The following is a 55366-nucleotide window of genomic DNA, read 5'->3' as shown; positions in this document are numbered from 1 at the left end:
CTCCCATGGGCTTTCTCAGACAACAGCTGAGTGTGCAAAGCCTTCTTACACACTCCCTGCTGCTTCCAGCCTTGGCTGAAGCCAGCTGTTGTATCGACAAAGCCTCTAGTTAGGCCTCTGGTCCCAGCTGTTGTGGGGACAGGTTCGCCCTTTCTAAATGCACTGTAGGTCACTTGTAGTCTTTCTGTGGAGACAGCCAACAGCCCATCTGTTCTGGCTTCTCACTCACCCAGAAAATCCCAGTGCTCCCCTTGCCCACTGGCAACCCCCACTTCCTGAGGATCCTATTTCTGCCTCCTCTGAATCTTCCAGAAGGCCTTCTGGCTTAGAACCAGGCCCTTGCTTGGTTGCTCTGTCTGCTGCCCTTCTGCCTGATTAGAGCAGGGGTCTCACATGGCTGGATAATGCCCAACTCTGTACTGAGCACAAAGCAAGACCATGTGATAAGGAAGGAGATGTCAGTGGCTGTCAAAATGGACAATGGCCTGAAGGTATTTATCATCTTTAAAATGCCTTCAGCTGCCTTTAAACCCAGCATTCCTGGGAGGCAGAGGTAGGAGGATTGCTATGAGTTCATGGCCACCCTGAGACTACATAATGAATTTCAGGTCAGTCTGAGCTAGAGTGAGACCCTACCTCAAAAGATCAAGATAAATAAAATAAAACAAAAATATAAAATTCCTTCAGCTGAAGGAAGTTAGAGAACTAGAACTAGGAAGGTAGAGAACTAGAACCAACCCTAAGGGTTTGTACTGTAATCAAAAGTGCTGATATGGGGCTGAATAGATGGCTTACTGGTTAAGGTACTTGCCTTTGAAGCCTAAGGACGCAAGTTCAATTCTCTAGGACCCACATAAGCCAGATGCACAAGGTGGCACATGCATCTGGAGTAAGTTTGTAGTGTTTGCACGCCCATTCTCTATGTGATATGACCTATTTATCTATCTATCTATCTGATATGAACTCATCGTTTCACTACCCATACATACACATGCAACTAGATGCTATATGTAGAAATAGGCATACATGTACATCCATACATACAGATAATAGACATATGCATACAATCAGGCATGGTGGTGCATGCTTGTAATCCCAGTACTCAGAAGGCTGAAGCAGAAAGATTTCCATGAGTGTGAGGCCACCCTGAGCTACATAGTGAGTATAAGGTCAGCATGAGCTACATGGAAAGACCTTATCTCAAAAATAAATGTACAATAGCTGGGTGTGATGGCATGTGCAGGCAGAGGTAGGAGGATCGTCATGAATTTGAGGCCACCCTGAGTCTACATAGTGAATTCCAGGTCAGCCTGGACTAGAGTAAGACCCTACCTTGAAAAACCCAAAATAATAATAATAATAATAATAATAATAATAATGTGTACATCTATACACACACATGCAGATAGATGTTAAAATATGCATGCTTATACATATTCAGACACATGCAGATGTAGAAACCCACAGATAGATATAGAAATATACAAAAATGAACACAAAGGGTATATTTACACACATATAAATACACACATAGGGCATATATGCGCATGCGCGCACACATACACACACACACACACACACACACACACACATACACACACACTCCTAGAAGCAATGCCACCCCCGTAGGAATGAGCACACCCAGCATCTGGTTTTTTTCTTATGACAAGGTCTCACTGTGTAGCCCAGGCTGACCTTGCAGTGGTCCTCCTGCTTCAGTCTTTCATGAACCATCACACCTGGCTTTGAATAGCCATTCTCTAATGAAATGAGCCAGACTGTTTTGGAATCCTGGCTGACTCCAAGGCTGGGAGAGAGGAACGCACAAGTACCATATCAGAAAATAGATGCTCAAGGGCTGGAGAGATGGCTTAGTGGGACAGGCACTTGCCTGCGAAGTGTAAGGACCGAGGTTCGATTCTCCAGGACCCATGTAAGCCAGATGCACAGGTGGCACACGTGTCTGGAGTTCGTTTGCAGTGGCTGGAGGCCCTGGTGCACCCATTCTCTCTCTCTCTCTCTCAAAATAAATAAATAAAATATTTATAATGGGAACATCTCAGGTGGAAGAAACCTTAGATGTTATCCAGCACAACTCCCTCATTTAAAGAGGAAAAGAAAGAAAAAAAGAGAAAGAAAGAAAGAAAGGGAGGGAGGGAGGAAGGAAGAAGGAAAAAAAACGAAGGCTGGAGAGTTGCTTAGTAGCTAAGGCACTTGCCTGTGAAGCCTAAGGACCCATGTTCAATCTCTCTCCAGATCCCACATAAGCCAGATGCACAAAGATGAGGCAAGTACACATACCCACTAGGTGGCACAAGCATCTGCAGTTAGATTTCAGTGGCTGAGGCCCTGGCACACCAATTCTCTCTCAAAAAAATTTTTTTAATGAAAATAGATGCTAAAAAATAAAGGGGCTTGAGGGATGGCTAAGCAATTAAAGTGGTTGCCTACAAAGCCAAAGGACCCAGGTTCAATTCTCCAGGACCCACGTTAGCCAGATGCACAAGGGGGCGCATGCGTCTGGAGTTTGTTTGCAGTGGCTAGAGGCCCTGGCACACCTTGTGCACAATGTTGCACATGTGCACAAGGGCACATGCATCTGGAGTTCATTTGTAGCAGGCTGAAGGTCCTGGCATAACCATTCTCTCTCTCTCTCTCTGCCTCTTTCTCTCTCAAAAAAAATAAAAATAAAAATAAAATGGGCTGAAGAGATGGATTAGTGGTTAAGGCACTTGCCCTCAGAGCTTAAGGACCCATGTTCAGTCTCTGTCCAGATCCCATGTAAGCCAGACACACAAAGAGGATGCAAGTGCAAGGTCACACATGCACACTAGGTGGTACAAGCATCTGGAGTTTGATTACAGTGGCTGAGGCCCTGGCATACCAATTCTCTCTCTCTTTTCTCTTTCTCTCACTCTCTAAAAAAAGGCATGTGCCACCACATCCAGTAGGTTTTATTGATTAATATTTTATTTATTTGTTTGAAAAAGAAAGAAAGAGGCAGAGAGAGAGGGAGAATGGGCACACCAGGGCCTCTAGCTGCTACAACAACTCCAGATGCATACACCACCTTGTGCATCTGTCTTTACGAGGGTACTGGGGAATCGAACTTGGGTCCTTTGGCTTTACAGGCAAGTACTTTAGTCATTAAGTCAACTCTCCAGTCCAAAAATTGGCTTTTATTTGTTTTGTTTTGAGACCTGGTCTCTTGTAGCTCTGGCCTTGAACTCATTATGGGATGGAAGCTGGACTTGAAATATTATCTCCCTGCTTCCATATCCCAGGTGCAAGGACTACAGCATCTTGCCTGGCTGGATGCTGTGTAGCTCAGGGTCCACTGCCAGGTAAGGCTATTTATTGGTCTTCTTCCCTCCCCAAGAAGTTGGCATAGCATCTTCTGGAACTATGAAATCTAGCCAGCAGGGAGGAAGCTTCCAGCACAGTTCCAACTCCATTTCTCTGTGTAAACAAAACACAGGAGATCTTCAGCAATAGGTTCTTACCATCTAGTTCTCATTGACAACCAAGAACAGTGGTGATAGACCATATTGTTTGGGGAACTCACTGACCAACAACTAACTGGGAGGTATCCCATCCCTGTCTACTGATTGAAATCTTAATCTCATTTAAAAGTAACAACAGCAGGGCTGGAGAGATGGCTTAGTGGTTAAGCGCTTGCCTGTGAAGCCTAAGGACCCCAGTTCGAGGCTCGATTCCCCAGGACCCACGTTAGCCAGATGCACAAGGGGGCGCACGCGTCTGGAGTTCATTTGCAGTGGCTGGAGGCCCTGTCTCGCCCATTCTCTCTATCTGCCTCTTTCTCTGTCTGTTGCTCGCAAATAAATAAATAAAAATAAAAACAAAAAATAAAATAAAAAAAAAAAACAACAGCAGCAACCAGGTGTGGTAGCACATACCTTTAATCCCAGCACTTGGGAGGCAGAGGTAGGGGGATCTCAGTGAGTTCGAGGCCACCCTGAGACTACATAGTGAATTCCAGGTTAGTCTGGACTAGAATAAAACCCTATCTCACAAAACCAAAATAAATAAAATAAAATAACAACAGCAACAACAAAAACCTTTGTGGTAACAAGATTACTAATTGATGAAAGCTGGCTACTATGGCTATGCCAATTTGATATATAAAATTAACCATTGTATATAAACATTTTCTTGAGCTTGATTCTTCTCACTCCACAATTTAAAAATGTACATTTATTTATTTGATTTATTTGCAAGCAGGAAGAGACAGAGAGAAACAGAGAGAATGGGTGCCCCAGGGCCTCTAGCTGCTGCAAATGAACTCCAGATGCATGCACTATTTATGCATCTGGCTTTATGTGGGTACTGGGGGATAGAACTTGAGATGCCTTAACCACGCTGAGCCATCACTCCAGGCCTACATTTTAAAAATTTATTTATTTATTTGAGAGTGACAGACAAAGAGGCAGAGAAAGAATAGATGTGCCAGGGCTTCCAGCTACTGCAAGCATGTAGTACTGCATGCAGCTACGCATGCGCCCCCTTGTGAATCTGGCTAATGTGGCTCCTAGGGAATCGAGCCTCAAACCAGGGTCCTTTAGCTTCACAGGCAAGCGTTTAACCACTAAGCCATCTTTCCAGCCCATACATATATATATATTTTTTTTTTTTTTTTGGTTTTTCGAGGTAAGGTCTCACTCTAGTCCAGGCTGACCTGGAATTAACTCTGTCATCTCAGGGTAGCCTCGAACTCATGGCAATCCTCCTACCTCTGCCTCCCGAGTGCTGGGATTAAAGGCGTGCGCCACCACGCCCGGCCCGTACATATTTTTTAAGGTAGAGTTTTACTCTAGCCCACACTGACCTGAAGTCACTCAGTAACACAGGCTGGCCTCCAACTCATGGAAGATCTTCTACCTCAGCCTCCAGAGTGTTGGCATTATAGACATGAGCTCAGCATCACTCAACATTTTATTAATGGGGGAATAGTAGGGAGTTTGAGGTAGGGTCTTGCTCTATAGCCCAGGCTGACCTGTAATTCACTAGGTAGTCTCAGGCTGGACTCAAGCTCATGGCAATCCTCCTATTTCTGCCTCCTGAGTGCTTGGATTAAAGCTATGTGACACCATGACCAGCTCCTCTGCTTTTTTTGTTTTGTTTTGAGATAGGGTCTCACTCAAGCTCAGGCTGACTTGGAATTCACTATGTAGTCTCAAGGTGGCCTTGAACTCAAGGTGATCCTCCTACCTCTGCCTCCCGAGTGCTGGGATTAAAGGCATGCACCCCCACGCCTGGCTTCACTGTACATTTTAATAGAAGACTTACCCAGGTTTCTTTTGGTTATGAATGCTTCCTCTTTGGTAAAATGTATGTCCATGTGTGTTACTCATTTTTCTACTGGGCCAGGAGTTCTGTACATTGCCTTAAAGTAACCCTTTATTGATGATATCTTCTCCCACTTGCATTGAGTCACTTTTTTCAGAGCATCTTTTCATAACATTATTTTTACAATATTAATTGTGGTAATAATACTTAACATGAAATTGGGCATGGTGGTGAATTCCAGGTCAGCCTGGGCCAGAATGAGACTGTACCACAAAAAACAAAAACAAACAAAAAATTAAAGAAATAAAAAAAATAATACTTAACATGAGATCTATTCCTTATTTTGTTTTACTGTAACAGGACTCACTATATAACCCAGAGAGAACTGAATTTGTGATCCTCCGGCCTCAACATCCCAAATGCTAGTAGAGATCTGCTCTCTTTTTTTTGGGGGGGGGGCTTCGAGGTAAGGTTTTGCTCTAGCCCAGGCTGACCTGGAATTCACTATGTAGTCTCAGGGTGGCCTCAAACTCACAGCGATCCTCCTACCTCTGCCTCCCAAGTGCTGGGATTAAAGGCATGCACCACCATGCCCGGCTCAAGATCTGCTCTCTTAACTGAAATTTTAGGGTACAGCAGATAGATAAGACTGTTATGTGTTTGTTGAGAAAGGGTTTCACACTGTAATCCAGGCTAGCCTGGAACTATGTAGCTCAAAGTAGCCTTGAACTCATGGCAGTTTTCTAGCCTTAGCCTCCTCAACGCTGGGTTGATTGGCATGTGCCACCATGTCCAAGTCCCAGGTTGGCCTCCAACTCCCCTCCTACCTCTGCCTCCTGTGGGCTGAGATTAAAGGTGTGCACCACTATTCCCTGCTCAAGGTATTCTTTTTATTCTATGAGAGAGAGAGGGAGGGAGAGGGAGAATGGCACACCAGGGCCTCCAGCCACTGCAAACATACTCCAGATTTATGCACAACCTTGTGCATCTGGCTTACGTGGGTACTGGGGAATCAAGCCTGGGTCCTTCGGCTTTGCAGGCAAATACCTTAACCTCTAAACCATCTCTCCAGCCCTCAAGGTAATCTTAATGATAGCTTGTCCTGTTTCCTCATCTATGTATCTCAAACAATATACCAGGATCCCTGGTTCTCACATCAGAATCATGCCGGGAGGGTGTGACATTCTAATTCAAGTCTGGGCTGAAGCGTGGCAATGGAAATGCTGCAGTGGATCTCAGTCCATTCTCATGTGCATCTGGGTGGACAGCCATGAACCACTTTTTGCCTCCAAGAGACTGCTCAGTTTGAATAGAAAGTAAGAAAAGCCTGTAACTCTTAAAATGCACTTAGGCAGTTAGTTCTAGTAAAGTTGGGACAGAGGGAGATGCTGGGGAACCCTCCACCCACCGGCATCTTCTATATAAGAAGCCAAGAGCCACTGGATAGAGGCCAGAGCAGGATGCTGAGCCCAGCCCAGGTCCTCCCACTCATTCTTTGCCTGGACATTCATATATATATATATATATATATATATATATATATATATATATATATATATATATATATATATATACATAACTGAAAGAGAGAATAGACACACCAGGGTCTTTAACCACTGCAAACAAACTCCAGATGCATGCACCACCATGTGCATCTAGCTTACATGGGTACTGGGGAATTGAACCTGGGTCTTTAGGCTTCAGAGGCAAGTGCCTTAACTGCTAAGCCATCTCTCTAGCCCAGTTGCCACTCTTTATTGTGGGAACAGTCTAGGGCCCCAGCCATTTCTCAGCAAAGGTCTGTGTGTCTCTCCTTCTGTCATCTAGCCAGACTCAGGTGCAATTGTCTTTTTTTTTTTTTTTGGTCCAGTTTAACAAGTAGCATTTTCCAGCACTTACCTTACCTCCCCACACCTGCCCTGCAAGGTGCCACCGCCTTCCTGCTGGCCACCTCTGGGCTTTCACTTCCTGGGCTCCTGGTGCCCAGCACCACCTTGGGGATCTGTTCAAATCACTTCCCACTGCCAGCTTCTGCTCAGCTCCCCCCTGGGGCTTCCCGGCAGTCCTCAGGCTAACCCTTGAGTATCTGAAGAGCTCTTTGAGCTTTAATTGCTTTTGAGTGGGGCCATTCCAGATCAAACTTGTTGGCCTTTACTCCCTTTGCATGGAGACTGATGCATGTAACAGCTTTATCTCAGACTCCCAGTGACTGAGACTAGCCCCCTGGACTCCCTCCAGTCCTTTGCCCACTGTCCCCACTGTCAGAAGCCTGGCTACACCATCTGCTCTGGAGCTGCCAGCTGAGTCTGGACTTGCCTAGGATTAGAAATGGAGCCTGCCACCTGAGGGGCAGAGCCATCTTGAATATACCTATGTCCAAAGTGTGACTACTCTTCTGTCTTCAGAGTAAGGTAAACCTTCTCTCATTTCAATAAATAAGCAGAGTAGTATGTTCCTGCCCACTGGATCAGATGAGCCCAGGGATCCCTTCCTTTCTTTGTTCTCCAGTTGAATTTGCTTCCTTTAAAAGGATACTGCGCCGGGTGTTGTGGTGCACACCTTTAATCCCAGCAATGTGGAGGCAGAGAGAGGATACCTGTGAGTTTGAGGCCAGCCTAGAACTACAGAGTGAGTTTCAGGTTAGCCTGAGCTAGAGTAAGACCCTACCTCAAAAAAAGGATATTTTAGCCAGGCGTGGTGGTGCACGCCTTTAATCCCAGCACTTGGGAGGCGGAGGTAGGAGGATCACCATGAGTTCAAGGCCACCCTGAGACTACATAGTGAGGCTCTGTAGCACAATGGACAGCTCATTGGACTTCTAGCACTGAGACTACATAGTGAATTCCAGGTCAGCCTGGACTAGAGTGAAACCCTACTTCGAAAACCTAAAAAGAGGATATTTTATTTAGAACTTACTAAAGGTAATTGAAAATGAAACAAAATCACCCTGGTGCACCTGTTCTCTGTTATTTTTATTTTATTTTATTTTTTCTGGCTTGCTTCTATTTTCTACCAACATGTGCATCTATTTCTGTGTGGTAATTATATGGTGTGTCATTATATCTAAGGATATCGAAACAAGTTTCTCCTCCCCTTACATCATTGCACACATGAAGCCGTGTTTTTCTACTGTCTTAGTAATTACCAATTTAAATGAATTGATGTCATATATATGTGTGTGTTCTGTGCTTGGGTCATTTCCAGTGTTTGCTTTGTTGTATGACAGACTCATATGAGCAGCTGCTCTTACTCAGTAAACTATCTTCTGGGTGACCAGCAAGTCAAAGGTCTACGTAGTGGAGGCTTGCCTGTCCACTGTGGATATGCTCATCAAGCATATCTCCACATACAATGTGTTATTTTATATTTATTTGGTTATTTTGTATTTTTCCCTTTTTAAAAAAATTTTTGTGCGTTATTTATTTATTTGAGAGTGACAGACACAGAGAGAAAGGCAGATATATATATATATAGAGAGAGAGAATGGGTGTGCCAGGGCCTCCAGCCACTGTAAACGAACTCCAGATGCATGCGCCCCCTTGTGCATCTGGTTAACGTTGGTCCTGGGGAATTGAGCCTTGAACCTGGGTCCTTAGGCTTCACAGGCAAGAGCTTAACCACCAAGCCATCTCTCCAGCCCTATTTTTCCTTTTTTAACTTTATTTTATTTATTATTATTATTTTGGTTTTTCGAGGTAAGGTCTCACTCTAGCTCAGGCTGACCTAGAAATCACTCTGTAGTCTCAGGGTGGCCTCAACTTCATGGCAATCTTTCTACCTCTGGTTCTCAAATGCTGGGATTAAAGGCGTGTGCCACCACGCCCAGTTTATTTTTTTTGAGAGAGAAAGAGGCAGACACAGACAGAGAGAATGGGCATGCCAGGGCCTCCAGCTATTGCAAATGAACTCCAGATGCATGTGCCACCTTGTGCCTGTGGCTTAAGTGGGACCTAGAGAATCAAACCAAGGTCCTTAGGCTTTGTAGGCATGCACCTTAACCACTAAGCCATCTCTTCAACCCTTTATTTTATTTATTTATTTTTGAGGTAGGGTCTCACTCTAGCCCTCAAGCCCATGCTGACCTGGAATTCACTATGTAGTCTCAGGGTGGCCTCGAACTCATGGCCATCCTCCTACCTCTGCCTCCCAAGTGCTGGGATTAAAGGGGTGCTCCACCATGCCCAGCTTCTGTTTTAATTTTTAATACTTTAGTTAATTGAAAAAGAGAGAAAATGGCAGAGGAAGAAAGAGAGAGAGAGAGAATGAGCATGCCAGGGATTCCAACTGCTGCAAACGAACTCCATAAGCAGGCGCCCCCTTGTGCATCTGGCTAACGTGGGTCCTGGGGAATCGAACCTGGCTCATTTGGTTTTGCAAGCAAATGCCTTAACTGTTAAGCCATCCCTCCAGCCCTTTTTTCCTCCCAAGGTAAGATTTCGCTCTATCCCAGGCTTACCTGAAACTCACTTTGTAGCTAGCTGGCCTTGAACTCACATAATCCTCCCACCTCAGCCTCCCAAGTGCTGGGATTGAAGGCATGTGCCACCATGCTGGCCATGTAGCTTCTTTTCTTTTCTGGTTCAAGTGACCTGCCTGCCTCAGCCTAAAAAATTATTGGAAATAAAATATATTTTTTTAACCAAAAAAGGGTGGAGAGATGGCTCAGCATTTAAGGCGCTTGCCTGTGAAGCCAAAGGACCCAGGTTTGACTCTCCAGGACCCACATAAGCCAGATGCACAAGGTGGCACATGCATCTGGTGTTTGTTTGCCGTGGCTGGAGGCCCTGGTGCACCCATTCTCTCTCTCTCTCTCTTTCTCTCTCTGCATCTTTCTTTCAAATAAATTAATAAAATATATTTTTAAAAATTGTTGGCATGAACTGGGCATGGTGACGCACACCTTTAATCCTATCACTTGGGAGACAGATGTAGAAGGATCACCATGAGTTCAAGGCCACCCTAAGACTGCATAGTGAATTCCAGGTCAGCCTGGGCTAGAGTGAGACCTTATCTCAAAACAAACAAACAAACAAACAAAAAATGACTGGTGCTACAGACATTTGCTATTACATATTAGAGTCTCTGAATATGCTTCCTCAGACTATAGTTTGGTTATCTTCCCCCGCACCCACCAATTACAGACTTTAAGAGAGTGCCCCATGTCCCCCTAACTGCTATGCCATGGAAACATTTCTGCCTGCTGGGCTCTTCACCCCCCCCCCCAAGGGGGGCTCCAGTTGCCTCCTGCATGATCGGGACCCACCATCAAGCTACATTACAGCGGTCCTCTTGCAAGGCATTCCCTCTGCCTGTTCGGTTCCATTTAGCATAGCAGGATAACACTTGTATAGAGCAGAGGAGCATCACCATAAGTTGAAGACCACCCTGAGACTACATAGTGAATTCTAGGTCAGCCTGGGCTAGAGCTCGCTACCTACTTTTCTCCTCTTGCTCTCAGAGAAATAAATTTAAAGAATAATAAAATAATTTTTTTTAAAAAAAAGAAAAGAAAACAAAAGTAAAGGAAATGTTCTTGCTCTGGAGAAGGGTCCCAGAGAAATGGGTGGTCGGCCAGCATTTTGGAGTAGAGTTTTTATGTACTGAGAAGTTTGACTGGTTTGTGCATATATGGGAATGAGGTTTATTGGGTAAGTGTAAATGAATACGGGTACCTTAATCGGTTGGTAGGCCAAGGAGAAGAGCACAGACTCACCAAAAAGTTCTAAGCAGGAGGAAGAACCAGGAAGTAAAGAGAGCAGAAGGGCTGCTCCCGAGTGACACTGGACGAGTCACAGTCAGTCTCAGGCTGGAGTTGCCTTCTCATCTTGCTGCGGCTGGCTGCGGCTTATGTTCTTTGGGGCCTGTGTCTAACTAGCTTCCTACAAAAGAAGGCTCCCCTGCTCTTAATCTCCATCACTGGGGCACTTGGGGTATGTATCTTCTGTTCCAATTAAAAAGTAAAGCCAGGGCTGGAGAGATGGCTTAGCAGTTAAGCACTTGCCTGTGAAGCCTAAGGACCCCGGAGCTCAATACCTCAGGACCCACGTTAGCCAGATGCACAAGGGGCGCATGCGTCTGGAGTTCATTTGCAGTGGTTGGAGGCCCTGGTGCGCCTGTTCTCTCTCTCTCTACCTGCCTCTTTCTCTGTCTGTCGCTCTCAAATAAATAAACAAAAATGAACAACAACAACAAAAACAGTAAAGCCAGCGAATATTAGGGCTGAAGGAGTGGCTTGCTCAGTGGTAAGAGTGCTGGCTTGGCAAACGTGAGGCAGTTTCCATCCCCAGCACCCTCTCAAAAGTGTCTAACACGGGCCCAGGAATCAGCTACAAATCTCTAAATACTAGAAAGCCTCTTGGCTTCATTCTAGATGCCAGCAGGAGCACAGAGAAGGTCAGGAGTCAGAGTGGAAGAGGATTCAAGCTGCACCCCATACAAGTCAGGGCTCAGCACGGAGCTTGGTCCTGGCAGGGAAACTCCAAGGCTAGGACGGCCAGCCTCTCAGGAAAGCTCACAGCTGCCCTTGATCTCACAATATATGTGCCTGGTACTCCCAGGCCTGTGGGCAGCAGGGTAGGAAGATGGCTGGCAGTGCCTGGATGCCAGTGGATCCTTGCCAGGAAGGGACCCTGCTTACCACAGTGACTTTCATTCTGTGACTCATGACCCAGTTCCATGCTCCTCCCACAGACCCCGGGAACGGCTTGCTTCGCAATACTGAGAACTTGACCTCATAATTTTGCTTGTGTCAGATGTTCCAGTGCAGCTTTTTGAACTGCAGGGAGACACTGACACCTAGAGTGTTGCGGGGTGGACGGGAAAAGCCGGGTTTTCTGTCATGCAGGGCTCGCAGCCCCGAGGCCCCTGCAGGGCGTGCTGTCTGCCCAGGACCCAGGACCCTGACCCCTCTTCAAGCACGCTGTGGTAGAGCTATCCTAGGAAAAAAAGCATTTAAAGGGAGAAACAGGTACAACGTTTAAGATTTTTTTTTTTTTTTTTCTGGCTGGGCGTGCTGGCACACGCCTTTAATCCCAGCACTCAGGAGGCAGAGGTAGGAGGATCACTGTGAGTTTGAGGCCTCCCTGAGACTACATAGTGAATTCCAGGTCAGTCTGGGCTACAGCAAGACCCTAGTTTGAAAGACAAAAAAAAAAAAAAAAAAAAATTAAGACCAGCCTGGACAATTTATTAAAACTGTATCTCAAAAGACATGTAAAAACAGCCTACCAAACTGCCCTCTAAGCAATTTTATGTTTATATTTATGCCCATATTTTAGTGCTACTCTCATTTTTAAAATATGCTCTATTTTTAAAGATATATATATATTATTATTATTATTTTATTTTAGAGAGAGAGAGAATTGGTGTGCCAGGGTATCACCTTGTGCATCACCTCAGCCACTGAAATTGAACGCCAGATACTTGTGCCACCTAGTGGGCATGTGTGACCTTGTGTTTGCCTCACCTTTGTGCGACTGGCTTATGCGAGATCTGGAGAGTTGAATATGGGTCCTTAGGCTTTGCAGGCAAGCACCTTAACCACTAAGCTATTTCTCCAGTCCACTTGCTGTATTTTTTAATTTTAATTTTATTTTTTGAGAGAGAGAGAGAATAGGCATGCCAGGGCATCACCTTGTGCATCTGGCTTATGTGGGACCTGGAGAGTCAAACATAAATCCTTGGGCTTTGCAAGCAATCACCTTAACTTCTAAGCCATCTCTCCAGCCCAATTCTCACTTTTGATTGGAGAAGCTTCTCTTTTCAGATGGGGTGACCACTGTAGTGACTCAAAAGTCACCATATAAGGCCCTATTGCTGAAGACTTTACATACTTGGGCTGCACGGCCACTGAGAAATTCTGCTGGAACTGAGCTGATAACCTCCTCCATGTAGACCAGCTGACAAAGAGCTGGAAAAAGCCATTCTTCATTAAGTTCAATGGGAGAGAGAGAAATCACCAGTGAAGATACTCAACAGTGGACACTACAAGCCTTATATTTCGCCAGCCAGGCCAAATGAGCCAACGGGTGCAATAGTGGCACGTCTGATATGGTGGAAACCAACTGCCTTCTAATTGGACTGGAGGCCTACTCCATGGGAGGGAATACATCCCTGATACTGAAAACCTACAACAGGGGTAGTCATGAGCTCTAGGGGTGTAATGTCTGCTGCTGTCTGACTAGGTGTATATACTATGCTCTTCAAACTGCCCAGTAAGCACTTCTGTTAATGTTCATACCCATATATTAATGCTACTCTTATTTTTGGTAGAGAACCTTCTCTTTTCAGATGGCAGTGACCTTAGCATGACTCAGAAGGCATCATGGTGCTGAGAAGAAGTGACAGGAGTGCTCAGCACTGCAATATCTCCATCACACCTTCCAAGGCTCAGGGTCCATTGTGGAAGAGGTGGCGGAAAGAATGTAAGAGCCAAAGGAAGGGTAGGACTCCTTATAATGTGCTCCCCCCAGACATGAAATGGCCTGGATATCCATGACCTCACAGTGCCTGATACTACCTACACAAGACCATCATAATAGGAGGAGAAGATCATGACATCAAAATAAAAGAGAGACTGATTGAGAGGGGGAGGGGATATGATGGAGAATGGAGTTTCAAAGGAAAAAGTGGGAGGAGGGAGGGCATTACTATGGAATATTGTTTACAAGCATGGAAGTTGTTAATTAAATATATATATATATATATATATATATATATATATATATATATATATACACACACACACACATATATATATGTATGTATGTATGTATGTTTACACAAATTAAAAAAAATTTTTAAAGTCACCATAGTGTTGATAAGTGACAGTGGCATGTTCAGCACTAAGAGAAACAACTCTGTCACACCCTTCAAGGCTCAGAAGTGGTGGAAAAAATATAAGAGCCAAAGGACAGGGAGGACTTCTTACAATGCACTCTTCCACACAAAAGGGCTCTGATATCCATGACCTCACAGTGCCTGACACCACCTATACAAGATCTTCATAATAGGAGGAAAAAATAATGACATCAAAATAGAAGAGAGAGCTGGGTGTGGTGGCCACACCTTTAATCCCACCACTTGGCAGGCAGCAGTAGGAGGATTGCTGTGAGTTCGAGGCCACCCTGAGACTACAATACTGAATTCCAAGTCAGCCTGGGCTAGGGTGAGACCCTACCTCAAAAACAAATAAAACAAAAACTCTGGAAGCAACATTTAAGGGGCTGTTGCATTCATGACCTCACAGGTGTTAAACACACAAGACCTGTATAGTATTAGGGGAAAAAATAAAAATAAAATAAATAATGACATCAAAATAGAAGAGATACTAGTTGGAGAGAAGTTCAGTAGAAGGAGGTTAGGAAAGGGGATAAAGCAAGGTGGTGGCAGGATTATGATCAGGGTAAATTATGTGTATGAATAGAAGTTGTCAATAAAAAGTTAAAAACAGGCTTGAGAGATGGGTCAGCGGTTAAGGCCCTTGCCTGTAAAGCTTAAGGATCCAGGTTGTTCCATTCCCCAGTACCCATGTCAACCAGATGCTTAAGGTGGTGCATGTGTCTGGAGTTCATTTGCAGTGGCTAGAGGCCCTGGTGTGCCATTCTGTCTTTCTTTCTCTTAAATAAATAAAAATATTTAAATTATTTTAAGAAGTTGAAAACAATGTTTGGAAACAAGCTTAAATTTGACCTTGGGCAAAGTCCATACTTGGTTTCAACACTCAGATGCCAAAGGGAAGTGAAACCCATCATTTATTCATTCCATGAATGTTTTTGGCCTCCCACTGAATGTGACATTCTGGTAGGTCATGAATATTTATTGGCCACGTGCTAAGAGTGGCATTTTGAAAAGGTGACCAGCCTTTAGTAAGAAACAAGAAACAGGCTCACATGTTCCAAGCATTCAAGAGACAGGCCACTTCCAGATGTCTGATTCTATTGCATGGAGATGCCCCTGGAGGAATTGTGGGTTTGCACAGAAGCATTCCCTTCTCCATAGTCCCCTTCAGAACTGCACCTTAGAAAAGTGAATCTAGGGGCTGGAGAGATGACTTAGCAGCTAAGGCGCTTGCCTGCAAAGCCAAAGGACCCAGCCCCCAAGTATGCCAGATGCACAAGGGGGCACATGTATCTGGAGTTCATTTGCAGTGGCTGGAGGCTCTGGCGTGCCCATTCTCTCTCTCTCTCTCTCTCTCTTTGCCTATTTCTCTGTCTCTTTCAATCTCTCAAATAAATAAATAAATAAAAATAAAATACTAAAAAAGAAAAATGAATCTAGGGGCTGGAGAGGTGGCTCAGTGGTTAAAAGAACTTGCTGTGCAAGCCTGACCACTAGAGGTGGAAGGAAGCCTTAGAATCCACACAAAGCTGCAAGCAAGTGGCCCATTTTTCTGCAATCTTGATGTGCCTATGGCAATGGAAGGTCGTCAGGAGACTCCTGAAGCTCACAGCCAACCCCGTGACGTTGTCCTATGAGCACACAGGTACTGTGGCATGCATTTTCACACATACGCGTGTGTGTGCGCTCATACACACACACACACACATACACAGAATCCAACAGAATCATGCAAGGTTACATAGAAAACAGAGAAACCAGGGGCTGGAGAGATGGCTCAGCAGTTAAGGCGCTTCCCTGCAAAGCCTAACGATGCAGGTTCAGTTCCCCAGTACTTCACTGCAGCTTGGTGCTGAACATACAATGTGTGCACTTTGTCCCATGCAGGCCACCAGGCTGTATGTCATCAATGAGCACTGCCTGAAACCTTGGCTCAGAGTCAGGACACTGTGTATTATGAAGTGTAGCACTTTCACTGTACATGCAGTTTTCTGCTCTTATGTTATAGAAACAGAATGGTTTAATTATGAAAACAAAGACTCAATATTTTCCTTACATTATCCTTAGCCTGTAACTATCAAATTAGTGTATCTTTAGATTATATATATAAAGTTTTTAGGGAGTTATTTATTTATTTATTTGACAGAGAAAGAGGGAGAAAGAGTGAGAGAATGAACATGCCAGTGCCGCCACAGCAAATGAACTTCAGACGCATGCACCCCCTTGTGCATCTGGCTAACGTGGGTACTGGTGAATCGAGCCTTGAACCAGGGTCCTTAGGCTTCTCAGGCAAGCGCTTAACCACTAAGCCTTCTCTCTCCAGCCCCACTTTTCATCAACCATGCAGGGTGATACTCATATTCTGATTGGTAACTTTGTTGTTGTTGTTTCAAGGTAGGGTGCCACGGTAGCCTAGGTTGACCTGAAATTCACTATGTAGTCTCAGGGTGGCCTCCAACTCAAGGCAGTCCTCCTACCACTGTCTCCCAAGTGCTGGGATTAAAGGTGAGTGCCACCCCCGCACACACATAAAGCTGGACAGGCATTTGTTTGCAGTGGTAAGAGACCCTGATGCGTATGTGTACATGCACATGCACACACACATGTGAGTAAATAAAATTTTTTAATGTGCTTTTAAATTTAATTTTTATTTCTTCGAGAGCGACAGAGAGAGAAAGAGGCAGAGAGAGAGAGAGAGAGAGAGAGAGAGAGAGAGAGAGAGAGAGATTGGACATGCCAGGGCCTCCAGCCACTGCAAACGAACTCCAGACGCATGCGCCCCCTTGTGCATCTGGTTTACATGGGTCCTGGGGAACTGAGCCTTGAACCGGGGTCCTTAGGCTTCACAGGCAAGTACTTAACCACTAAGCCATCACTCCAGCCCTAAAAATGTGTTTTGAGGGCCTGGAGAGATGGCTTAACAGTTAAGGCACTTGCCTGCATAGCCAAAGGACCCAGGTTCAAACTTCCCAGGACTCACGTAAGCCAGATGCACAAGGTGGCACATATGGCTGGAGTTCGTTTGCAGTGGTTGGAGGCCCTGGAGCACACATTCCTTCTCTCTCTTTCTCTGTTTCTCTGTCTCTTTCTCTCTTAAATAAATAAATGAATAAATTTTAAAAATTTTTAATGTGTTTTGGGATAGAGAGGTGATTTAGTGGTTAAGGCATTTGCCTGTGAAGCCTAAGGTCTCAGGTTTGATTCCCCAGAACCCATGTAAGCCAGACACACGAGGGGGCTCATGCATGTGGAGTTTGTTTGCAGTGACTAGCAACCCTGGTGTGCCCATTCTCTCTCTCTCTCTCAAATAAATAATAAAGGGAAAAAAATAAACATTTTTAAAATGTGTCTTGAATAATTGCTATCCTCTTTTCCATTTGTCTAGTGCTTACTTCTTATCATGTACATTTTCCTTTCAAGCTCAAATCCACCTGTGCTGGTATAACAAAATGCCACAGGTTGAGTAATTTATTTGCTTATTTCCAGATGAAATACTCTGTTCCTGCAAATGCAAATGCATTATTAGTTGACCTACTTATTTGCTAAAGTAATTGAAAAAGATGAAAGTACATCCCAAATCGATAGAAGCCATTTAGTGTTTAAATAAAACAACACAAATTGTTCTGCCTAGTGAATTCCAGGTCAGCCTGGACTAGAGTGAGGCCCTTTCTCAAAAAGAAAGAAAGAAAGAAAGAAAGAGAGAGAGAGAGAGAGAGAGAGAGAGAGAGAGAGAGAGAGGGAGGGAGGGAGGGAGGGAGGAAGGGAGGAAGGGAGGAAGGGAGGAAGGAAAAGAAAAGAAAAGAAAAAAGAAAAAAACCCCACTCAAACAAAGAAACAAACAAAAAACAGAATAACTGTGTATCCCTTGAAAGTGATATTAACATTTTCTGGAACGTTGACAGTCTAATTACTGAGAACAGTCTCTATCCTTTCAGTAGGTGTGGCCAAAAGGAGATTGAGTTATTTATGCATATTTTAGAAAGCAGAGGCCCTGGAGAGAGTGCATGCTGTGCAAACACAAGGGCCTGAGTTTGACCCCAGCACCCATGGAAAAAATGGCACTGGCCATATAGAGTGGGTCGCTTTCACATTGCTGGGATGAACGTCCAGAGCAGACTCAGGTTATGAGAGGAAGCAGTTTATTTCAAGCTCACGGATCCTAGCAGATACCAAAAAGCAGCAAGCAGGGACCCACCAGAGCTCAGACTGCTCTCTATACTTTGGGCTGGAATCACATCTGTCCCCCAAAACTCCTTTGGGTTGGACCACCCCCATGACACCTCCTCCAGCCAGGCAGCTGGAGACCCAAATTACAAGCTTAACAAAACCACGGAGTCTGTGGCGAACATCTGTTTCCATATATCCCCATCTCCTCAGAGGTGAGGCAACCAGAAAGAGGAAGACTGCTGCAGTCCCTGGCCTGGACTGGGTTATTGTAGTTTCCCATTGACATTAATCAGAATACGGTAATACCAAAAGAATGTCCTAAATTCCTGCAATCCAGGCATGCTCTTACTACCAGTGCTATTGAACAGTAATCCAATTCCTCCCTGGTATTCTAGGTCAATTCCCCCTCACACCAACACTAGAACTTCTTTCATAGTCTGTTGGCTAAAGGGCATCAGGAGCCAAAAGCGGCCAGGGGGGCAGATTAGCTTCCAGTTTGATGTAATGTGTGTTGGGTCTCTTGGTAGAAGTGATCCCCACGCTGGAATCAAGACTTCTGCAACTCCTTACAACATGCTCCTCCAGACACAAAATGGCCTGCATATCCATGACCTCACCGTGCCTCACACTACCTACACAAGACCATCATAAGAGGAGGAAAAGATCATGACATCAAAATAAAAGAGAGACTGATTGAGATGGGGAGGGGATATGATGGAGAATGGAATTTCAAAGGGGAAAATGGGGGGGGGGAGGGTATTACCATGGGATATTTTTTATAATCATGGCAAATGTTAATAAAAATTGAGGAAAAAAAAAGATTTCTGCAGCAGCAGAGCATGGGTTATGCAAACAAGAAGCCAAAGATTTTGATGCAGGGTCTCCTGCAGCCCAGGCTGGCTAGTGCTGATGGTGAATGGTAACATTACCATTTCCACCCCTTGATTCCTGGACCAGTGAATCCATGTTTGGGAGAAATGGTGCCATCTACTGGGTGCCTAATTCAGACCATATATAGTCTTCTGGGGAATCCTGCCCAAGCCATTCAAACTATTGTCACTTAGTTGACACTGTAACTATGCCTTTAAAGAGCCATTCCACCATCCTGTCAAGCCACCTGCTTTGGGATGGTGGAGCATGTAGAAAAACAGTGAATTCCATGAGCATGAGCCCACTCCTGCACTATTTTATTTATCTGAGAGAGAGAGAGAGAGAGGCAGATATATAGAAACTCCAAATGCATGTGCCCCCTGTGCATCTGACTTATGTGGGTCCTAGGGAATCAAACCGGAGTCCTTTGGCTTTGCAGGCAAATGCCTTAATCGCTAAGCCATCTCTCCAGCCCACTGCTGCACTTTTTGACTGTGAAGTGAGTTCCTTGGTCAGAGCAATGCTGAGTGGAATACGATGACTGTGGGAAAGGCATTCTGTAAGTCTGTGGATGGTTGATTTGTCAGAAGCATTATATGAGGGAAAGATACTGTTGCAGTCAGGTTCATGTTGCTGGTAGAAATCACCCAACCAAGTGCAGCTTGTGGGAAAAAGAGGTTTATTTTGGCTTACAGGCTCAAGGGGCAGCTCCACGATGGCAAGGAAAAACGATGGCATGAGCAGAGAGTGGACATCACCCCTTGGCCCATATAAGGTGGACCACAGCAACAGGAGAGTGTGCCAAACACTGGTATGGGGAAATTGGCTATAACACCCATAAGCCCGCCCCTCTAGGAGGCTTTAATTCCCAAATCTTCATCAACTGGGAACCTAGCATTCAGAACACCTAAGTTTATTTGGGACACCTCAATCAAACCACCACAGGTACCCAGATTATTCTATTCTGGCGGGACAAAGTGCACTACCTCATCAATGATGGAAGTGGTCTAATGTCACCAGGGCACCCTGGGGAATGGTGCTATATTAGTGTTGGTCTCACTGCTGGGAAATTATGGCACTCAGCAGCAGTTGTAGCAGGGTCTGCCTTGGGAAGTGGAATTCCTGTTACTGAGCCTCCCGTAGCTTCCATCCCTGATACCATGTCCACCTTCTTCATGAGCTCACTGGGCAAGAGACTGACCACTAGCCACAGAACGGGTCATCATATCTACTGGATTATTGAAAAGTCTTCCTCTGCTGGGGACACTTGGTGGTCAGTGTTTTCATGGACACAAATATCTTGACCTTTTACCCATCTAAGGAGGGTTACCTCTTACACAAATATCTTTCTCACCATTTTCCAATCATGCTAAGTCCTCAACCATGTGGCCAAACCATGGGTTTTAGCCTTCAAATCAGTGTATATAATCACACATCTGGACATTTTTCCTCTCAAGCGAAAAATAATAGTAATTTTTTTAGATAATATCATACTCTACAGAATAGGCTTGCCTGAAACTTACGGCAATTCTTCCTTAGCTGTAGAGTGCTGGAATTAGAAGTATGAGCCGCCATGGCCCAGCTATTTCCAAACAAATTGTATAACCACGTATACAGCCCAAAGTACTGTCTCCTGTGAAGAAGGGAGGTGTGATGGGGCACGGTGCTTGTGGTGGTCCTATGCTCAGTGTCCTGGAGGGACAAAACACCAGCGGTCCCTATTTCATGTCACTCTTCAGTTGACACAGGGCTGTCACCAGCAACTGACAGAAAGCTTCAGAGAGTCAGTGCTGTTTCCTGGAGGAGGGGCTGAGCCCACTTCCAGTGTGGGCAAAGTTTTGTTAATTCTGAGGGTTAGACAGGACAGGGTACAGGACAGACACGCCTATGTAGTCATGGAACCTGCTGTTAGGCCGCAGCGTTGCCTCTGTACTCCTACACGATGGGGCAGGAAACAGAGGGGTCTTAGAAAATAGAGGGTGGGGGGCAGGGTAAGGAGCACCCTTGGTGACCTCCAGAGGACAGGTAGTGGCCTGTGAGTCATCTGTCATATACAGCTTGTCTGAGAAAAATGGTGCTGCCACAAGTCAACCTCTTCTGCTGGCTTCCAGGCAAACAACAGCTCACAAGCAAGAGGGACAGGGTTAGACTTTTCTCTACACTTGGAATGTTGGCTTTGGGCTGAAAAGTGGACTTTTCATGGTGCTTCAAACACACAGATAATGGATTGACCCTATGTTAGTCACTTTCTTTGTTATCATGACAAAATACCTGAAAAAAAAAAAAAAGCAGGTTAAGGGAAGGAAGGCTTATTTTGGCAGTTAATGATTGCTGGAGGGAGGGAGAGTCATATGTTTTCAGTGGTGTGCTCACTCATGCATTGTACATGCTCCAGTAAACAACCTGATGCCCGCATCCCTGATCAGGTTCAGTTGGGCCACATACACACAGGAAGGAAGGGTTGGGGGATGGCTCTGTTAACAGCACTGTCCATGCAAGCCAGAGGGCTGGGGTTCAGATCTCAGAACGCATGTAGTTAGAGCTCACATCTGTAATCCCAAGGGACCTGGGACAGAAGGAGGTGGAGTCAGGAGTACTCCAACAAGCTCAGCTGGCATTTGCGGTGGAGAGAGACACAGAGAGAAACCCTTTCTCAAACAGGATGGAAAGTGAGAAGCTGGCCCCACAGGTTGTCCTCTGACTTCCACACATGCACCATGGTGTGCACACGTACTCACCACCCCCCCAAAAAAAAACAAACATGAAAGTAGGACAGGGCTAGTTGGAAAGAAAGGGTTCAGCAGAAGGAGAGGAGATGGAGATGGCAAATGGGAGGTGAATCTGATCAGAATATGTTATATACATATATGAAATTGTCCAAAAAAATTAAGAGAGCTACCTCAAAAAAAAAAAAAAATAATCCAGGTGTGGTGGCGCACGCCTTTAATCCCAGTACTTGGGAGGCAGAGGTAGGAGGATTGCTGTGAGTTTGAGGCCACCCTGAGACTACATAGTGAATTCCAGGTCAGCCTAGGTAAAGCGAGACTCTACCCTGAAAAACAAAACAAAACAAAATAAATAAATAAATAAATAAGAGATAGGGATATAACTCAGTTGGTAGAGCACTTACCTAGCATGCATGAAGCCCTCGTGGGTTTGATCCCAGCACTTTATGAAATCTAGCATGGGGGCACATGCCTGTACTAGTACTAGAGAGGTGTAGACTGTAGGATCAGGAGATCAAGATCATCCTACATAGCAAGTTCAGGACTGCATACCAAGTTCAAGGCCAGATTGGGATACATGTCACTCTGTCTAGAAAGAAAGAAAGAAAGAAAGAAAGAAAGAAAGAAAGAAAGAAAGAAAGAAAGAAAGAAAGAAAGAAAGAAAGAAGGAAAGAGAGAGAGAGAGAGAGAGAGAGAGAGAGAAAGAGAGAGAGGGGGATAGAAAGAAATAAAAGAAAGAAAGAGAGAGAGAAAGAAAAAGAAAAGAGATCAAAGAAAAAATAAAGACATCTTTCATGTCTAACTGATAATGTGAGAGATGGGTCTGGTCTAGTCCAGAAGCTACTCTAGACTTTAGGGATTGGCTGTGTAGAGGATTCTGGGGCCAGTGGGAGAAGACTCAAATTGCCAACACTACAGATGCCTGGCCATATGGACAGGGGAAACCTCAGAGAGTGCTGAGTCCTCATGCTTTAAACAAAATCAAGGGGATCGATGCTGACTTCCACCACAAATAGTACCAATAAGCAAGGTGCCCCCACCACCAAATTTATGTCCTTGGATAAAAAGGTGGGATTAGGGCTGGAGAGATGGCTTAGCGGTTAAGCGCTTGCCTGTGAAGCCTAAGGACCCCGGTTCGAGGCTCGCTTCCCCAGGTCCCACGTTAGCCAGATGCACAAGGGGGCGCACGCGTCTGGAGTTCGTTTGCAGAGGCTGGAAGCCCTGGCGCGCCCATTCTCTCTCTCTCTCCCTCTATCTGTCTTTCTCTCTGTGTCTGTTGCTCTCAAATAAATAAATAATTTAAAAAAAAAAAAGGTGGGATTAGTGGTATATGCCTGTTATGTCCCTGTTACTGGGGAGGCTGACACAGGATGATTACAAGTTTGAGGCCAGGACAATTTAGCAAGAGCTTGTCTCCCTGTTGACTAGCTGTCAGAATGTTGGAAAGACCTACACAGCCTGATGGGGCAAAAAGTCATCCACAGACTTAACCAACAGTGGACCCTGTAACCTTTACAGCTGGCCAGCCAAGCAAAATGTGCCAACTGGTGCAATGGTAGCATGTCTGTTATATTAACTGCTCTCTAATTGGATTTAAGGCCCTTTCCATGTAGGGAATTTATGGCTGGTACTGAAAAACCTAATGAAAAGCCTATGAAAAAAAAAAAAAGAAAAAGAAAAGAAAAGCCTATGGCTTGGGAGGTCATAAGCCCTAGAGGGAAAACTACTACTGTTATCTGGTTAGATGGATATATTATACCCATCAAACTGCCCTCTAAACAGCTATGTTTATGCCCATATATTAATGATACTCTCACTTTTTTTTTTTTTTGTTTTTGGTTTTTTGAAGTAGGGCCTCCCTCTAGCCCAGGCTGACCTGGAAGTCACTGTGTAGTCTCAGGCTGGCCACCGTGTCTGGCTTTGCACTCATTTTTGATTACAAAAGATTGTCTTTTTGGATGGTAGTGACCACTGGGGAGACTCAAAACTCACTGAAGTGCTGAGGAGAAATGACAGTAGCATGTTCAGCACTAAGTGAGACATCTCTATCACACCTTCCAAGGCTCAGGGACCATTGTGGAAGAGGTGGCATAAAGAACGTAAGAGGGGCTGAATGGATGGCTTAGTGGCTAAGGCATTTACCTGCAAAGCCAAAGGACCCCAGTTTGATTCCCTAGGACCCATGTGCAATAGTGGCATGTCTGCTCTGGGGGAAAGCAACTGCTCTCTAATTGGACTGGAGGCCCACTCTATGGGAGGGAATACATGTCCGGTACTGAAAACCTAATCAAAAGCCTATGGTAAAGTCAGGCATGGTGGTGCATGCCTTTAATCCTAGCACTTGGAAAGCAGAAATAGGAGGATCACTGTGAGTTTGAGGCCACTCTGAGACTACATAGTTAATTCCAGGTCAGCCTGGACCAGAGAGAGACTCTACCTTGTAAAAACAATGCAAACAAAACAAACCTATGGTAGGGAAGGTCATGTGCCTTAGGGGTATAAAGCCTGCTCTTTTCTGGCTAAATGCATATATTATTCTCACCAAGTTGCCCTGAAAGCACTACACTTCATGTTCATATTCATATATTAATGCTACTCTCACTTCTGGTTAGAGAAACTTCTCTTTTTAGATGGCGGTAACCTTGGGATGATCCCAAAGACAACATAGGGCTGAGAAGTGACAGAGGAGTGTCCAGCACTGAAACATCCCTATCACACCCTCCAAGGCTCACGGTCCAATGCGGAAGAGGTGGCAGAAAGAATGTAAGAGCCAAAGGAAGGGTAGGACTCCTTACAATGCAACTGTCCAGACAGAAATTGGCCTTGATACCCATGACCTTGCAGTACCTAGCAACACCTACACAGGACCCTCATAATAGGAGAAAAAGATGATGACATCAAAATAAAAGAGAGACAAACAGAGAGAGGGAGGGGATATGATGGAGAGCATAGATGTGAAGGGGAAAATGGGAGAGGGGAGGGAAATATGGTTTATTGTCTGTAAGTATAGAAGTTGTCAATAAAAAAATTAAAAAGAAAAAAATAAGAGAGATCAGTTAGAAAGAAGAAAGATTCAGTGGACAGAGTAGAGAGAAGGGAGAAAATGAGTGTGGTGGGAAGGGATTATGGTCATGCTCTATTGCCTGTATGTATGGAGGCTGTTAATAAAAAGTTAATAAAAAAAAAAGCTGAGCGTGGTGGCACGTGCCTTTAATTCCAGCACTCAGGAGGCTGAGGTAGGAGGATCACCACAAGTTTGAGGCCACCCTGAGACTCCATAGTGAATTCCAGGTCAGACTGAGCCAAAGTGAGACCCTACCTTAAAAAATAAGAAAAGAGAGCAAGAAGAAAAACACCAAAAAGTTATTAGAAGCCAGGCGTGGTGGTGCACACCTTTAATCCCATTAATTGGGAGGCAGAGGTAGGAGGATTGCTGTGAATTCAGGGCCACACTGAGACTACATAATAAAATTCCAGGTCAGCCTAGGCTAGACCCTACCTCAAAAAAAAATTAATAAAATAAAGTAAAAGAGAATTGAAGGGAAAAAATAAAATAGCAGAGGAGGCTCAAGATGTGGCTGAGTGGCAGTGCTGGCCCAGACTGCGCAGCACCGGCTCGGTCCCCAGCAGCGCAGATGGGGAGGGGTGGGATGGGTGAGCGGCTGCGAGGCCACGGAGGGCACATGGAAGAGACAGAGACAGTCGCTAAGAGGCCGAGAGAAGCAGAGGGTCTTAGGCACAGACTGGGTGGAGGAAACTTGAGGCTGAGGTCTGTAGGGCTGAGTAACTGGGGGCCAAACCAGGTGTGGTGCCTACCTCTGGTCCCAACACTTGGAAGGCTGAAGCAAGAGCACTGCCACAAGTTCCAGGCCAGCCAAGGGTACGGAGGGAGACCTTGCTGCCAAAACCAAAACCAAAATAGCTGAGCTGCTGAAGAGGGCTGAGGGGTTGAGGGGGCTCGGAAGCCTTGAGGACCAGGCAGGAGGGGGTACGATGCTGGAGAAGTGCTCAGCTGGCCGTGTCTCATCTCACGTGGTGACTGTCCCGTAAGTCTACACGGAGCTTAGCTCTCCAGTGAAGACGGTTCTGGTTGCCAAGGCCCAATTCTCCATGGCTCCCTTCGGAGGGTGATCCTACCACCTCAGGGACCTATATCCAGCACCCAACGTGGGAAGCTGGCTGGTGGGCCATGGCTGCCCAGCGCACATCCTGGGATAGACTTTCAGTTTCCTTTGTGTCCCAGGTGTGCTCCCTTAATGTTTCCCCAAATTGATCACAGAACAGCAAGCTCTCCTCAGATAGTAAGGACATGGCAGGTTCCCTGTGAGGAAGCACTGGGAGGGGCAGGGGCTGCTGTGGTATGAACAGTCTGGAGCCTTCAAGACTTTGGGTGTCCAGGGCAGTATTCTTAGGAAAACACTTCCCTCAGACTGTGGGCTCCAGGTCTGGCCAGTCCCTAGTCGAAAGCACAGAGGCTTTAGTCTTGCCACCCCTCCCTAGCCTGAGCCCCCCATCTTCCTCTAGTCTGTGAGCCTACAGTGGGTAAGCAGGGGCTGAGATGCTGAATGCTCCATCCAAGTGGGGTGGGGCCTGTCCATCTGCCACACCAGGTACAAACATAGCATCTTTATTGCTGGTGTCCCAGGTAGGGTGGGCAAGTTCTGGCCTTCAGTGTGGCCAAGGCCGGGTGTGAGGAAGTGCATGGAGGCCAGAGCTCAGGCTGGCTCAGGGGCTCGGCCAGAGGAGAGTGAAGGCACCATGGCTGCAGCAGAAGTCAGGCTCGGGCTGTTCTGGCCTCGCCTCCACAGAGACGAGGCGCCGGGCACCACGTTGGCTCACTGGGATACAGTCAGAGACATGGACCTCAAGGTTTCGTCCTTCCCTGGAGAAGGAGAAACTGGGAATAAACAGGGGGTCAGGGTGGCAGAGCTCCATATCCCCACATCTCCAACTGATTCTAGACTTACCCCTGGCAGTGGGCAGCCAGTATGCCCACCAGCTCCCCAATGCGATTGTCTAATGTTGGCTGGGAGCGATGCAGGCACACCACAAGGTCGTCCTGGTTCCGGGCATGTAGCACCACCAGCTGGTCTCGTCCACTGGTCACACTTAGCCTTGTCACCTGCACAGGGAACCTGGAGTCAGGATCACAGCAGACCCTAACCCCACATCCCAGACCCTCCCACCCCGGCCTTCTCTTCTGACACCTGATGATGTAAGGGAGGCTTGTCATGACATATGCAGTAAGAGCGTGTGCCATATGAGAAAATTCTAGTCTTTCTATCTGGGTGTGCTATTGTGATGAGAAACTGAGGTTTGGTTCTTTCTTTCTTTCTTTCTTTCTTTCTTTCCCTTTCTTTCTTTCTTTCTTTCTTTCTTTCTTTCTTTCTTTCTTTCTTTCTTTCTTTCTTTTTCTTTTGTTTTCTGAGATAGGGTCTCACTCTGGCCCAGGTTGACTTGGAATTCACTATGTAGTCTCAGGGTGACCTTGAACTCATGGTGATCCTCCTACCTCTGCCTCCCGAGGGCTGGGATTAAAGGCATGCGCCGGCATGCCCAGCCTGAGGTTTAGGTTTAATTCGCTTTGCTAATGTGTCTCTAGTCATACAGACACTGTGATGTCAGTGGTCCTTTGACTCTGACAGGTATGGGATCCCAAGTGTTGGAAACCCAGTGCTAATGCAGCCTTAATCCATGCTGAGGCTGCTCCTTGTCCTGCGCGAAAGAAAATTCATGGGGACAAGGAGCCACCATGCAAGGGTGCAAGTACTCACAAAGGCAGTCAGAAGGAGAGACACAGGGTCTGTAACGGTTTGATTCGGGTGTCCCCCATAAACTTAGGTATTCTGAATGCTAGTGTCTCCAGCTGATGGCACATGAAATTTAAAGCCTCCTGGAGGCAGTATATTTTGGGGGATGGGCTTATGGGTATTATAGCCAGTGTCCCCATGCCAGTGTTTGGCACATTCTCCTGTTCCTGGTGTCCACCTTATGTTGACCAGGGGGTGATGTCCACCCTCTGCTCACGCCATTGTTTTTCCTGCCATCATCATCATGGAGCTTCTCCCTCAAGCCTATAAGCCAAAATAAACCTCTTTTTTTTTTTCCCACAAGCTGTTCTTAGTTGGGTGATTTCTACCAGCAATGCAAACCTGACTGCGACAGGGTCCTTTGGAAAGTGGCTGAATGCTATGGTGAGGCTCAGGTATGCACAGTGGTGAGACCTCCAAGCTAGCAAAGGTGGAGAGAGGGGCCAGAGCACGAGAGCATGAGGTGGGGGCGGCAAGGCCACCGTGCCCATGGAGCAGGAAAGCCAGCACAGGCAACACTGGAGAGGGGACAAGCAGGGCTCTTAGCCCAGGGCGCCCATAGATGCTTTGAATGTGCCCTCTCACACAGGGCTCACCGCTTCCAGTGGCACGGCCCGCATCACCCTATACTGCCGGCCAGGGTCCAGCTTGTAGAGGTGTCGGTCTGTGAACAGGAGGGCCCGGTCCCGGCTCTTGCGGAAGCGGTTCACCTGTAGAAGAGGGTGGACCCAAGCTGGTACCACATCCTTCCAGCTGGACAGTCCCTACTTGTTCCCTCCCTGGGTTCCTTCCTCACTGACTGGCCTAGGCTGATAGTATCCTGACACTCAGGAGTAGCTGGACCTAGGCTGGGGCTCTCTGGTCTCCCCTGAGCCCCTCCAAATCCACGTTCCCTGTGACCTCCAGATTAGATACCAACCTTGCGGACATGGCTAGAAAAGAGTACAGCCCCAAAGCCATCCTTTTCCCGAAGTGCCTTCAGCCGCTCAGCAAACAGGCGGGCGCCTGTGGGGTTGTCAGTGCCCTGAGAACAGATGTTGGAGAGGAACTGCTTGGAATGGCGTTTGGGATCATGCTCGATTGAGGGTAGCTCCCAGCAAACTATAGCTAGCCTTCTACTTTGGGGAAACTGAGTCACTGCTGGTATCTAAGCTGAGTCGCAGTGGGTTCTGTAAGAGCAGAGGGCCAGAGGCCAACTGCTCTGACGTTCAAGCTGGCCTGGAAGACAGTACTACTCAAACCCAAATCTGCGTGAACTGTGAATGTAGCTCTGGAGAGCACCTCCCAGAAGGCAGGAAGGGTTTGAGGGCCTTGCCCCTCCAAACAGAAGCCCCCTGAAGACCAGGTTCAGGAATGGAAAGCTCACAATAATCAGGAGAAGGTTAAAGGAGTCACGGCAGTAGAGGAGGTACGTGTGTGTGCACCCTCCCCACACATGCACAAGTGTGCTTGTGTCTGATGGGTGCTGGGCCTGAGAACATGCAGGGCAGCTCTACCTGAGACACAGGATTCCCAGGGGTCAGAGGCTGCTTGGTAGATTTCAGACGGGGGGTGGGGAGGGGAGGTGTCGCAGCAAGTGAAAGCCCTTAAACCTCAGGGATGAAACCTTGGAGAGACATAGGGGCCAAGGAGATGCTCAATAGGCCAAAGGATTTGAGGCTGGGTAGCATAACTGACAAGACCCCCAACAGGGTCCATTATGACCCCCGGTGCCCTGGCCCTCCTAGCACTCACAGAAGACAAATAGTCTCGGGCCCAGGCCCTCTGGCAGCCCCAGTCCTGACGCAGCCCCTGCAGGGCCCCCATGGCAGCCACTTTGGCTTTGATCTGGGCCATGTCTGAAGGAGGAATGTTCTTCACCAGCTGCCGGGCTCGCCACCTGAAAGTGTCAGCATATGTAAGCCCACGGTTTTGCACCCTTCGCAGACCCTTCCCGAAAGAGCCAGTCCTGAGCCTGGTGCTGACCGTGCTCTGAATTCCAACCTCGGCTTCTCTCTTTGGCCTTGGCCCCTTCATGCCCAATGCTTGTCCCTGGAAGGTGGCCCTGACACCCACAGAGCCACAGAGCACCCTCCTGCTCTGACACACTTGCTCCCTGTACTCCTCCAGGAGAATGTCTATAAAGACTGCAAAGCCACATTCCAGGCAGAGTTCTCAATTACCCAGCCTTCACTAGCCAGCTTCCCGCTACAGGCCATGGCCCTGGACAAGCAGTGTTGAGACAGTGCTGTACAGACAGTCGCTCAGTCCTTCTTCCTGCTTACCAAGGGGGCTGCTGTGTCTCCCGGCCAGGCTCAGGTACTCAGAGGGTGTTGGCTAAATAGGACATAGCATGATGGGCCAAGGGCCGTACCTGCAGAAGAGTGCATGGCAGGTGTCCTGGAAGGGCTGCAGCACGGCAGGGGGAGGCGGCCACACGATGTCTCGACCATAGAGCGGGGGATGCCGTGCAGCCTGGAACCTCTGCTGCAGCTCAGCCAGGTGAGCGCGCACCTTGTGTCTTCGGAACCAGCGCATGATGGTGTAGATGGCCTTCAGCCGCCGGCAGCGCCACCGAGCTAGGGTGCCCCGCCATGCCTGGAAGAGTCGCATGGGACAAAACATGAGTCAGGCTCAGTGAGACCCTGGACTCCTGACTGGCTGTACGTATTTTCTGAACACCTCACACTTGTCTCCTGAAAGATTGACCCAGCTTCTCGGAAGCCACACTAGCTGGAGGCTGGGTGTGTATGGGGCCTTTGAGCTGAACATGCCTTGCTCTCAGCTCTGCAGATTCTCAGGGAAAAGCAGCTGACCTTAAGGACTCTTAAGCCAACACTGCGGGGGTTCCTAGTCTCCCTTGGAAGAAAGCTTCCATGAAGCCCAGTGTAGTGATGCAGGCCTTTAGTCCCAGCACTCGGGAGGCTGAGATAGGAGATTGCCATGAGTTTAAGGATACCCTGAAGCTGCACAGTGAATTCCAGGTCAGCCTGGGCTAGAACAAGACCCTCCTTCAAGAAGAAAGAAAGAAAGAAAGAAAGAAAGAAAGAAAGAAAGAAAGAAAGAAAGAAAGAAAGAAAGAAGGAAAGAAAGAAAGAGGAAAGGAGAAAAGGAAAGGAAAGGAAAGGAAAGGAAAGGAAAGGAAAGGAAAGGAAAGGAAAGGAAAGGAAAGGAAAGGAAAAAGCAAGCAAGCAAGCTTTGCAAATGAACTCCAGATGCATGCGCCACCTTGTGCACATGGCTTACGTGGGTCCTGGGAAACTGAACCTGGGTCCTTAGGTTTCACAGGCATGTACCTTAACCTCTAAGCTATCTCTCTAACCTCTCCATCCCAAGTTGCCTTTTAATAAAATTAGTCTTACTAATAAAAAAGGGGGGGTTGGAGAAATGTCTCAGAGGTGAAGGTGCTTTCAGAGCCTAGAGACCCAAGTTTAGTTCCCAAGAACCCATGTAAAGGCAGATGTGCAGGGTGGCGCATGGAGTCCATTTGCAGTAGCTGGAAACCCTGGCCCACCCATGCTCTCTGTTTCTCTTCTCTCTCTCTCTGCTCACAAAAATAAAAATATTGGGCTGGAGAGATGGCTTAGCAGTTCGAGGCTCAATTCCCCAAGACCCACATTAGCCAGATGCACAAGGGGGCGCACATGTCTGGAGTTTGTTTGCAGTGGCTAGAAGTCCTGGCACTCGCTTGCTCGCTCTCTTGCTCTCTCTCTCTCTCCATCTTTCTTTCTCTGTCTGTCACTCTCAAATAAATAAAAAATAAACAAAAAACTTAAAAAAAATTATAAAATGAAAAAAAAAGAAAGAATGCTTCCATGAGAGGAAAGGTAAGAACAGATTAAGTTACCTGCTCACCTTTAAGGGTACCCTGAACCAGAGGGACCCCCCCCAGAATGTTCCCATCAGAATCTGAACAAAACACCCTACCAGGCAGGCAGCCAGGAATCATACAGTCCCCAACCGACTTAAATGTAAGTGTTATAGTACTATTAGGGTTATGATTTCAACAGATCAGGAACACTGTTGGGGGATGACTGGAGAACACACATCCCACGTGGATCTGGGGTCTATGTGGATACCCATCCCCCGAAGCGGGCACTCCCTGCCACTTTCCATACCTTCTGCAGCAGCAGCACGATGATGGGGATGAGGCGGGCTCTGCTCTGCTCCAGAGTGACCAGCGTCCGTGGCGAGCGGATGAACAGCTTGCTGTGGCCAAAGGCCACATCCCCTTGCAGGCCGTGCTGTTCCAGGAGGGCGCTCACAGCTGCCCTGTCAGAGCCCAGCAGGTGGTTGGGCCATGTGTACTCACAGGTCATCTTGTACCTGTCACCACAGAATACAGCACTGGACACCTGGCCTCTGGGAGATGTAGAGCCCCCCCACCCACCATGGAAGACTGCAGGGGTGCTGAGAGTCCACAGGGTGGGACTGTCCGTATGCCCAAGGAGCAGCTGGGACACCTGTGTATGCACTCACCACAAGGGTCTCCCTACACCTGTGACGTTTGCCCCCACATATGCCCTTACACATGCACACACACATGTTCATGCACTCGTCTGCCCACATCTTCACAGACATTTTGGTGCCTTGAGGCCAGAAGCATGCAAACTCTCATTTGTACCACAGTGTGCAAAGTGCTGTTTAGGAGGCTGGAGAAATGGCTCACAGGTTAAAAGCACTGTGTGCAAAGCCTAATGGCCCCAGTTCAATTCCCCAGTACCCACATAAAGCCAGATGTGCAAAGTGGTGCATGCATATGGAGTTTGTTTGTAAAAGCAGTATGTCCTGGTATATTCTGTGTGTGTGTGTGTGTGTGTGTGTGTGTGTGTGTGTGTGTGTGTGTGTTTGTGTCTGTCTGTCTGTCTCTCTCAAATAAATAAATAATTAAAAACAAAACAAGGGCTGGGGAGATGGGTCAGTGGCTAAAGGCATTTGCTTGCACAGCCTTATAGCTCAAGTTCAATTCCCTAGTTCCAACGTAAAGCCAGAAGCACAAAGTGGTACATGTGAGGCAAGAGACCCTGGTACACCCATTTACACACACACACACACACACACACACACACACACTCTCGATCTGCTTACAAATAAATAAATATATTATAAAAATAAAAAAGAAACAAGATGCGGTTTAGGCAGAGTGTTGGTGTTGGTCCCTGTACCTGAGCAAGAATCGAGGGTAGGGCTGGCGGGAAGCAAAGCCAGCCCTCCGGACCCTCACGTTCTCCAGTAGGCCCAGGTATGCAACTTGGTGACGACAGTGGTCCTCATCTAGCCTCCCAGGCACCTTGTCCTCATTGGGTTTGATGCAGCGGACATAGAAGGGCTCCTATGGAGGCAGAGGAAGCTTAGCTGCCCAAGCCAGTGGTTTCTATGTTCCCTGGCCCTAACAAGGACTTCTTTGGGTCCACGAAGGTCAGGTTATGAGTTGGCTCATGGGAAATCAGCAGAACAAAGGCCTCCAAGAGACCTATAGCCAGAGAGGGGCCAGAGCCAGGGTCTAGTCCAAGAAAGATGAAGGAGACCTCCACAACTCTTCCTTTCTTCTTCCCAGAGGGGCTACCATTTCTGGATTTGAAGTATGGTCTTGCTCTAGCCCAGGCTGACCTGGAATTCACTATGTAGTCTCAGGGTGGCCTTGAACTCATGGTGATCCTCCTACCTCTGCCTCTTGAGAGCTAGTAGTAGTAAAAGCATGTGCCACCATGCCCAGCCAAAACTACCCTTTTATACCCACATTTTCCCCAACCCCTCCTCTGACTTTGGGCCTGCAGTTCCCCAAGAATGCCAGTGACAATTTTCTGTCTATGTGGCACTCAGGGAATAGAGATTCAAATTTGGCCATGCACTCATTCATCCTGCCTGGACCCTGAGTCCCACATCTAACATCTGTGGTTAAGTGGACTTCCCACAGGGCACACAGTGCTTAAGCAGACAGAATATGAATGTGCTCCCATGATGTGTACCCCAGGACACACACAGAAGGATATGGAAGGCCAAGGTTGGGTGAAGTATACCTTGGAAGCCAGGTTCTCCACCAGGGCCACCATGGAGTTCTTGAAGAGTGTGCCAGCCGTCAGGGGGCGCTTGGTCACTTCTGTGATGTCCTGCTGCCCATCTGGCCACATGGCCCGCAGAATGGGATCTGCACTGCAGACATAGACTGCATACCCAGCTGTCCTGGGGGCATAGCCCACCTGCCCTAGTAAGGCCCCAGAAGCTATGTGGCTTTAGCCTTGAACCTTGGGCTGTCCATGAGTCAAGCAGGGGTCAGTCCCCAGGGTCCCTGGAGGCTCCCAGCCCTGGTCCCACAAATAACACACACTCACCTGTTATACAGCAACCGCTTGAAGTCCTGGAAGAGAAAGTCTCTATTCTTGTCAATGAATCTCTCCACAGAGTACCTGTCCAAACCAAGTTGGAGTGGAGCAAGGTTAGAAAGCCAAACTCCCACCTGCAACCACCTGTTTTGGTTCACCTGGATAAGTTTCTTCCTGCCTACTGTCCTCCTTCTCCCTCACATATACATTCCCTTTCATCACCTAAGACTCTCTTACTCAGGATAAGTTTCCCTTCTGGAAGAGGAACTGAGTGGCTAAGCCCTCAGCTTTGAAGCCAGCACCAAATCCTGGCACTACCACACCATCGTGGGATGACCCTGAAAATGCCGCCCTATCTCTCTGTGCCTCAAAGAACATCAATACTTGAACAGGACCTATTGTGTTTCCAAAAATATCAGCAGTTACAATTATGACCAACAACTACAATCTTATAACATAGGAGCCTCAGAATCATTGCCTAGTTCTGGACCACTGGAAAGCTCAGTGCCAGATACAAGACCTCCCCGCAGCCCCTGTGAAGGCTTGGGGCATGGATCAGTGTGAGAGAGTACTCCTATGAAGGCTTGGGGTGTGCATTACTGTGAGTGCATCTGACAGCTGGCTGCTTGGCCTTCATTATGTACTGCCTTTCCTCTCCTTGAAAGTTCACATTATTCTATACTTCTATAAGTAAAGAACATTCTACATCTCTCTCTGAGTCACCTCAAATCCATTTTGGGGTGCAGGGAAAGCTAAATTATTAATCATTATAACGGTCCTTTGGAAGACATCAAGGGCCTCAATGCTCAGAGGTGTATGAGAACAGCACTGAACCCTCACCTGGGAGCTTGTTGTAAGTACAGGGTCTTGCTGTAATCCCAGAACTTGGGAGGCTGAGGCAGTAGGGTCATGAGTTTGAGGCCAGCCTGGACTATCTAGGGAGACTCTGTTTCAAACAAGCAAGGACTAGGGATATAGCTCAATGGCATTTGCCCAGGCTGACCTAGAATTCACTATGTAGTCTCAGGGTGGCATCAGACTCATGGCAATCCTCCTACCTCTGCCTCCCAAGTGCTGGAATTAAAGGTGTGTGCCACCACACCCAGCCCATCAGTATGTTTTAAGATGCTCCCAGATGCATACAGTCAGGAATGATAGCCACTATCCTTAAAACCTTGTATCCTGGCCTGCACCTGTGCTCCTGATGGCCAAGTAAGAACTTACGTGACATCCCCTGCATAGTGCTTAATCCGGAAGTCTCTGCCAAACTCCATGGTCTTGTCAGTAGGACAGAGCTATGGGATAGGCCAAGGTTAAGACACAAAAGATGGGGGCAGGTTTATAGTCTGTGTAAGGGGACAGTCCCACAGCCACTCTGCCTGGACAGAGGCAACTGTCACAGTGACCTTGAGGCTAGGTCTCCCAAAGCCTTGAGAGGCACATCTCTGGGCTTGTCCCATCCTCTGTGCCCACTGTGCAGGGACAGCCGGAGCACCTGGCGGCTGGAGTAGTGTGGGTGGTGGCGGTGGTGCGTGTCCAGCGTCTGCAGGAAGATGCGGTCGGTGACGGGGCCAGCGGTGCTACAGGCCTCATCCAGAATGGCCAGTATGCCGCGGTGGGGCCGCTCCACCAGCTCCACGATGGTGGCGTTGTTGAAATACTCGACCTGGAGCAGAGGCCACCGGAAGGAAGGCTCTGGAAGTGCTCCTGTCCCCTTGCTCAGTGCCTGCTTAGCACCCAGGAAGCCACATAGGGTTCCTAATCCATTCTCCTCCCGCCAGCAATGACTCGCCAGACCCAATGCAGAGCCCCCTGGGGTGCTCACGCTCTGCCAGGCAATGCCCTCGCGCTCATATTCCTCCTGCTCCTGCTTCAGGATGAGCTGGACGAAGAGCTGCTGGAGCTTCTCGTTGCAGTAATTGATGCAGAACTGTTCAAAGCTGGCGGCAAGGGGAGGCCAGTTAGAGCTGAGGGGCTCTTGCTCCTTGTGAGGAAGATGGTGTTGAACTGCCACCCCTCTCCCAACATCTCCCCACACAGCCTCACTACAGATGATGCGCTCCCCACCCCACCCGCCACCCCACGTCTCAAACTGGACTTGGGAGTTGTTATCAGAAGTGAGCCTCAAAATGCTGCCTTCCTTCAGGCCCACTACTGGCTAGGGACACAAAGCCAAGGCAAGGCTGGAGTCGAAAGAGACGTTCCTGCCTCTCAGCCCCAGCCAAGGTCCCTGGACCACAGTGGTCACAGTGATTGTGGGGGTCAAAGGTAGGCATCAGGTTAGTTGGGTTGCCCACCTATTGACAGGAAGAACTTCAAAGCCATAGATGTCCAGCACACCAATGACTGTGTCCTTGCCATCACGCCGAGGGTCGCGGTCCCGAGCTTCCATGATGCTGTTGATCCTGTCCACCACCCACTCAAACAACCGCTGGTACACTGCCTGGGGCACAGCATGCTGCTTTTTGCCTCTGGTCTCCCCCCTAAAGCCCCCTGCCTGGGAGTTCTCCCTCCAACTACCCCGAGAATACCTTGGCACAGGCATCCCTAGCATAGCTGGCCTCAGCCACGGTGTGCCCCTTCTCTATGAGTTCTCGGCCTCCTGAGGCCACTGTGCGAGCCAGCAGGGAGCGGAGAACGAGATCTCGGGGTGTGGCTGTCAGCTCAGCCACATGGTCCACCAGAGCCGCCTCGGCCACTGCTAGGCCCCCCTTCTGCAGTCCATTTTCCTCTGTCTCCACAAACTCGATGTTTCCCTGGTGATGAAAACCAAGGAAACATCAAACCAGTCTGGACCACAAACAGTCCAGACTCCATGTCCCCAAAGGAGCCTGGATGCCTTTAGATGGGGAGAATAAGGGGAGGTAGGGGACGGGGATGGGGAGGAAACTGGCTCCTATTCAGACGACTCTGTCAGCTGGTCACTCCACCCTCTACCTCCTTCATGGACCCCAATTCCTCCATCCTTGGCATCTGCTCGTTCTGTCTACTACAGGAGTTGTTTCTCTCTCTCTCTCTCTCCAACCCCTCCCTCACCAGAGGCAATGTGCTTCATTGAACAACATCACTCATGGTACACAGCCTGGGCTCCTAGCTCTCTATCAGACACCAGCTGGGCATCACCGGTAATTCAGCCTCAGCAGGGGAGAAAGGCAGCTCCGTGCCTTTGCTGCAGGATCTGAGGTGAGTCTGATCTCCCTCCATCGTGGCTCCCAGAAGGACACCCCTGAGAAGAGGTGAGCCTTCCCGATCCTCTGAGGCAGGCTCACCATGTGCAGTATAGCAGCCAGGATGCGATGGACAGATGCCACTTCCTCAGAACTGAAGCCGATGACCGCCATGGCCTCAGTCACTGCTCGGTGGCTCTTTTCATCACTGTCCATGACCTGGGGGCAAAGGAGTTTACCACCCAAGCTAACACAGGCCCAGAGCACCTGTCCTCCAGAAACCCCATTTTCTCCATCTCGGATCCCTGCTCACTCCACCCGTCTACCTACTTCATGGACCCCAATTCCTCCATCCCTGGCACCCGCTCATTCTGTCTACTACAGGAGCTGTTTTCTCTCCAACCCCTCCCTCACCTGAGCCATTCACACCCTCTGGCTGAGCCAATCACTGCCCACTCCCTGCCCTGGCCCAAAGGCTAACTGAGCATCTTGGCCTTTTTCCTCACATTGTGCACACCCATGTTGAGCCCGGCTCCCTGGCGTGTGAAGTTATACAGAGCAGGATTTCTCTCCAGGTGCATTTCTTGCAGCTTTTGCTCTTCGCTGCCCCTAAGCAACTGGAGGACACAGAACTCCATTAGTTAGACACTGAACTCGAAGAACCTTTCCTTACCACCGCCCCCTCCCAGAGATAGGATGATTCAAACACAGAGCTCATAGAGCCCCTATGACAGAGTCTAAGTGCAGATTGCTCTCATATTCTCCAGGTCTCAGATGTTGGGGACACCTCCATTCCCAAGGAGCTTCCACTCTGGTGCCTGGGGTGAGGCCCAATAGTTAGAGTAGGCATAATAAGGGCTAGAGAGATGGCTTAGCAGTTAAGGTGCTTGCCTGAAAAGCCAAAGGACCGAAGTTCAATTCCCCAGGACCCCATAAGCAGAAGGTGGTGCATGTATCTGGAGTTCGTTCATAGCAGCTGGAGCCCCTGGTGTGCCCATTCTCATTCTCTCTCTCTTTCTCTATCTGCCTCTCTTTCTCAAATAAGTAGTCACTGTGAGTCAAGGTCACCCTGAGACTACATAGTTAATTTCAGGTCAGCGTGGTCTAGAGTGAGACCCTACCTTGAAAAACCAAAAAAAAAAAAAAAAAATTAAAATAAATAAATAAGTAAATAAGTATAATGAGGGATGGGAGTGATAGCTGGGGACAGGTGAGGCAGAACAGAGAGGAGAGGCTTGGGCAGGGAGGGAGGGGAGGGAGGAGGGCCTAGGCTGTTCCCCTCCCCTGCCCCTCTCCTTGTTCACTCACTCCCATCCCCTCCACACCCACCGAAGCTCACCTGGTAGAAGGCATGGAAGTTCCTTTCGCCCACATGTTGCTTGAGAACTCTAGACTACGGTGAGAGAGTTAGCTAGATTAGCGTTCCCAGGTGCACAGCAGGCTGTAGCTAAGAATGCCAGGCCATGGAGACACCAAGGTGCTACCGAGAGCCCAGCTTTCCTATCCTGCAACGGAACAGCCAGTATGTTCCCAGTCCCCGAGGCTCCCGGACCCAGGAAAGGTATCCTTGATCCATTTGCCCACCTTCTCCAACAGGTAGCTGTGGATGTGTCCTCCAACAGGATCCCCCTTGAAGTCAAAGTTGATGTCCATGTACTTGCCAAAGCGGCTGGAATTGTGGTTGCGATTGGTACGGGCATTACCAAAGGCCTCCAGCACACAGGTGGAGTTGAGCAGAATATCCTTCACCCTATGGACAGAGGGGCCCAGGACTCAGTGCAAAGACCCTGATCGATAGAACTACTCCCTGTTTCAGTCTCCCTGATGGGAGTCACACCAGCTCAGGGTGAGTCAGGAAGCTAGCTGGAAATGAGGGAGGGCCCCAAGTTGCTCAGAGCTGTCCCTGGGCTATGTGATAGTTATTTTGCCTCTGAAATCTAGGAATGTACTTGGCTGGTTTGATATGTGCATGGCGTGAGACGCACTGGGCTAGCACAGGCGTCCAGCAATGCTTTGTTTCTTGTGCACCCTTCCAGCTACAGCCTAAGGAGGGTGAGCTGGAGCTGGTCTGACTAATCTGAAGTCAACCTTCAGCTACAGGTGGGCAGTGGTAATGGGCACAATGTGCCGGAACCGACATGGCTGTCACCCTGCAACCTCACCCACCCCACAGCATCACTACAGGAAGAGAAGGGCTCAGACACAGGAAAGTACTTCTTTCAAAGAGGAGCAGAGTGGTGGGTGGGGCAGCCCCAGTTTCCTGGATTGGGCGTGATAAGGCACATGTCTGCTTGGCCCCCGGGACCTGGGCTGCTTGGCCAGGGCACTCTGCCCTGTCTCAGTCCACAGTAGGTATCTTTTGTACCACTCCACACCAATCGGTTGGTGCCACCTCCTCCCCAGCTAGCAGCTTGTGTGTCTTGGCCAGACCCGACCCCTCATTTGAGATGTCCTAGGAGTGGTCCAACCACAGCTTACTGTCTAGATCTGGGGAGTGAGCTGAAACCTTCCTAACTGAAGTTGACCTGAGCTGGTCTCCAGCTCCCCATCTTTTTTTTTTTTTTTCGAGGTAGGGTTTCATTCTATCCCAGACTGACCTGGGATTCACTCTGTAGTCTCAGGCTGGCCTCGAACTCATGGCGATCTGCCTACCTCTGCCTCCGAAGTGCTGGGATTAAAGGCATGTGCCACCATGCCTGGCTCAGCTCCCTACCTTTTGCTTCCTAGTGCCAAGCCTTTTCCCCTAGCACAGAGGTCGCAGCCCCTAAGTGCTCACCTCTCCACCTCAGCCCTCCGGCTTGGGTTGGTGACAGCAGCGATGTACTGCATGATGTGCTTGCTGGCTTCCGTCTTCCCTGCCCCGCTCTCCCCTACCAGGGAGACCAGGAAAAGGCAGAATTAGCAAAGCCAAACCCACCCTCACATCACGGGAAATGCTCTGAGCGCCAGCCCCTCGGTTACAAAAGGGGCATGGTTCAGGTGCCTAGCCCGCAGGGGCAGGTACCTGAGATGACAATACAGGTGTCTCTGGATCTACGCTTCATTGCTTTGTAGGCAGCGTTGGCTACAGCATACAGGTGGGGTGGCCGTTCGTAGAGTTCGCGGCCTTGGTATCTGGCGATGGCCTCAGGCCCGTACAGGGGCAGCTCCTGGTAGGGATTCACAGATACCAGCACCTCGCCGATGTAAGTGTAGATACGGTTCTTCTCAAACCTAGGTACAGCAGGACAGGAAAGCTTCAGTATTCACAGCCAAGAGTGGCCCACGTGGGGAGCTCCCAGGCAGCCAGAGCCTCCACCCAGAAGGCTGGTCACAGAGAAGAGAGATTTCCTGGTGCCATCATGGGTGAGCTGAACCAATCCAAGCCATCCTCATCATAGGGCAGAACGTGGGATCCACACTGTCTCTACCAGGGAGCAGAGGTCCCGGATATCAGGACTACCTATTCCACAAAACTGACTTGCACAAGACCCTGCAGGATCAGGGTTGGCTCTGGGTGAACTCTGCAGGGCAGGTGGGTTGATGAGGCCAAGAGAAAGTGAATCCATGGGAGAAGAGGGTCTCAGCTATTTCTTTGTGTCAAGGTCTGGGCAGGAACAAACCAGACCCGGAAGGGGACCTGCCCTGCCCCACCCAGGCCATAGGGAGGGGCCAAAGAAACTGCACTCCTCAGCTGTGGCTGTCTTTGCTGCCAGCCACAGCCACCACCCTCTCTGAGAACTTCTCCACCCTTCCTTTCACAAACCAAATCCCTGCCTCTCTACCCCTCGTGGCCTTTCTGCTTCTAGGAGAACTGCCCCATTTGATTTTAGGTCCCGAATGCCCTCAGAGGGTGGGACTTGCCCAACCCCAGGCAGCCTTCTTTCTCTCCCTCTCTCTGGGGTTCCTCTTCCTCTGCCACTTCTGACATGAGCACTCCCCAGGACTTAGCTGTCACCCACTTAATGTGCAGTCCACGGCCAACTTTGTCCTCCCCAACTCAATGTCAGAGGTGGAGAGGGCACTGCCCTTCTCATGGACTCATTTCCATGTGGATAAGGCAGAATGATCCGTACAAAGCATGGAGCTCATCTGCTGGCTGGAGTGGAGAGAGCCTCTGGGCTCCTTATTCCCATGTTCTCCCCAGAGGAATGTTCCAGCATACAGTACACCTCCCCGGGAGGCAGGCACTAAGTCCAACTGCAATGCAAGGCGACCATCCTGCAAGGCCATATCCCCAGCTCCTGGGCTCTTCCCTGCCTTGTCTGCCCTCCTCAGTGCAACGTGGGTTCAGTGTCACGTCTGCAGCCTCATGAACAACCCTACCCCCAAGAGCACCACCTCAACTTGGTGAGCTGGAACTCCAGGGTGGACTCCGTCCACTTCTAGGTGTACCCTTGTGAGACACGACACGGCAAGGGAGCATGAGCGGGTGATGGAGTGGAAAGCAGCAGTTTCAAAATGCCTTTGCCTACTTGCCCCAGGGAGGCTACACTCTGGCCCTGTCACAAGAAAGAGCGGCGACAGGCATCTGGGTCAGGGTGGAAGGGAGTGGTCAACTCCATTCCTGAAAGCTGGCCATTTTCTCGGTAGCCACTATCTCCCTGGAACATGCTTTGAGGTGCTTATTTCCATCGGTATGGGTGTGTGTGGGTGTGTGTTTGTGTCGCCTTCCCTGATGATGGGACAAGTATGCCTTCTTTATTGCCCTCGGGTCTGCAAAGAAGAGCAGTAGCAGTGGGGGAGGAGGAGAGCTTGGTACTGCCACCCCATCTCTACCTGAGCTGCAGGTTTTTCATGAAGTCCTCCATAGTCAGCTGGTCCAAAAGCACAAAGTCGGGCTTGCCGTATTCAGGACCTTCCATGTCCTCCATCCTGCCCACTGGAAACACCCAGGCCAGAGAGCCTGACCTTTCTGTACAAGAAGTGCAGGGGAGGAGAGGAGAGGGAGGGCAGCCCAGGCGGCCTGACTCCTGCAGCTCTGTGGTAAAGTAGGAAGTGGGTTCTGGCCTGGAAGCTTGGCCCTGCCCACCTACTGCTCACTTCCTAGCGCGCTTTGAGCGCAGCTTCCTGCCCCTACCCACGAAGCCTGTGTTTAACCGTCCTCTGGCTTTGGAGGGTCCACCCGGCCTCCTCAGAAGCTCCTGTGCAAGCTGGGAGTCGTGTATATGCTTATAATTCCAGCATGCAAGAGGTTGAGGCAGGAGGATTGCCCCAAGTTTGAGGCCAGTATGGTCTCTATAGAGAGGTGAAGGCTAGAATGGGCTGCCTTAGCAAGATCCTGCCTGCCCCTCAAAAAAAAAAAAAAATATATATATATATATATGTATATATATATATATGTATATATATGTATATATATATGTATATATATATATGTGTGTGTATATATATATATATATATATATATGTATATATAAACTGGGTGTGGTGGTGCACACCTTTAATCCCAGTACTTGGGAGGCAAAGGTAGGAGATGATGAGTTCAAGGCCACCCTGAGAATACATAATGAATTCCAGGGCAGCCTGGACTAGAGTAAGACCCTACCTCGAAAAACCAAAATAAATAAATAAATAAAAATAAAAAGAGGGCTGGAGAAATTGCTTAGTGGTTAGGAAGCTTGTTTTCAAAACCTAAGGGCCCATGTTCAACTCTCCAGATTCCACGTAAGCCAGATGCACAAGGTGACGCAAGCGCACAAGGTCGCACATGCGCACAAGGTCGCACATGCGACTGGAGTTCAACTGCAGTGGCTGGAGGCCCTAGCACGCTAATTCTCTCTCTCAGAAAGAAAGAGAGAAGGAAGGAAGGAAGGAAAGTAAAAAGTCTACTCCCAAGACTCCGGGTTGGTTTCCAACTTTGGTTGTATGCTAGTCACCAGTCTTCAGAAAGCTTTCTTTCTCCTTCCTTCCTTCTCTTTCTTTTTGCAACCATGGGGACTGAGCCTAGGGACTTGTACATGCTAAGCACAGGGTTCTACCTGAGTTATATCCCCAGTACTCCTTTTATTTATTTATATATTTGGTTTGAGGTAGGATCTCACTGTAGCTCAGGCTGACCTGGAATTCACTATGGAGTCTCAGGGTGGCCTCGAACTAATAGTGATCCTCCTACCTCTGCCTCCTGAGTGCTGGGATTAAAGGCGTGCACCACTATGCCCAGCCTTTATTTTTTATTTGGAAACAAAGTCTCACTAAGTTGCTCAGGCTGGCCTTGAACTCACTCTTAGCCCAAGCTGGAACTTAGGATCCTACTACTTTGGCTTCCCAAGTAGCTGGGATCCACGTACAACAAATGAGAGATTTCTTGCCAGCGCTGGAGTTATCCACCTGTTATGTGTCCACTAGCTCGGGATGCAACTCCAGCTACGTCAGCCACAGAGGCACATGCCACAGAACATCTTGTCTGACACTGCAGAGGAGCCCGTGGTGGGGATTCCCCACACTCCAATTTCCCATTCCAGTGACCAGGGAGGGGCAGAAGACCCTACGGAGCCCTCTGGTGGGCTAGCCTGAATGGGACTCCTTTGTCCCTCTATTCAGCCTTCAGGGCACACCTCCTGGAACTCTGGAGTCAGCATTCACAGATCGCAGCCCATCACTGAGCTTATATATACAGTAGCTGGCCACTGCTCAGGCTTGTCTCTGAGCAGTGTTGGCAGCGAGGTCTGATTCCAAGTGGTGGGCCAGCGCTCTCTCCTTCCTCATACTGGGACGAGGCTATATTGCAGGCTCCCGGTTCCCAAGCAAGTCATTCATGTTACCTTTGAGAGTTCTTGTATTTACAAAGACTTGTTAGACAAATGTTTCAAAATTACTTATTTTAGGGTTTAAGTTGCTTGATAGTACAATGTTTTCCCTCTCCAATGTCCTAAGATGCATACATGCATAGTTCAATTCTAAGTTCTTATCCCCTGTCTGGCAAAAGCAGGGACCATTAGTAATAAGCCACTGGCTGAAAGTTCTCCAAATCCAGCAAGAAGGCTTTGGCTGTACCCTGGAGCCCGTCTAGGACTCCTCTTAGACAAGCTCCAGTTGGTTCATGTTTCCATGAGGCCTGGCCCATTTTCTAGCCTCTTGGGTGGTACTTTGGGCTTCCCTGACCACAGCTCATCTTGGGGATCTCCACCCTTAACTCCCTTTAGTGTTTCACTTCCTGAATCCACAGGCAAGTCAATAGACCTGAGGTTTGTGTTGATTATAAAAAAAATGACTGACATGGCTGAGTTTCAGTAAAACCTGAAATCTGAACTTGAAAAAAATTTTCATCTGTCACAAAATATTATTTTGGGTTTTCCTTTTAGCCACTTATAAATGTCAAGACTGAGCTGGGCGTGGTGGTACACGCCTTTAATCCCAGCACTAGAGTGTGGCAGATGTAGGAGGATTGCCATGAGTTCGAGGCCACCCTAAGACTACATAGTGAATTCCAGATCAGCCTGGGCCAGAGTGACACCCTACCTCAAAAAAAAAAAAAAAAAGCTAAGGGCTGGAGAGATGGCTTAGTGGTTAAGGTGTTTGCCTGGGAAGCCTAAGGACCCTGGTTCGATTCTCCAGGACCCACATAAGCCAGATGCACAAAGGGGCACATGCATCTGGAGTTCATTTGCAGTGGCTAGAAGGCCCTGGAGGGCCCATTCTCTCCCTGTCTCCAAAGGAAAAAAAAAAAAAGCCAGGCGTGGTGGTGCACGCCTTTAATCCCAGCACTCGGGAGGCAGAGGTAGGAGGGTCGCCATGAGTTCAAGGCCACCCTGAGACTACAGAGTTAATTCCAGGTCAGCCTGGACCAGAGTGAGACCCTACCTCGAAAAACCAAAAAAAAAAAAAAAAAAAAAAAAGTCAAGTCTGAGGGCTGGTGAATGGTTTAGGCTCAGTGGCTAAAGGTGCATGCCTGCTTGTAAAGCCTATTGACCCAGGTTCAATTCCCCAGCACCCATGTAAAGCCAGACCCAAAATGACAGGTGCATCTGGTATTCATTTAAACCAGGTGTAGTGGTACACACTTTTAATCCCAGTACTAGGGAGGCTGAGGTAGAAGGATCACAGTTGAAAGGCTAACCTGGGCTAGTGTGAAATCTTGAGAAAACTACAAAAAATGGCAACAAAAAACAAAACAGGCCGGGCGTGGTGGCACATGTGCTTTTAATCCCAGCACTTGGGAGGCCGAAGTAGGATTGCTGTTAGAGGCCACCCTGAGACTCCACAGTAACTCCTGGGTCAGCCAGGGCTACAGCAAGACCCTACCTCAAGAAAACAAAAACATAAAAAAGTGTCAAAGACAATTCTTATGTCAGACACTGGGCAGAGCTTCAGACCCTTACCCTGCAGATTCACACAAACAAGAGCCTTAGTGCATTTGACTCCATGACTCATGCTGCAGTTACTGCCAGCCTCATTTCACACTATTGAACGCAAGGCTCAGAGATGACATCACATGAAGGAAGTTCCTTCCCAGACTGACCAAGCCTCTGGGCTCATCCAGCGCTGAAAGCAGAGGCTCCTCTTGACTTCGTAGCCAGTGTCACTCTGGACAAGTGACAGTGCTCCCTCTGCGGCTTCTCCAGGTTACTCATGAGGTCAGAGTAGCAGAGCACCACATTATAGGCGCTTGTGAGTGGAGGCAAGACAGGGTCCCCGCCCACTCATGTCCCATGGGGACTGTAGCCCTGTCAATCTTATCAGTTTCAAGGTTGCATGCAGCCCAGCCCCCAGGCTTGCTGTGCTGGCAGAGTCCCCTTCTGTCCCCCGCACAGCTGAGGGTATAGGTACAACTGACCATCCCACCCAACAAGTGTAGGCCTAATGGGTCAAAACCAACCCTCAGCATCAGATGGCCCACTTCTAGAAATGCTCTTGCTCCCTTCAGTTATCAGTAGTCATGAGTCACCCACTACGTCACTGGCTGGACGCAACCACAGCCTTGCCCGCAACATTTCCTACCATGAGCTAGATGCGCTAGCCCTGTGGACGCCTGTGCTGTGTACTGTTACTCTCCTACAAAGCAGCATATACAAGCTGTATCACATGCCCTTGTTTCCTTTTTTTTTTTTTTTAATTTTCAAGGTAGGGTCTCACTCTGGTCCAGACTGACCTGGAATTAACTCTGTCATCTCAGGGTGGCCTTGAACTCCTACCTCTGCCTCCCGAGTGCTGGGATTAAAGGCGTGCGCCACCACGCCTGGCTTCTTGTTTCCTTTCTTTTTAATTTTTTTTTTTTTTTTTTTGAGGTAAGGTCTCATTCTAGCTCAGCTCAGGCTGACCTGGATTTCACTAATCTCAGAATGGCTCGAACTCATGGTAATCCTCCTATCTCTGCCTCCCAAATACTGGGATTAAAGGCTTGCACCATCATGCCTGGCTTGTTTCCTGATAATTTTTTAAAAATATATTTATTTGCAGGGCTGGTTTAGTGGTTAAGACATTTGCCTGCAAAGCAAAAGGACCTAGGTTTGATTCCCTAGGACCCATGTTAGCCAGATGCACAAGTGGTGCACGTGTCTAGAGTTCATTTGCAGTGGCTGGAGGCCCTGACGTGCCCGTTCTCTTTCTCTGTCAAATAAATACATAAACACCTGGGTCCTTAGGCTTCTCAGGCAAGCTCCTTAACCACTAAGCCATCTCTCCAGCCCCCCCCCCCTTTTTTTTTTGAGATAAGGTCTCATGAGACCCAGACTGGCTTCAAATTTGAAGATGTCCCTCAACTTCCAGTTTCTACCTCGAGTTACTGGAATTATAGATTTTATAGATAATATTTGATGCGCGGGATCAAACCCAGGACATCAGGTGTGCTAGGCACTCTCTATCAACTGATCCACATATCTGATCCTATTTCCTGGTTTTTGATTCTGATGTGTACCAGTGCCTGGAGACAGCATCTATCAGTCAGGGCCAAGCCACCCAATACAGTCCTCTGAACACTATCAGTCCTCACTTAGCTCTATGGTGACCACCACTCTTATCATCAGTTGAAAGCCCATGAGACAAATATTAATCTTAATTCCTGTCTGCTGAGCATAGTGGAGCATAAAACATGGCTGCCTACATGGCATACATTCGCCTGGCTACCTGTAGTAGCTGCCAGAGCTGGAATTAGAGGTGTGCTCAGGAGTTCAAGCCCAGCCAGCCCCTTAAGAATGTTGACCCCAGGTGTTCTGACTTCTTTTTTAGCCCTGGACCCAAAATAAAAAAAGCCCCATTGAACCCACAGGGGATTTTTTCCTCTCTCCCAGCTCCTGTCACCAGGTAAGGTTTTGTCCTTCCCACCCTGGCATGGACTTCTACATGGGCCCTTAGACCACCTGGCTGTTTCCACTCCCCACCTAACCTCCCTGGAAACAGAATAAATGGAATACAAAAAACCAGCCAGAGGGCTGGAGAGCTGGTTTAGCAGTTAAGGCACATGCCTGCAAAGCCTGATTCAGGTTTGATTCTCCAGGTCCCATGTAAGCAGTTGCACAAGGTGGCTCATGCATCTGGAGTTCATTTGCAGTGGCTAGAGGCCCTGGTGCGTCCATTCTCTCCCCCCCACCTCAAAAAAAAAAGTCAGCAGGACAGTGACCCATGTCTTTATCCCAGCACTCAATGGATCACAGTGAGTTCAAGGCCAGCTTGAGATTACATAATGAATTCCAGGTCAGCCTGAGCTACAGTAAACCCCTACCTTGAACACCCCAACAAGAAAAACAAAAACCACCAAAAACAGACACGAGGGGATGGAGGAAGTTGGTTTAGCAGTTTAGGCCCTTGCCAGCAAAGGACAGAGGTTCAACTCTCCACTACCCATGTAAAGCCAGATGCACAAGGGGGCACATGTGTCTTGAGTTTATTTGCAGTGGTTAGAGGCCCTGGCGTGCCCATTCTCTTTTTCAAATAAATAAATATTAACACACACACACTCAGGTTTGGGGTTTGGGTTTAAGTCCCATATAAAATAAAACCCTATCACAAGGTGACCAACAAGCTCCAAGTGGCTATTTACACATCAAGAGTTTGACCTCAGGAATTCTGGACTAGTCTCAGAAAATAAATGAACAAGAAGTGCATGACTGTGGACAATGACCAGACACCTGGGTTATCCTGGACTGAGCTCACCACAGTCAAGGGGCTTTATTGATTGACAAAGGCCTCCTGCTGACCAGGATGGCCTGGAAATCACTTAGATGAGAATTCACGATCATCTTGAGTACAGAAATTAAGGCATGCTCCACCCTGAGCAGCCCACATATCCTTTAAAAAAAAAAATTGGAGCCGGGTGTGGTGGTGCACGCCTTTAATCCCAGCACTTGGGAGGCAGAGGTAGGAGGATCGCTGTGAGTTCAAGGCCACCCTGAGCCTACAGAGTGAATTCCAGTCAGTCTGAGCTAGAGTGAGACGCTACCTCAAAAACAAAAAATTTTGGTTGTCAGAAAGGTCTGAGGCTTAACTGGTTTCCTTATTCATTCAGGAAGTAAAGAACATGGCCCAAATCTGGAGGCAGAGGATGGAATTCTGTCAGACGTGCAACAAAGGTCCTTAAGACACCAGCATGTGTCCAAGAACCAGGAACTGCTCATTCCTGGTAGAAAGGGAGGCAAGTAAGGCTTCAAACTGGCTCCTAGGTGTCATCCTGGCCAAGTCACCTTCTCAGGATCCACTTCCTCATCTGTAAAAAATGTGATTAGAAACATATACTATGAAAATTGTGGCAGTACATAAGCAGGCACTGTTACTACCTCAAGGGGCAACACAAAGCCTAACCAAAATTTCTGACACCACTCCCCTAGTGAGCCAAGATGCCTGTAGCTGTCTGCTACAGCCACATTACTGACCTCATGAACGTTGAAGGCCTCAAAGTCCAGATGTTAGGCAACAGTCTCCAAATCAGCACATGAGCTCAAACACAGCCTGAGACTCAATCGCTTGACTTCCTATCACATGGAAAAGTTGATGGTTTAAAACCTAGTTTTTGCTAGGTGAATCGTAGACAATTAACACATATTGGACATGGTGGCACTCACATCCCAGCATGTGAGGTAGAAGCTAAAGGTTAGGAGTTCAAAACCATCCTTAGCCAAAAAACAAAATAAAATTGGTACATGGTGGTGTACACCTTTAATCCCAGCCCAGAGGGACTGGAGAGATGGCTTAGTAGTTAAGGCACTTACTGGCAAAGTAACAGAAAGCAGTTCAATTCCCTAGGGCCTATATAAGCTAGACGTACAAGGTGGCACATGCACCTGGAGCTTATTTACAGAGGTGTGCCTATTCTCTCTCTCTCAAATAAAATAAAGCAGAATAAATAAATAAAACACCCAAAAGGGCTGGGTATGGTGAGGCATGCCTTTAATCCCAGCACTGGGGAGGCAAAGGTTTAACCAAAAAAAAAAAAAAAAAAAAAAAAAAAAAAAAGGCCAGGAATGGTGGCAAGCATGGTACCTTACACCCTTAATCATTCCCAGCACTAGGGAAACTGAAGCAGGAAGGTCACCAGGAGTTCAAGTATAGCCTGGCTGAGTGCCAGGTCAACTGGAGCTAGTGAGAACCTGCCTTAAAAAGAAAACAAAAAACTGCAATAGCAGCCAGGTGTGGTAGCACACACCTTTAATCTCAGCACTTGGGGAGGCAGTTAGGAGGATTGTTGTGAGCTCCAGGACAGCCTGACTAGAAACCCTACCTCCAAGACAAAACACACGGGCTGGAGAGATGGCTTAGCGGTTAAGCGCTTGCCTGTGAAGCCTAAGGACTCTGGTTCGAGGCTCAGTTCCCCAGGTCCCACGTTAGCCAGATGCACAAGGCGGCACACGTGTCTGGAGTTCGTTTGCAGAGGCTGGAAGCCCTGGCTCGCCCATTCTCTCTCTCCCTCTGTCTTTCTGTCACTCTCAAATAAATAAATAAATAATGAACAAGAAATTAAAAAAAAAACAACACAAAAACAGAAGTGAAGTAACTTACTTGCTAGTATGTCTTCCTTTACACCTTGTCTGCAAAACTGCCCAACAATCACTGAAGGGATCATCTCAGATCTCTTCTAGCTCTGCCATTTCAAGAGATGGGATCTCCTGCCCTCCCCCAAAAACATAGAAACTGTGCTACACATGTCCTAACTTACCCTCCCACCAAGATAAGGACTCAAGTCTTTTCTCCCAACCCAAACTTCTCATTGTCTAAAATACACTTATGCTTCCATATTTGGCACCGTGTCAAAGAGCATAGGTTGCCAGGTGTGGTGGCTTAGCGGTTAAGGCACTTGCCAGCAAAGCCAAAGGACCCAGGGTCAATATCCCAGGACCCACATAAGCCAGATGCACAAGGTAGTACATGAGTCTGGAGTTCATGTGCAGTGGCTGGAGGCCTTGGTGTGTCCACTCTCTTAAATAATTTTTCTTTAAAATTAGGGCTTGGGGCCAGGTGTGGTGGCACACACTTTTAATTCCAGCACTTGGGAGGCAGAGGTAGGAGGACGGTTGAGTTCAAGGCCACTCTGAGGCTACATAGTAAATTCCAGGTCAGCCTGGGCTAGAACGAGACCCTACCTGGAAAAGACAAAAAAAAAAAAAAAAGAGCTGGTATTAAATCTCAACTTGCCAGCCCCCTGCTGGGCATCCCTGGGACACAGAATTTTGACCGGAGTCCTCATCTGTACTGGACCTAAAACCACCTCACTTGACGATTGTGCAGGGGATACAACATAGGGGAAGAACTGTAAGATCCGGCACAAAACATGTCTCCAAGGTAGGCATGGTGGCATATAATCCCAGAATTTAGATAAGGCAAGAAGGTTGTTGTGAGTTCAAGATCAGGCTAAGTTATGTAGTGAGACCCTAAAAATGAGGCAAAACCAAAAGAAAAACCCAAACAGGTCCCCAGGAAGGGATGGTAATGCTTGCCTCTAATATCTGCACTTGGTAGGTATAGGCAAGGAGGATCAGGAGTTCAAGGTCATCCTTAGCTAGAGGCTAGGTGGACCTATGAGCAACACCAATTACTTACTCTGCCATGGGGATTCCTTAAGGATGGCTACACTCAGTGGGCCTTCATCAGCTGAAGGCACTTGGCTTTGTGCAGAACTGAAGCCTTGGTTTTTCTCTCAACACAAGCAACCTTTTGCTGCTAGGGGGGAGTCTGAGGTAGGGTCTCCCTCTAGCCTGGAATTCATTATGCAGTCTCAGGGTGGCCTCGAACTCGTGGTGATCCTGTAGGACCCCCAAAACGGGGACCCCACGCTCTGCCCGGATATGGTGACACCCCAAATCACTCACGAGAAGCGGTCTTGATGCAAACTGCAAGAGGATTTTATTCCAAGCACGCTGGGGCCCACAGTCGTACACCACACAGGGGTAGAGGACTGAAGAGCCCTGAATGCAGGAACTGGACAGTTTTTATAGGATTTCTAACAAAGCCTGTGCATTAGACCAATCATTTTTTAACATCAGGAGCCCGCAGGGTGCGAGCCAGTCAGTTTGTGCCACTCCATAGTTTCTAAGCCAATTAGTTTAAATTGCTCAAGCGCCCCCCCCCCCCCGTGGACCAATCAGTCTCCTATGACCTCGGTGGTCAACATTTGGGTCCTTGGGTGGGGGTAGCAAAGTGTGGTCTAAGGCAGGCTGCTACGGCTTACGGTGTGGGCTATTAAGGCTTATGGTGCAGGCTATTTACACAAACCAAATAAGCGGTTTACTTCATTACTCATTTCCCATCCTTGAGGGCTATCTCACGCCCTTTTTACCTAGTTTTATATTAGGAGCAGGCTCTGATATAATGAGAAGAAGGATTCTCTGTTTACTTCCAACAGAGAGTAAAGCCTGGAATTTGAGGTATGCAGGGGCCTGCTTAAGCTCCCTTTGGAGCGTGATAGTATTTCTGGGGTTCTGGATTCTTGGGCCTTTCAATCCTCCTACCTCTGCCTCCTGAGTACTGGGATTCAGGCGTGAACCACCACAACTAGCTCCTGTCTCTCTTTATACTCTGGTTCAACTTCCAACTTTACTATTCCTCTGAGCTGCATTTTGAATTTTTATACTGCTTCTCAGGGTATAATAACATTTGTACTGAGCCTAAACCACAGAAGACATTCAATGACTTCAACACCAGTGAGTGCTGAGAGGGGTACAGCCCAAGCAGCTACCTGTGGCTACTGAACGCCTGAAATGTGACTGGGGTGAATGAAAGTGTATTCTGAACGCCACTTTCAATTTAACCATGTGTCAGATGGTGGCTACATTAATTAAGATCTACACAACCCCCAGCATACCAGATACAAAAGGAAGCAGACAACTGTCTGAAATTTCTATAACCTTGTCCTGGACAGAGCAGAGCAAGGCCTCAAACCGTTTCAAAACTGTTCTGGCAAGCACTGTAGGAATGCACAGGGTCACTGCAGACCCAAGCACGCTGGAGGCTTGCTAGGTACGTTCACCCAAATCCCCCACGCCCCAGACATCCTGCAGTATTCTGAGCGCCAACCACCGTCTCTGAAGGGGCTCAGGGGAGAATAAGCCAGAGAACTAAGATTCTGTCTAAGGAAGCCACCTTGGAAGAGGCAATCTTATGTCAGACTATATGAGCTTTTACATTGTCTGTGACACTTCATTCTAGACTGGTGCGTCTTAAACTCTCTGGACAGCAGAAAGAAAAAATATCATGTATGTAAACAAAAACTGCCCTTCCTGCGGTTGGAGGGGTGGCTTACCAGTTAAGGCGCTTGCTTGCAAAGCCGAAGGAACCAAGTTCAACTCCCCAAGACCAAGCTGGTCCATGCTTCTGAAATGCGTTCACAGCAGCTGAAGGAGTGACAACAAATTAAAAAAAAAAAAAAAAGCTAAGCATGGTGGCGCAATCCTTTAGTCCCAGCACTTGGGAGGCATAGGTAGGAGGATCTCCATGAGTTCGAGGCCACCCTGAGATTACATAGTAAATTCAAAGTCGGCCTGAGCTAGAGTAAGACCCTACCTAGAAAAACAAAACAAAACAAAGCCCCACAACCCTGCTCCCTCCAACCTTATTCTTCTCAACATGTATTTTGTAGTCTGCCAAACATTTCAAAGCTAGAGACGGTCTAAGTTACAGTAAAGACTTCCCTCGAAGTAATGGCTCAGAAAAATGGGGCCCAATTCCACAAAGAGCTCGGGCTTCGTAACTTGACTTACCAGCAGCATTACCTTTTAGGAGAGCTGTGACGGTCCTCTCTACTTTGTGTGACCGTCCGCATGGTCGTCACTGCCAGCTAGAAAGGAGACAAGTGCAGTAGGTTTGCCCAGCCCGCGCCTCTAAAAATCCTGTCCGGTTCTACCCCCTCAAAGAGCCCGAACCCTTCTGACGAACCCCGGAGGTGGGAACCCGCAGCGTCCCGCCACGTCACCCTCCGCGTTTCCGAGACTGAGGGTCTTAGGAGCAACCCCACATCTTCCCCACGAGTCCCTCGGAAGCACGGCCTAGGGCCTGGGCTCCGAGCGCCCCTGCAACGCTCATCGACGGTGGCCTGGCCTCCGCCGTAGCCGCCCGCCCGACCCCTACCAGAACTCCGAACACCGCACGGCGAGCGCGATGGCAGCGGATGCACGAGACACGCGCGCGCACTGCTACGAGAGAGGCGAACGGCGCCGACACGGCCTTAGCTACGAGCTGCGCACGCGCTGCCCCGCCCCGAAGGGCTCGCGGGTGACGTCATACGGCGCGGGACGTGGCCAAGGGCGCGGGCTGTGAGCGCCGGCGTGTCCTGGAGGCTTGCTAAGAGGTGGTGATGCTTGGGCTGCTGCCGCCCTAGGTGGAGTTTGCACCACCTCTGGGAGCGGAAAGCCGGCGCTGTGTCATCGGAGGCGACTGCTGGGGCGCGAGTAGAGCCCGCGGGGCCTGACTGGAGGTGACCCAGCTGAGGACAGTGGACGCGAGCCTGTGGGCGCGACCAGCAGGCGGGGAAAGTGGATAAAATGCAAATACAATTTAGATATCGGAGCTTCACCACGTCTGGGAAAATGAGGGAAGGAAAACCTCACTGTCCTCCCATTTCTTTTTCTACTTTTCAAATATATGAAAGTTTAAAAGAAAATTGAAGCCTGGGGTGGTGACCCACGCCTTTAATCCCAGCACTCGGGAGGGAGAGGTAAGGAGGATCCCCGTGAGTTCAAGGCCTCCCTGAGACTATGTAGTGAATTCCAGGTCAGCCTGGGCTAGAGTGAAACCCAACTCAAAAAAAAAAAAAAAAAAAAAATTGAGCAGGGCGTGGTGGTGCACACCTTTAATCCTAGCACTCTGGAGGCAGAGGCAGTAGGATCACAGTGAATTTGAGGCCACCCTGAGACTACATAGTGAATTCCAGTTCAGCTTGAGCTAAAGCGAGACCCTACCTCGAAAAACCAAAAAATAAATGTTGGCCATTTCATAAATTTACCCATCATCCTTGCACAGAGACTATACTTATATACTCCAGTTTAGTATAGGTGCTGACCAAATAAGCTTCATGAGTCTTTGAAAAGGTCTATTTATTTACACGTGTTTGTATATGAGGGACCAGGATCTCTTGCCACAGCAAATTGAATGCCAGAGGCATGTGCCAGTTTTTGCCTCTGGCTTTATGTAGGTGCTGAGAAACTGAAACCCTCCCTGGCAGGCTTTGCAAGTACCTGTAACCATTGCGTTATCTGACCAGCCACTGGAGGTGGTTAGTTTTTAAAAAATACTTTTATTGCCAGGCATGGTGTTGTTTATTTGCAAGCAGAGAAGGGCGGAATATTGGGACTCCAGGACCTCATACCACTGAAAAGAAATCCAGATGCATGTGCCACTCTGTACCTCTGCCTTACATAGGTGCTGGGGAATCAAACCCCTGCTATCAGGCTTTGCAAGGAAGTGCCTTAAACTCCTGAGCCATCTCTCCAGCCCTGTTTTGTCTTTTTTTTTTTAATTGTTTATTTACTTGAGAGAGAGAGAATTGGGGCTGGGAGACAGGATGGGCGTGCCAGGGCCTCCAGCCACTGCAAACAAACTCCAGGTGCATGCAGCCCCTGTGCATCTGGCTTACGTGGGTCCTGGAGAATCGAACTGGGGTCCTTTGGCTTTGCAGGCAAAGCCTTAACCTCTAAGCCATCTCTCCAGCCCATTGTCTTTTTTTTTTTTTAATGGCTAAATAAGTTTATGGCCTCATTCAAGTCAGGAATGCTTCCTGAAAGCTACTCCCCTAACTCTTCCACGCATTCCCCTTAATAAACACAGAGCTGACACTTGTA

At 48.2% G+C, this 55366-nt stretch overlaps 1 protein-coding gene, 1 long non-coding RNA gene and 1 other non-coding gene across 6 annotated transcripts; all 3 read right to left on the bottom strand.

The window, feature by feature from the left end:
* Nucleotides 1-26519: 26519 nt before the first annotated feature.
* Myo1g (myosin IG) lies at nt 26520-42131 on the bottom strand. Of its 2 annotated transcripts, XM_004652919.2 has the most exons (22): nt 41946-42131; nt 40192-40400; nt 39964-40057; nt 38772-38937; nt 38527-38580; nt 37694-37804; nt 37290-37406; nt 36552-36776; nt 36318-36463; nt 35846-35960; nt 35516-35686; nt 35245-35315; nt 34030-34104; nt 33718-33850; nt 32863-33029; nt 31816-32023; nt 30072-30295; nt 29453-29597; nt 28638-28742; nt 28315-28428; nt 26876-27030; nt 26520-26790 (listed from the first exon to the last, which is right to left on the bottom strand). In XM_004652919.2, the coding sequence occupies exons 1-22, from the start codon at nt 42038-42040 to the stop codon at nt 26634-26636; spliced, it is 3057 nt and encodes a 1018-aa protein (XP_004652976.2). In that variant the 5' UTR covers nt 42041-42131; the 3' UTR covers nt 26520-26633. The 2 variants fall into 2 exon arrangements, with proteins under 2 accessions (XP_004652976.2, XP_044991756.1); XM_045135821.1 differs by lacking the exons at nt 26520-26790; nt 26876-27030; nt 28315-28428; ... (2 more) ...; nt 30072-30295; nt 31816-32023 and having other exon boundaries at nt 32869-33029; nt 33718-33845.
* A 6106-nt stretch (nt 42132-48237) lies between these two features.
* On the bottom strand, nt 48238-53766 carry LOC123455266. Of its 3 annotated transcripts, none has more exons than XR_006633798.1 (5): nt 53658-53766; nt 53291-53367; nt 52834-52924; nt 48974-49072; nt 48238-48807 (listed from the first exon to the last, which is right to left on the bottom strand). It is a non-coding gene; the product is annotated as an uncharacterized LOC123455266 (long non-coding RNA). The 3 variants fall into 3 exon arrangements; XR_006633797.1 differs by having other exon boundaries at nt 53303-53367; XR_006633799.1 differs by lacking the exon at nt 53658-53766 and adding an exon at nt 53466-53651 and having other exon boundaries at nt 53303-53367.
* Nucleotides 52417-52549, bottom strand: LOC123455443. The gene has a single exon (XR_006633916.1). It is a non-coding gene; the product is annotated as a small nucleolar RNA SNORA9 (small nucleolar RNA).
* Nucleotides 53767-55366: the final 1600 nt, after the last annotated feature.

The sequence above is a fragment of the Jaculus jaculus genome, chromosome 16, assembly GCF_020740685.1.
Source record: "Jaculus jaculus isolate mJacJac1 chromosome 16, mJacJac1.mat.Y.cur, whole genome shotgun sequence".
NCBI classification, from domain to species: Eukaryota; Metazoa; Chordata; class Mammalia; order Rodentia; family Dipodidae; genus Jaculus; species Jaculus jaculus.
The sequence above is the reverse complement of the archived record's forward strand: the minus strand, read 5'-3'. Positions and strand labels throughout refer to the sequence as shown.

What these genes read in the sequence shown, in the direction of transcription:
- Myo1g (XM_004652919.2), bottom strand. Translation starts at nt 42,040, where the DNA reads ATGGAGGACATGGAAGGTCCTGAATACGGCAAGCCCGACTTTGTGCTT. An exon ending in CTAGGGATGCCTGTGCCAAG is followed by an intron (nt 36,464 to 36,551) that starts GTATTCTCGGGG and finishes GCTGTGCCCCAG; the next exon opens with GCAGTGTACCAGCGGTTGTT. An exon ending in CACACTACTCCAGCCGCCAG is followed by an intron (nt 35,316 to 35,515) that starts GTGCTCCGGCTG and finishes CCTATCCCATAG; the next exon opens with CTCTGTCCTACTGACAAGAC.